We start from the raw sequence: 69,760 nt of genomic DNA on the forward strand, positions 1-69,760 counted from the left end.
GAAACTGCACGGCAGCCGACTACTTATCGTACCTTACCGGTGAGTATAAAAATGGAAAAAACTCCAATACTTTGTTGTTGTAACAAATCTACTCGTGAGGCCATGGAAGCCCGTGAGGTCCTAAAATAATCAGGACATCATCAGCTATAATGCAGGCCCAAAATCGGCATCGTCAAATCTCTGGTATGTATATAAATAATTTTAAAAGAAGAATTGTTCAACTCTTATGATATATGGTTGGCAGCTTTTTTGACTCGTGGCTCTCTTCCTTCTTACGTCTGTCGCACTATCTGACTGCTCGCTTAATTATAGACCTCGCCCCGTCTCCCAGTCAGAACCCGGGGTCCCTGTTATTGTATATTTATCGATTTCATGATTACTTGAGTAGGCAGTGCACCCCGCGCAGCCAAAGGTTCGCACGTGGCAATACGCTTCGCGCCTTTACTACTTGCCACGAGATACAGATGGCGTTGACTTGTTTTTAAACTTGCCAGTGACTGCACCGCCGAAATTCACTGTTTTTTGCTTTGCGTTTATCTTGACTGCGTGGTGTGGCTTTTGGGCGATATAAAGCAGTCTAGAGTTACCTGAGGCGCACCTTTCGTTTCAGTTTCATCCTCCCGACGCTGTTCGCTGTGCGTCGCCCCAAAAAGCTTCTTTCTAAAGAACCAAGAAGTAGCTTTCCAGCTGTAACATTTTTCACTCCTTGACATCTCACTTCACGTCCTTGCTCTCCCCAGGCAACCCTGAGGCAGCAGATGGCCGCATGGAGGGCGCCTTCACCAGCCAGCAGGCCTTCACAAGGGAAGCGCCCACAGCCGCTCAGCACCGCGTGCCGCGATTGGGGCCTAACCACCAGCCGCACGCGACCGTCGCCGCTGGCCATGCTTTGGCACGCACCCTCAAGCGAAGGCGCTCTGACCCAGAGGCCAACGACGGCTCCTGCAACCTGCGCGACGCAGCTGCTACGCCCGGCACTGCAACGACAGCGGCTGCAGCCGGGGGCCCGACGTTCAGCAATCTCCGTCCTGAAAACACAGGCCCTGGTAACCTGGTGCGCCTTGTAGCTACATGTCTACCTGTATTGCAAAGCCACGCCGTCGATGTCATCGATCTAGTCTCCTCGTCATCCTCGTCCTCGGCACGCGGGTGCCGTACAGGGCCGTCGGACGATGTCACTGACGATGCCGCATCAGCAAGAGGCGGCAACGGCGGCGTCATCACGGTGCGCACAGCTGCAGCGGCACAGAGTACACCGGTGATCCCAGGGGGGGGAGAGGAGCAACGGATGCCCTTACCCCGGCAGCACTTCGGAGGCCCCCCCTCGTCGTTAGGCGGTGTGCGCGGGCCGCCGAACGGCTCGGCATTACCTCAGCAGCAGCAGCAGCAGCCAGCTACTGCGGCACGGCCGCCTCTGCAAGGCGTCGTGTCGCCTCCGCCATCCCAACTAGCCCTAGGGGCCGCAACCCGGCTACCACACCACCCACCCACCGCCACCGCCCCGGAGTTAACAGCCGGGCAGGTGTGCTGCAAGGCTGCAGTCCAGCCGCCCAACCTCACCCCTCACCGTGGGGCAGCACAGCAGCAGAATCAGAATCAGAAGCAGCGAGGTCAACATCGGCACACCCCCATTCAGCGAAGCAACGCCAGCGCCGGCGGCGGCAGGGACCCTAAGCTGAGGCAGCGGCGCGAGGCGGCGGTGGCGGTGGCGGTATCGACGGCGGCTCCTGTCAGCGGCGGCGGCCCTGGTGCGCCGACAACGGGTGGCTCTGCAACCCTGATGTCAGGCTCTGCGGCCACACACCCCCACCCGCACGCTGACCCTCAGCGGCACTCGTCTTCTAAATCGAGCCCCCCGGTTCCCCCAGTCCCAGTCCCAGTCCCAGGCAGCCATCCACCGCTGGAGCCGCATCCGCAGCGACTTGAGCAGCAACACCAACAGCAGCAGCAGCGGCAGCAACTACAGCTACAATCACGACCAGTGCAGGAGTCTACAGGGCTGCAACAGGTCCAGCAGCAGCACCAACAGCAGCAGCATGTAGTCCAGGAACGGGCTCAGCTGCTGCCGTCCTTTCAGCCGCTGTCGCGGTCCTTCCAGCCGCGGACCTTCCAGCTGGCGCCGCCGGATGTGCTAGCGGCGCTGGGCAGCTTTGCCGGCGAGCTTGTGCGCACTCAGGCATTGCCTGGCCTTCGGGCGCTACGGCCGCCGCCTACGGCCACCACCACTAGCGGCTGCAGCGGAGGTATCGCGACCATGGAACAGCTGCAGGCGTGGCTGGACAAGCATTTAGCGGCGCTGTCGGCAGCGGCAGCGGGTCGCACGGCTAGGGCAGGAGCTGTGGAAGGTGCGGCAGTGCCTAAAGAGTGCGCTGTGCCGCCGCCTGCGGCGCCACGGGCAGCGGCGGCGCAACCGGCGGTAGTCCTGGACTTGCAGGGCGCCACCCTGCGGTCGGGCGGTCAGGGCGGTCAGGGCGGATTGCAGGTCCGTGTCGTGGGCGGCAGGTGTAGCAGCAACGGCGGCAGAGCTTGCGACTGCAGTGGTCGTGAGGGTGGGGGCGCAGTCATCATCATCCGCAATGGCCGGCTCGACGCGTCCTGCAAGGTGTTGGTGGAGGGCGGTGCCCAGGTCATTTTCCAGGATGTGGTAATTTCCAGGCCGTCGTGGGGCGGCACGGCATCCGTCGCAGACGCGGCGACAGGCGCGGGAGGGACCGCGGGGGTAGCCCTAGCGGCAGCTAGCCCTGCGTCTGAGGATGTGGATGGTGACATTGCCGCTGGCAGCCGTAGCAGCAGCAGTGGCGGCAACGGTGGCGGCAGTGATGCATCGCAGCAGGGGTGGGATGCTGTGGTGGTTGTTCGCGGTGTCGGCAGCTATGTACGGCTGAAGAACTGTACTGTGATGGTTAGGGAGCAGAAGAAAGGAACGCCAGCCCAAGCGACGGGTGCGGGTGGGTTAGCAGCCATGGCAGCAGGCAACGGCTCCAACGCAACCGCACCCGCCCTTGCTCAGCACTCAGTGCGCGCCGGTTGCGTCCTAGCCCTGGAGGGCGGCTGTGCGGAGCTGAGCGGCCGCTGCGAGATCTCCGGCGGCCCCTACTTCGGTTTGGCAGCAGTGGGCCCCGGCAGCTGTGTCCGAGCCGAGCTGGTGACGGTGCAGGGCACATCAAGTACGGCAGGCTTTCTGGCGGCGTACGGCGGCGAGTTGCAGGCCGTCAAGTGCTCCGCGCTGAGATGTGGTGGTGGTGTAGGCTCTGGCGGCGGCGGCGATACGCCCGGCAACCTGCTACTCACGGCACAGGGGTTCATCGCCGCTGGCGTCGGATACGCCGCCGTGGACGGCAGCCGTCTCGTCACCAGCCAATGCGTAGCCAGTCAGTGCGCCTACAGCGGCTTCCTGGCGGCGGGGTCCGGTACGGAACTGGTCTCCATCGGGGGATGCCGGGCGGAGGAGAACGGCTGGGGGGGCTTCCTGTCGATACACAGTGCCGTACTGCGTGTCGGACCGGGCTGCTGCGCCCTATCCAACGGCTCGTTTGGCTTTGTTGCCGACAGTGGGGCGGTGCTGACGGCCGGCGAGGGCTGTACGGCAGAGGATCATGGTAATGAGGGCTGGTTGGGCTCTCGGGAGGCGGTGGTGGTGGCGGGTCGGAACAGCCGGGCGGTGCGTAATGGTGGAGGGGGATTTGCGTCCCGGCTTGACTCGCTCTTGTTCGCGGGCGAGTGCTGCGTGGCGGAAGGCAACGGAGCCGACGGCTGGTCAGCGCAGGACAGCTCCCAACTGGTGCTGGCGGGCGGCTGCCGGGCGGTGGGGAACGGCGGCGCGGGCTTCACGGCCGTCGGGTTGGCGAGTGAGCGGCTACCCTGCGCGCGCTTGCAAGCCGGACCGAGGTGTACGGCTGAGCGGAACGCCTGGCAGGGATTCGCTGCCGTACAGTACGGCACTGTGATGGTGGGTGTCGGTGGAGCAGCACTCGGGAACGGCCTGGCGGGTTTCGCCGCGTCATGTGGGGGTCGTCTGGCTGTTGACGGCGGTGGCGGGTGTGCGTCTGAGGGCAACCGGCGTCACGGGTTCTCCTGCGATGGCTCGGACTCTCTGTTGTTGGTGGGTCCGGGTTGCAGGGCCGTTGGGAACCAGGGCTGGGGGGCGCTGGTGAGTGGCAGCGGTGCGGAGATGAGGGTGTGCCAGGAGGGCTGGGCGGGGGAGACGCACCAGGCGGAGGGTGGGAGCCTGGTATGGGTGCGACTGGTTCAAGAACAACCGCAGAAAGGGGGTGCCGGGGGAGCATAGGAGCAGCAGGCAGAGCTGGAGAACATGGACCTGGCTCCGACGCGGACATTATGGCCTTCTTCCCAGGGCGGGACGACGGTTCCTCTGCGGCGTTGTTTGCTACTGGATGTCGTGTGGTGATGGGGGGGAGGTGAGGTGAGCGGGCCGCTGCGAGGCCCCCCGTTTGTCTGTGTGTGTACGTTTGTTACATATCTTGCCGGGCCCGACGCTGCGCAGCCCCAACGAAACCCCCCGTGTGTGTGTATTGGGGAAATTCGTTTATGTGCTGGCCGAGGGGCTCTCCGGGGTGAAGACCGACTAACATCAGAGGGCTCTCGAACCCACCCGGAGTTTTCCCCTGAGACAGGAAAGGTCTCGGAGCCACCATCTGAACACGCAACGGGGGGTGTTTGGAGACCAGAGATGAAGTCCAGGGAGGGCGTATTTCTTTCTAGATGCAGGACACAGTGAAAAAGGGAGGTAATGATGTTGTAGGTTACATAGCGGTGTGAAATCTTAAGAGCAACCAAAGTGGTAATTTGTATTGTATGTGTGTAAGTATATGCCTTGTGTGTATATGTGTATATATATGTATATGTGTGTGTATATATGTGTGTGTGTCCACTAGGCGATTCCGGCGTGACCGCCGCGATGGCGGGGGGTGGGATGGAGCCAGGGGGTCGCTGTTTTCGTCCCCTGTGGCGAATCAACGGATGGGAAGACCTGGCGTTTGAGTTCGTGGCGCCCCCGCAACTATCTTAATGGGGGTCCGGGCGGCAAAATTCTGTGTGTAGTCGAACGTGGTGTTCATTCTGAGTTGGTTGGAGGTTGTTGGGTAGCATAGACTTGATGAGTCATTAAGGTGGGAGGGCGGGCGGGGAGGCGAGGGGGAAGCGAGAGGAGTGCGGCATTAGCATGCGCTTGACTTCACTGGCCGCACGGGCCGCCAGAACCGCTCCTTTTAGTTACGGCTGCTAGTCATGAGTAATAGTAGTCTCTGTAGTGTACCGACCCGTGGGTCATGTCATGCATAAACAATATATCGTGTAGCCGCGCGCTGGGGGCGCTGAAGCTTTGGGTTGCCTTCGGCATTGCGGCGCTATCACAAATTGCCTGAGAATGATTGGTATCGACATCACTGATGCCGCGCTTCTGTGCGCGGAACACGGCCCGAAAAGGGTGTGGGTTGGAAGATGACAGCTTCAGAAATGATGAACTGTCCAGGGGGGGATTCGCCTGTCCGTTACGTTACAATTTCAGGGACGCGAATGCACTGATGTGATCGGATGTACTGGTGGATAGTGAAGTCTGTACTGCCTGGCGAGGTAGAGTCGAATAAATCTCGTATTGTGCCCATGTGCTTGGTCCCCATATAAACCCACATCAGGAGGCACCATGACCCCGCTATACGGGTTGTGCTGTTGTCGCGTGCATGGTCGGCATGAAGTCCTGCATTGACTTTGGCCGCATTTCCTTTTTGACGATTGGATTACGTCCTCAGCACTCTTAGCCCTTCTGCCATCCCACGTGTTTACGCGACTTTTTAAGGTGTAATACGCACGTACTTGTTTTTCCTGCACACAAACATTTGCCGTACTTTTGGACACTCACACCTTGGACTTGGTCTTGGGGTTCAGGGAGAGCCCCCGACTGCCTCTGGCAACCGCCCCGCAGTCCAGGATTTTGATCTGTTACGTCATCGATGACAAGACCCAATGTGTACCTATCAATTGCGCACTTGTGTGTGTGTCTGTGTGTGTGTCTGTGTGGTGGTTACATGGAGGCTCAAGACTCACGAAGAGTAGAGCCAGCGGCCCAGCTGGCCGTACATTATTAGTGCACCTGATACCATTGCACTTGTGTTAGTTGCACTGTTGAGCAACCCAGAATCGAAACATTGCCGCGCGCCGTGAGGAGGTTATATTATACGGGAAATAGCTAATATTCGTTGTGCCCCGTTGTCCAGAGTTGCTTACACGCTTACATGCAGAGGACATAGGCGTGAGGGGGCCATCAGGTAGCCAGCTAGAGGTGTCAACTAGGGTTTAGTTGCAACTTTCCTTTGCCATGCCCCGCCCTCACGCCTACATCGCTTTGCGTCTACATCGGGCGCGTGATAACTCTGTCATATAACTCCGTCCCTTAGAGAATTAAAAACATCCACGTCTCTCCATGCATCAGTCGAGCACCTGCGCACAAACACACACACACACACAAACACACACACACACACAAACACATGGAGATGTTCCCATCCAGTTCAGATACCAGCATGCCTCCATAACCCCATCCAGTGACTTCGGTGGGAAACCCTCCCGGCCCCCCGGGTCGACTATGTCGGGGCGTTTGAGCACGTCAACCTCGCATAAGCCGCTTAGAGAACTCTTTTGAAATATCACCGATTGCAGTGGGCAACCAAATCCCTGTCAGCCCAGTAGGCCCTCAGGGGCTGATGCACCCGCCGTACTGGCCAGGAAGGCAAGGACCTTCATAGATCAACAATCAGTGGTACCTTCAACCACCATCCCAAGGTCTGAAACGAACGCGCGGTGGTACATTATTGTCCCGCCGGGCCTTTCACTATGCAGTTCCAAAACCCGAAGTATGTATGTCTGACACCACGCGCTATGCCCCGTCTAAAACCCAAATCACACCTCACACGATCGACCAAGTACGATACATGATGTACTTCGCCGTACTGCCTAACGAACTGTTAAGCGTGGGAACTACAATCAGTCGAAGCAAGTTAGCTGCGTACCGTTGGTCCTGCTAGGCAATGACCGGTTCAGAGTTAGCTTACAATCGCCCTAGATATGAACGGTGCAGTGCCTCCGCGGTGTGTGTGTGTGTATGTATGTGTATGTGTGTGTGCGTGTTACACCTCCTGGAGTTGCGCTACTCCCCAAGGGTGTAATCTGGGGACTCATACATCATTGAGCCCTTAGGGCCAGCTGCGGGCTGCCCGACGTAGTTCCCAATGACTCGCGGTGCATCGTGGGGACGCGCCACGGACGATGGACCGTCTGGAGACAGATCCGGAGGCGGTTGGAAACCCGGATAAGCTTTGTTCCCCTCCTGGCAAAGTCAGAGGAGTTCTACGGTACCTCAGGACTTCACCCCGTCACACGTGTACACGTACACACACAGCTACATACAGACCCACGTACATACTTGCTCAGCTGTCTCGCATTCCTATCGGGGTTGACTCCGCCATCGTCCGGACTGCTCTTGCAGCTAGTCTGCGCTCGGTAGTCGCTCCAGCAACCGTCCAAGCGTTTCGAGAGTCAGGGTGACACTGTCCTGCCCCCATGTTTGCGGGAGCTCCAAAACTCTCACATGCATATGTCACTCTTTGTGAGGACGACCCCCATCTTATCCGCGTTCAACTCGACACAAGCATAATATAACACCATCATCGGGCATCCATCCGCCGCTATCATAGTCATATAAATGATTATCATCCATAGCCAGTTCGCCACGCAAGGCTTGCTCTGAAAGCCCAATAGCAGCTAAGGAGACTCTGGACCTTAGGAAAAATCGCTGTACCAGACCCATCCACCCCCACGTGAACACTAACTCCGGCGCCGTTTGACCAGCGGTACATCGTCCTCAAAGTCCCCTGCCTCGTCTTCGTCAGAGCCCCCTTCCACGCCCTGCTCCTCCCCACAGCTGCAGCTGCTGCGAGCCCCATCAGATTCCTCCACCTCAGCACGCCGCTTGCCGCCCTGACCTCCCCGCTGTCCGGAGCCGCCCCCGGCAGCCGCCGGCGGCCTCCCCTTCTTCCTCTTCTTCTCGTCCTCCTTTCGCAACGCCGCGGTTTCGGAGGCGGCGGCGCCCGTGGGCCCTTCATCGGAATCATCATCCAGCACGACTACCTCCGGCTCCGCTGGCCGCCTCAGCTGCTGCTGCTGCTGCTGCTGCTGCTGCTGCTGATGATGATGATGATGATGATGATGATGATGACCCGCAGCCGGCGGCGCACGTGTTACCGCCTTATTACCGCCACCGCCCTCCTCACTTGGAGCTGCTTCCTTACTCGCAATCGGCACATCCACCACCGCAGCAGCCGTCGGCAACCTGTACCGCCCTTCGAGCACATCCGTCAGCTCTCTGCCGTACAACTCGAAACGTCGTACGCCTACCGCCGCGCGGAGCGCGTCCTGCGACACCGGCTTCTGCAGCGCGCTCAGCGCCGACAGCTGCTCCGCAGACAAGATGGAATGCGGGAACAAGTGCAGGTCAGTTGCCCGCTGTGCGCGCCACTGCTCCAGGGATGCTCGGGTGGTACCATCACTGCCACCGCCGCTGCTGGCGCCATCGTCAAAAGATGCAGTGGCTGCCGCCTTGGCTTTCTTGCCCTTTGCCGTTGCCGTTGGCGCGCTGCCACCAGTTCCATCAGCAGCCGGCAATGCCGGCAACAGCAGCTGCAGCGGCTTACCGGCTCCCGCCGCGGACGATGGCGACGCTTCCAGAAGCTGGATGCCCCGCGGAGACGCCCTGCGACGCGATATACGGAGGGCGGCCACATGTCTTTATTGGCCCAGCCCTAAGCTCTCATAACCATGACCCATCCCATCACCATGAGCCCTCTCATCACCATGAACCCGGGATAGTAGTGCTGAAAACGGTGGAGGAAATATGGAACTCCAAAACCTCCCTTTGCTTTGCACATTGCACATCACAACAATGCAAAGCAACCAGACATTACGCAGCACAGCCAGGCGAGGCTACGAGCTGCCGCAATAGCGACGTCACGTCCACTCCGCGCATACAACCATGCTGCCCGACGTACACCCCCTGCGAAAACCCAAGACCACAAGAGAAGAAGCAGCAAGTGACGTGCGCAATTAAAAAACCACTGTACCGTTTCAGCGACCCCCGTTGGCGAGCGGTAATTACTTATTGTGACCCACCCACCTCAGATATGCGTTGGTGGCGTAGGCCGTGTGGCCAAACTCGAACTCCAGCAGCCGCGCATAGGTCATGGCGGCGATAACCGCCTGCAAGGAAACGACCCGCAGAGAGGGCAACGCGACAAGTCACGTATTTACATGATGAGCGAACGAACACGTTCTGTAGAGTTTAGGTAGCTATTTCTCGCCGTTTTCTCGTCTCGCTAGCCATTTCTCGCCCGAGTGTGATATACCACCCATATCGCCACAAGAGCAATCAATCGTCGGCTTGGGAAACATTTTACCCAATTGCGCGTGAAACAGCTCACCACTTTCGCAATACACAGGGCCAGAGGCTTCCTCGATACGGGGGCACGAGGCGCCGTCATCAAGGAATGCAAATTTGACCAGGTATACAGATTTGTTCCTCAGTGCCCCTACCTACGTACTGGCCCCCACAGGGTAGACCTAGGTTGAACTACGGCGTATCCGCGGCAGGTGCTCCGAAACACAACTATGCGGAAAACAAACGCTAAACCAGCCGCGCCACGAAAGCTTGCCCCTAAAACGCAAAAGGAGCCCTGTCTGCTACACGACGGTGGGGCACATCCTGCCTTGCCCGACACAAAGGCCTGCAGCAGCAGCAGCAGCAGCAACAACAACAACAGCAGCAGCAGCAGCAACAACAACAGCAGTAGATGGCTTATCCCACTCCGTTGCCGCCGCATCCGAACCTCGTTCTCATCGCGGCTCATCGTCTTGGCCTCCTTGGCGACCCCTGGGTCCTTACTGCTGCGCCAGAGGTCCACCAGCTGGATGAGGGTGGCCTTCTTCTCCTTGGCCTGGATGTAGCGCAAATCATCAGGGAAATCAGAGAGGAGGGCAGATGCAGTAGAGGGGGGGGGTGAGGGTAGCAGGAAGTCGGGGCATTGGAGCTGCGATGGACACGTAAGTGTGGTTTCTAGTTTTTACTGTTTGAATCGGAAAGGACCCGACACAGACCGAGCGCACCGGGCGCCTGCCTCCCATAACAAATACGGATGATGATGAGCATCATCCATCCATCCATCCATGCCATCCATCCACCCATGCCATCGATCCATGCATGCATACATGCATCCATCCATGTATGTTGTTACAGGGTGGTTAACTTCGCCAGCGGCCCGCTTTCCCGGGGCAGTCCCTGCTCTCCCCTGCTAGAGGGGCACCCTAATCCGTCACCCCATCCGACTTCAGAATGTATTCGTTGGGTTCGGCAAGTCACCACCAGCATCCAACCAAATCTAGCGGATCAACGGCGCATTAACTTAGTTCCTGGTCAGTTCGCGAGTTGATTTTATCACGTCCTACATCGTCCATATGATGGGGGGCCACCGCCCATTTCAACACTCCTCAAACACCCGAGAAGCCGGCAGGCGGATTTGAACCCGAGTCGGCCGGGAGCAGAAGTCAGGCCTTAACCTCTGCCAGCCGCCTGCCTATCATCCATGCATGCATCCATCCATGCATCCATGCGAACGCAAGGGTCGTCCAGAACGGACGCAACTGCCATAGCAGCACCAGCGGAGCCTCTCCCCATCCACTGCCACACGGAAAGCCAACCGCACCTGCTGTTGGCGCAGGATCTCGAGCACCGCCCGCGCGTGACGGCCCACATCTCTCGGAGCAGCTGCCGCCGGCCCCGCAGCCGCAGCCGCGCAACAGTTGTCGCACATGCACCTATGGATTGTCACCACGGGGGCATAGGGCCATGGGGCCATGGGGCCATGGGGGCATGGGGGCATGGGGGCATGGGGGCATGGGGGCATGGGGGCATGGGGGCATGGGGGCATGGGGGCATGGGGGCATGGGCATGGGCATGGGCATGGGCATGGGCATGGGCATGGGCATGGGCATGGGCATGGGCATGGGCATGGGCATGGGCATGGGCATGGGCATGGGCATGGGCATGGGCATGGGCATGGGCATGGGCATGGGCATGGGCATGGGCATGGGCATGGGCATGGGCATGGGGCATGGGCATGGGGCATGGACGTGCTCAAGTAGCAGTCTCCAACCGGCTCAGGGGCATCCAGCAAGAGCAGCGCGCGCGACTTACCCGGCTTCACACCTGCCACTACTAAGCGGCGCAGCTCCTGCGCCCGCATGAACAGGTGGTCCACAGGTTCATCCACATTGGCGCCAAAACACAACGCAGCGGATGAACGTGCAGAGGCTTACCGCACTCCCCGCACTACCGTACCGTGCTAGTAGTAGTGCCAGCCACCTACACACCTGCACTCCGCAGGAGCCTCCGCGAAATGGCGCTGGATGATGGCACGGCGGCAGCTGCTTCCTCCGTCGCCGCTGTCACCACTGCCGGAGCCAGGTACCGCCGCAGCCGCGTACAACATCATGGCGTTCAAGTTGGCCTCCCACGTCGGTTCAAAACAGACGATGGCGGCCTGACGGAGCGCATCAGAGAACCTGCGCGGCGATTGCCGGCGGGTGCCAGACATACATACAGACATACGGTGGTAGGATTTTGCGTGGTGATGAGCCGACATCAGAACAGGAAGCAGCGCTCATATTATACGCACCTCCTAAGCACTACATGCACTTACTTAACAGGCACTCACATACGCATTTATATCCGAAACTCAGATGGAGGAGCGACTAAAAGGTCTGTTTATACATAGGGTTGTAGGGTTAGGGGTCATTCCTGGTTTCTTATCATGGGGTTGCGAGGGAGCAGCAGTACATGAACGGAAGACTAAGGGCTCCCACCTCTTGCGAGGGTTTGTGCAAGCGTCCAGCACGCAATAAACAACGCAGCAGTTGATTGACAAGGCATGTACGTAGGTAGGGGGCCAATTCGGACTGGCGTCCGTTTTAGGTGCGTAAGCGCCCGCGGCCGCATGTTATGGCTGCAGCCAGTAGCATGTACCACACAGTACGGCAGGCACACTGTCAATATGCCTACTACTTATTGCTAAAAGGCGCTCTGACAACACCTCAAAATGGAAGTTACCTTTTGCGGCGGCCAGAAGGTATAACGTACATATAGGAGGCGACAGCACACGATGCACGAGTTTTACGTATGTATCGGGGCCAGTTCGGAAAGTCCCGCCGCCATCCGCACCCTGCCCCCCCCCCTTCCCTCCCCCCCCCGCACACACATACAGCCTCCAATGTACCTGTAGAACATGAGACACCGCGCGGGCAAGCCGTCTCTGCCAGCACGTCCGGACTCCTGCGACATCGGGCAACGGGAGGGGCATGCACAGGCGATCGCCCTCTCGTCTAAAACACACGTGCATCACGTAATCACCACATGCACATGTGGGAAAAGCCTCCATGCTGTCCACCTAGCTATCGGCCTCAATCGGCTGATTTCCAGAACCGGGGCTTACTTGGCCACCTCGCCAGTAAGGCCAAGCGGTAGCGCCAACAGCAACTGGGGGCACAGTTGCGGACGTAGCGAGTCTCAAGACATTCACACGCAGCGCATGGGCAGTTGGTACACTACTCGCCGCCGCCGTGCTAGGAAGCTCGCTCCCGGCAAAGGCACGCAGGGACCAGCATAGCGGTCCACTCAGCAGCTAACTAGCGTGCGCATAATACCGCCGCGTTCATGCAATCATGCACAATTAGACGGGACCCTGCCTGGTAGTAGTTCTCGAGGGACTTGCTCAGCGAGTGATGCACCACGAAGCGGACGTCGGGCTTGTTGATGCCCATGCCAAACGCCACCGTCGCCACCATCACCTGTCGCCCAGGCCAGCCCAGGCCAGCCCAAGCCAGCAGGCAGTCAGTGTGGCGAGGGTGAAGCAAGGGCAGCGTAGCCACAATCCAAACTAGGATCATTGCCTAGGGGAAGCTCGAAACCCAAAACGGACACGTCTTATCTAGTACGACACAAGATTACGGCAGTCTCAATAGCTAGCATTCACTCGCGCGCTCATTACACCTGCGTACCTTCCATTCTCGACGCCCAGAAGCCTCCCATCATGGCGGGTCTCCACAACTAACCCAACCAACCACGTGCATGCGCAATACTTGCATGGCATTACAATCGATCTGCTTTTGAATAATATAACGGAATCTACTCACAGCATCGCGCGCAACGCAACAAGCCGTTCTGCAGGCGCCCCTGTACCTGCACCTTCCCCGCGCTCCAGGCGGCGTGCGCTGCCTCCCGCGGCCCAGGCTCCATATCGGCGTGGTAATGCCGGGCGGAAACGCCACCTGCCGCCAGCTCCGAAGCCACCGTCTCGCAGTCCTTCCTACACTAGCGTGTGCATGCATGCACCATGCGGAAGGACGGGCGAAAGGACGGTGCTGACAGTGCGGATCGATGGATGGATGGATGGGTGGGTGAGTGGATGAAAGCGAGGTCAAAATCCATTTCCAAATGCTGATGCAAAGGTGCCAATGGGGTTTACAAATGACGACCGTTGGCTACTTGGTTGCGTGCGTGGGCTGCGTACCACATTACAGGAATCCCCCACAGAACCCCCTGTAACATTACTGGTCCGCAAAACATTACAGGACCCTCAAATAGGCTCCGCAGAGCTCTGGTAAAAGGGCCGCGGGGCCGTCTGCCACCGGCTCCCAGCCCCACTAGTTCCCACATGAAGCTCCATCTGGCTCCTCCACCTGCCCCCTCCCCCCCTCCCTCCGGCACCCGACCTCACCCACCTCGTGAGGCAGTACACAATGCCCGACTCGCCACGTGGATAGTGCCGGTGAATCCACGCCACAATGGCGGCGATGGCGTCCGCTGCCGCTGCGGGCTTGGGCAGCACCTCGTAGAAGAGGTTGGGTCTATTAACGGAGGCGCGGAAAAACTCGCAGCCTTGGATGCGCAGAATGGATTTGAGGTCCTTGCACACCTGATGATGGTGGGGGCAACGCAGAGAGCATCGCAAGCGGAGGACAGCGGAGGACGGGGAGGTAGTACGCAGTGGGGAAGTAAGGCAGGCAGCAGCGGGACCGGCAAGGCAGCTTGCCGTACGTTGGCGCCGTACATATAGATATGCCACCGATGCACGGTTTGACAGCTGAGCATGCCTGCCTGCATGTGGAAAGTACGGCAGGGGTTGGTAGCCGAACATGCATCCGGACCTAGAGACAGGTCAGGACCAAGCATTACTGGCGGCCAATTACAGTGCCAAGTAGCGCAGCAGTAGCAGCAGCAGCAGGAGGGTGTATGCATGTATGGCCATCCTGGAACCTGGTGAGCAGCACACGCACCAGCGTCGCGAACCCCCGTGCAAGCAGAGTAACTAGATGGGCTGTAGCTATGCAGCTATTGTTATCGGCCAATAATGCTGGCAGCGTGGCAGCGTGGTCCCGCCCGGTCCAGATCCGTTCATTCGGGAGAGCTCGTTCGTGGGGCAGTGGGCAGTGGGCAGCAGTCGCAGCTAGCACAGCGAATCCATGCACCTGGTGGGTGGCGGTGGCCGTGAGGGCGATGATGGGCACCTGAGGAAACTGCTGTTTGAGGACCCCCAGCTTCTTGTAGTCCTAAGGAAAAGGAGAGGGCGAAGGAAGAAGGCGAAGAAGGAAGGGGGATAAAAAAAAGGCGGCTGTTTAAAGACACTGCGTATACATTTTTGGCCTCTGTTGCGTACATGGGCAGATAATAGTAACCCCCATCGGCACCAGTGCAGTAAAAATGGGCCGCCGGTCTGGCGGACAACAGACACATCCCGACGGAATGGACGGATCCGCCGGCACACACGTGCGTCGCGTGTCGAAAGTGAACAGCAGCAAGGTGGTCAGCAGTGCACGCACTCAAGAGATGTTTCCCTGTTCCCGCAAAATTTATTGTTTGTTGCAAGCCTCCTGCCATTGTTAATAACTCCCCCAAGAATTGGTTTAGTCGTTTCTCAGCAGTGTGGCGTTGCGTGGCGTTCTGAGGGTCCAGCGTGCGACGGGATCGGGGTATACATGTATGTATGTCCCTCCGGCGTCAGCACTTGTGTCTCTCCGCCGGGCTTGATCAGGATGCAAGCATCTATACGTCGACCGTGCCCGCACAGCAATGTCATTGGCCCAGCCTCACAGTGCCGGCCCCTGTCGAGAGCCATGCATGCCGCACACCGCCCTGCCGCATGGAGCCATGTCGTAACGCCTGCTCCCAACCCCCTGTGAGGACGGACGCACCGGCCGAAAATCATTGCCCCAGGCGCTGGCGCAGTGTGCCTCGTCGATGGCGATACGGTCCAGCCTCCCCCCCTGCTCGCGTCAGAAGGTGCAAGTGCCGAAGAGGCATCTCATGAAAAGATATGCCGGTCCAGCAGCAGATCAAATAGGCGGTAGGCGGCATGCGTATGTAATACCCGGTGATGTCGCATGTGGATGTTGCGGCAGGGTGGGAGTGCGGCGGCGAATGGGCCTAGCAAGTCCTGGCCGGCGGACATGCCATAGTACGCAGCAGTGGCGAGCTGCGCAGAGCGACAACAACATGCATGGAATTGTGAAAACAAATGGTTATTTTCCCAGGCGCAGGCGGCTCCGTGCCGTGATTACTGGCTGGTAAAATCCAGGGGACAGATCCACGGCGCCACGGCAGCACTTCGGTGGTCTCTGCAGAGCGTATATACGTGTTATGTCTTGGGAAAATCTTGTATACGTGATGTGTATTTGGTAGAGGGCACCTAGTTGTTACACTGGGAGGACGCCAGGTGGTGGATTTGCGAAAGCTTCCTTCGATGGCGCCCTGACGACCAGACGTGTGTTTGCTCGCGGTAGGACGGCCCCATGTCAATGTATGTTTGGCCCTGCAGGGCAGCTGCCCATACGGCCCAGCAGGCGATGTCATTCTTCTCGCGTGGCACGGTCATTGGATACCATATTTAGGGCCTCAGCAGCACAGGTGAAAGGAGGGTTGCAGCAGCAGGAGCAGAAAGCAGCAGGAGCAGCAGGGTCAAGTCAACCTATCATTGTTATCACCATCATCATCATCATCAGGAGGTCTCCTTCAGGAGACATTACGCATCTCTGATCACACCTGATGCACCTTCTCCAGCTTGCTCATAAATCGCTTGGACGACACAATCCTGCGCAAATGAAAATGTTGGTGAGTAGGATGCGCGGGCCCCACGGGTGAGAAGCTATAACACCCCCCAAACCTCGTTTAGATCTTGTTACATCTCATCATAACGAATAGGTGTGTTCAGATTCTCACCTAAAGAATTAATTGGCTACTTCGCAGATACGGATTGGATTGACCTATAGGTTGGTAAGTAGCTTTCATGCCGTAAAAATACTTTCGATTATTGGTGGTGGCGGAACGTTACACCCGTACAAAACGGCGTGCGAATGGTATGGGAGTCACTGACCCACGGGTCGGTGACATCCCTTAGGGTAGCTAGGGTAAAGGAAACGCAGCGCTAAAAGTCATCACCTCGTCAACAAAGTGTCTTGTGTCTTAACATGGCTGTACTTCTTCCTACCCTAGCTGTGCGTGTGTATGGTTGTTTTACAGTGGGCGAACTGCCGCCATGTACCAAGCAATCGCGCACCGCTAACTCGCGCACCGCTAACTCATGCCAAACCTCAGTCCTAACGATATTGCTTAGCTAACCACTTGCACATCATCATTCTGGCGGACGTATATTTTCTTCTCTTCACGCTCCTGGGCCCGTTGCGCGCCTTCCGGAACAAGTTGGACAAGTTGCCCCACTACAGCAATCAGCTGCAAATGGTCGCGCACATGCACAGTACACTGTTTGTAGCATACAAATTTTAGGCGCAGGGGCAGGCCAGCAATCTGCTCTGGCACGCCGCTGAGCGGGATATGACCCTACTGACCTAAAGGCACGGCACTTGGCTCAGCCATTTCCTAGGCGGGAGGAGCAGAAACTCCTACAAATATGCATTTCAGGAGGCTCCTATTCAGGAGACTCCTAACACCCTAAGGCCAATTCAGGAGGCTCCTAAGCGCCTTTTAAGATTTTTTTTTATAAAAATTTAGAATGCCGTTAATAACGCAAACTTTTCATTGGAAATCCCGCGAAATTCACCTTCTAAAAAAGATCATTTGTTTTCCAATTTTTTTGGTAAACTTTAGTTGAGGACCAGCACTAATGACCTTCGTGCTGGCTCCTCCGGTGTTATCAAAGTGTTAACAAAAAGAAGAACTTCCTCGCTACGCCGCCCGGCCCACCGGCAACGTTTCAATCCAAATTCGGGCACGCGCCCGCGCACCTCCGGAACCCGCTTTTCCCGCCACGGCCCCTTGGCAGCATCCCCCAACTGGACCCGCTAGCCGCTACGTTGCGCACTTTTCTGGTGTCACGTAGAGCAGCTTGAGCTCCCCGCGCTCCATCTTGCCGTACACCTCCGCCACCTCCTCTTTGCTGCTGAGGCTGGTCAGGCAGCTGCCGTTAATGCTCAGGGCACGCAGGGACAACACCTGCAAGAGAGCAGTGCCCCCGCCCGCCGAGGAGAAGGTAACGCGTTATGGGACACATCCCGCGTCGTGTGGCGATGGCAAGAACCTCAAGGTAAAGCGCATGCAAGCGCATGCCGCGCATCTCATACGTGCATCTCAGACAAGGAAAATGCGGACCCAACTCACATCCAACACAAGGACAGAAACAAACAAGGGCAAGGACGCATTCAGTAAGAAGAAAACAAAGCCCCGGCTGCAACGGCCCGGTGACGGAGCGCCACAAGCCCGCAATCAACCGCCAAGTCAAGGCTCTTGCTTGGAGCAGGAAAACAGTCTTCAGGAGTATGGGTCAGACGACAATTCGGGACACCGCGGCAGCGGGACGAGAAAAGGAAGCTTCTCGATGCGCATGCGCCATGCATGCATGCCTACCCAGCAGGGCAGTGCTGTGAAAGCCCTGTAGAGATCTGGGTCCTGGGGTTGCACCTGAGATCCGCCCTACCTTAGGCGTTTTAGCTTAAATTTCCTTTTGTAGCTCACCTCATCCGGCGGGTAAAAGTCGAACCCACGAATGCAAGATGGATGGCACGGTTATATGCACGAATCTATTTGCTACGGAGGCCGTAACAGACCTGGAACACGATTTTTTTCCTTTAATAGCACTAAATAATGACACGGCTCAGCCTAAATTAAGGCGTGTGTTAAAGGAGCGAGGTGGGGAGGTTACGGTGGATTTCCCCAGGCCTTTGCACCTCCCCCTTCCCGCCACCGTATCCTTGTTCTAAATGCGTTCAATTCAGGTATTCGTCTTTCCTACTGCAGATGTGAAAGCCAATCCGGTCGACCTGCACCGACCTATAGCACAGTCGACAGATCCCTTTGACCCACATCAAGACCCAAACCAACGGCAGAGAAACGAACAACTTTCTGGACTCCTGACCCACATCGATTGAAAAAAAACGGAAAGATTCGCGGTTCCAATCGCTGCTCCTCTGGCTTAAAAGTACAGCGCCTCATCGGCTGTCGCAGCGACGCTTTCCCCCGCAACCAAACAGTTGTGCTCCAGCTGTGCTCCTGCGTTATAATGCGGCATAGATACATAATACGCGGCATCCTAGCGCCCGACTGCGGACCCCCACCTGGTCCTGGATGAGAGACAGCAGCGGCGACACCACCAGCGTCAGTCCCGGGCTGACCAACGCCGGCAGCTGGTAGCAGAGGCTCTTGCCGCCTCCACTGGGGAGCAGGCACAGCACGTCACGGCCCTGCAGCGCCGCGTTCATGACCTCGCGTTGCAGCGCCCTGGCACCATGGACATACATGCCGATCGATAATTTAGTCTGTGCGATGCGACGGAGCGTGGTTATATTAAGTGGGTCAGCAGGAGTATGCGGCAGGAAGATTCCAGACGCCGACACGCCGCTCTCTCGAGGCCCAGTAGAGCGAGGCTTGCGCCTTGCAGGCAAACGGTTATGCAATGGACGTCCGAAGGAAGGTTGCGCCCCATGAACCATTTCCAATCCAAGGACGTTACGTGTGTTTGGCCGACTCCGCCGCTCTGATAGCAGTTCCCTGGACTACCTGAGCCCACGCTCGTACGCTCGTACAGCCTCTTTCTACAGCGCTAGGTTCTTGCACCCTTCAAATTTGGACAGCAAAGTCAAAGTTGGCACATCGGCGAAGGTTCCCAGAGCTGTTGCTGGATTTGAAACCAATAACGGAGTAGGCACACCTAGCGGGTCTGGCACCCGTCCTAGGGCAGCGGCAAAAGATGTGGAGAGAGTATGACTGCGCACCTGAATTCGCGAAGTCCAAACACGTCATGCAGAGTCTGGTTGAGCTTAGCGCTCCAGGGAAAGCCTTCCTGTTGCCAATCTGCCTTGGGTGCACGGCGTTCCTGATCGATCTGACGGAGGAGTTGATCCCGTCTAATGCGCAGCTGGTCCTGGTGCTGCATCAAAATCTCCATTTGGGATTTAATCTGCATGTGCATTATACGCCGGGCAAGGTTGGATCATGAAGAGAATCAACATTCTGGAAGCACCGCGGATTACACGACGTGCACGGGTACGTTGCCCTTGCCGTGCATTTGGGCGGAAGCATGAATTAAGTTGGTTAACCTCGCCAGCATAGCGGCGGGGATTTTCTGAGAGCTTTGCCCCCGAAGCTTCTGTGCGGGGAAATACCGGATGGCCGACAGGCTGCACAGCACGGACCCTAGGGACCGAGGGACAGGTTGCTTCTGCGCGAAGCCAAGCCTCGATTGGGCCGCACACACAAAGGGCCACATGACATGCTTGCGCAACTTGCGAGCTCGCACCTTGTTAAGCTCCGCCTCGACATCCTCAAGCTGCGCCGTAAGGGGTAGTTCTCCTCCATCGGCCTCCTCGCCTTCATATGTTAAGTCCTCAACATGCGCCATGGTGTTGTAATCGCGAAAATTCCAGCAAGGCCTGAAAAGTTTCACCTCAACCGGGTAAATACTGCAAGTCGTTTTCCGGTAGCGTTGGGGCGGTACAATGACTTAGCAGAAGCTGCTTGGTACAATGAAATGCGCTTATTGCAGTTGTATCTGACATTGTAGTCTTTGCCTCCATGCTTGTCATAAGCTAGGCATTCCGTCCTGACATCGTGCATTTGGCAGTCACTGATGCAAGCCTGATACAAATTTTGCTAGGTCTATTACTTCATTATTACATACGTTGCAAATATCTATACATTGTCTTTAAGTTATGGCGACTCGGACAGAAATATTTCCAATCATTCACTTGCGAGAGTCCCTTGCGGCCTAAGGGCCGCCCAGTGCACAATGCAAAGTACAGTATCCAAACGTTGGCTTTGGGGCAAATAGAGACCTTTTATTTGCAGTCAGAGGATACGGTCAAGCAGGGCCTCGCTGCGTAAACAAGGCGTAGGAAGCCATGCTGCGCGACCCAATTACGCTTGGCTTGGCGACGGCATCAACATGGCTGGCGGTGGCGTCGGCAATTATACAGGTTTGGAAAAGGGTTGGATTGTGATGGTATACCACCTAGCATCTCATAACCTGCGTGTGTTATGGATCTGATTGCAGATTCTATGCCATCTGCGCAATTATACCGAGCCTTTGTATCAAGTAAGCTTTATACTGTTTTCCTTAAAGCTGCGACTTGACCGACCGCTGACCGGCCGTCGCCCTCTCACCCGAGCAGCGCTATATCATTCGGATTATCTTCATGGTTCCATTTTATGGGGTTACGTCATGGCTTTCGCTCATGTATCGAGAGTCGTCCATCTACTTTGACGTGCCACGCGACTGGTGGGTTTGCGCTAGTGCGCCTGGAACTAAGCCTCAATCCCCGTTTGCTCTCCTCACGGATATCCCCTTCCCGGGTCCACCTGCTTACAGCTATGAGGCGTGGGTGATCTACAATTTCCTATCCCTGTGCATGGCATACGTGGGCGGGCCTGGTGCGGTGGTGGTGAAGTCCGAGGGCAAATGCATTCAGCCCTCCTGGATGCTCATGACGTGCTGCTGGCCCCCCATTAAAGTCGATGGCTTCCTGCTGCGAAAGTGCAAGCAGGGGACGTTGCAGTTTGTCATTGCCAAGCCAATCCTGGCTTCAATGACGCTCATTCTCTTCGCGGGTGGCATGTACGAAGATGGCGACTGGAGTCTGACGGGCGGGTGCGACAGGGCAAACCGCAGCCTGGCTCTTTGTATTCTCACTCACTTTGCGAACCAGGGAGTTGCTGGGCAGTGCCATCGGCCGGCCATGGCGGGGTGAAAGGATGGCTCGCGAAGGGGGCCTGCCTGAAGTGTGCTTGCGTGTTTTGTTGCTGCAGGTACTTGTACATCTCCATCATCTACAACACTTGCTACACCATTGCATTGTACTACCTCCTCATTTTCTACGTCGGCTGTGAGGAACTGCTCGAGGTAAGGCAGCCAGAGCGCCTGCCAGGTGGCCTACAGGGGACCACACCGGTTCGGAGAAGGGTTCTAGTCCCTGATAACGGGCCTCCTGGCCCGACCGCAGCGATGGCGTCTGCTATTTGATCCCCACTTGCTGATGTTGCCATGCCTGCCCCACACAGCCGTACCGACCGCTGATGAAGCTGATCCTCATCAAGGCGGTTATCTTCCTGACGTTCTGGCAGGTGAGCAAGGCAGCTGCCAGGGCGGGACACGACGGCAGCAGGTCCTGCCATGCTGTATACCGCTATGTAACGTATTACACCTTAGCGAAGCCGCTCGGCTCGGCTTTCTGCTGACTCCACGCGTCCTTTCGTCGTTGCGTTCCAAGGGCGGCTCTCAGCCCACGCGCCCCTGCGCTGCGCCAACTGTCTCCTCCTCGGCTCCTACTTTCCCCCCACTATGTTTCATCAAGACTTCCAGTGCGCCTGTCGCTGTTGTTTCTTTTATTTAAAATTCGTGCAGCTGGTTTCACTGCCATTAGCTCATCTCTTCCCTCCTTATCCGCAAACTCTGAACCCTGTCCGTTGCGGCTTCCTTTCCCCTGCCTGCTCCTCTGAAGAGTATCGCCATCTCGATGTTCGCCTCCAAGTTCACGGACCCGACGGATGCAGCGGCGCTGCAGGACTGGATGGTGTGCTTGGAGATGCTCATGTCGGCCTGCATGATGTGGGCCGCCTTCCCGCACACCGAGTACAAGATGGGTGGGCAGACCACGGGCTGGCGCTTGACGGCGTTCCTGCACGCAATCAGCCTGCAGGATGTGTACAGCGACATCATGCACCAGGTGCGCCTACGACAGGGGGGTTTATACGGTGCCCGGGGTCGTTTCCTTTGGCGATGGGATTGTTTCCTGGAATACTGAAATTTGATTTATGCTGTTTGCAACCTGCGGATCGTCTGTCCTTGTTTTGGGAACAAGTGGATAAGAGGGAGGGCTTTGTAGGGTCGTCAGTCCCACGATAATGGTTTGCGTCATCATGAGGGGTCCCGTACGCTGTTGCTGTATGGCTTGCTCACCAATGTTGACCTGTGCAACGAGAAACGGGGCACAGCAGCGCTGGGATGAGGCTTGTGTGGGGAATCCGAGACGGAGTAACTACACTGGTCCCAAAAGTGTGGGAGGAGCAGCAGCCCTTACGGAGGTTAAGGCAGCTGTCGCGTGACTTCCAATCCACGAATACCAAATTAAAGTCATTTTTTATTTTCCCAAGTCTCGCTCATTCGCATCATCATCATTGCAACGTCATTTAAGTTTGGGCTACGGTGGTCATGCGGGTTCCATTATGAACATTCGCCCTCTTCCTCCGACGGCCTCTCTTGTCGCCCAAATTTTACCACCCGCGCTCAGTTTAACCCGAACTACAAGACCTACGTATTGTACAGCGACGGCGGGCCTTCGGAGAATGTCAAGCGGAAAAAGTTCCGCGCGGGAGGCAAGAAGCAGACCCGTAAACGGCTCAGCTCATCAGGGGAGCTGGCGGCCATGGAGGAGGGCGGGAGACCTAGAGGGGCCCACCGGGCACAACGGACCAACAGCAGCGGCGGGCGAGCACCTGGTAGGCCAGGGTGAAGTAGGGCTGGTTAGGAGTGACCGAGTGAGGGATTACGGAGCTAAGAGAGGTCGAGCAGTCGTGGGGTTCCGTCACATAGTCTGCGCACCGGTGCACATTCGCCACTGACATTCGCCTCCTGACCAGAGGTGCGAATGGTCAAGAGGGGCTCTGAGGGAACTTTGACATGTTAGCATTTCGGCGTGTACTATATAACGTTGGATTCATGTGGGTTTACCTTGCTAAGGGCCGTCGCCACCGTGGCATGTGTCGATGCAGCCATCGCCGCCGCGGACGGTGAGGGCGAGGAGTGGATCCCGCCGGCCCAGCCTACCAGTAAGGCAGCAGCGTTCTTTGGCAAGCCTGGTACAGGAAAGGGCATGTTCGGTTGGCTGCCCGCCATCAGCGAAAAGGAGCGCAAGCAGGCGGTGCTCGTGGACTCGGACTCGGATGCCGAATACGATGATGACAACGCGCAGGTAGAGACATAACAGCGACTGGTTTCGAAGGGTTTCAGCGCTGGGAGGGGAGCATAGTAGCTGTGTGGTATGGACAGTGGACTGGGATGAGGTGGGGTGGATCGTGCAGCGGAGCCTCCCGTCCGGTTGCGTTCGGCATCCTTCACTGTCACATCGCCCGCTTAGGTCATGTCCTCGTATTGGCAAGCCCGATCACCTTGCTGTTCCCGGTGGGCCGTGCCCCTCGTTGTCCTAATTGTTTCCTTACGGCATGCATGCAGAGCGTTGCATAGGACCGAAACCTCGTGCCAGTTCACTTCTTTACTGTTAAGGCCGGGTCGTTAAATAGAGCTCAACCGCGCCAGCAGGAAAGCCGATTGTTGCCCTTTGTAGCCCACTGAATACCCAGGGCGCACGGGAACATCGTACCAGGCCGGGGTGCATGGAACCGCAAATTCCTCCTGGCTGTCTCTGTCTTTTGGTGTCTAATGTGTCATACCATCAAAACGTCCTTCGCCACCTTCCTGCAGGAAACCGCCTTGGACCACGAGATGATGTCCGCCTTACCGGTCAGCGACGAGGACAGCGACAGCCCACGCCGATCCCGCAGCAGCGGCGGCGGGGCGCTGGGCCGGCGCTCCATCGCCAGCAGTACCAGTCGCAGCCCCAGTCGGCGACGAGTAACGGGGTCGGGCGAGCCCGACCTGGAACGCGGGGGCCAGTCGGCCGCCAGCGGCCAGCTGCAGCCAGCAGCCAACAGCGGGCAGGGCTTGCGCGCTGCAGCCGCCGTCATCTCTCGCATCGGCGAGATCACCAGGGAGACCCTGGGCGTACCCGCGTTGGAGGACTCGGACGATGACGACCGCATGCTGTAGGAAGCCCCATACGGCTTGTGACGCCCAGAGTAGTTGTGATCACTTTTGGGCCAGCTTTACCTACGATACAGGTTCCGTGCGGTCGCGTCCATGTAGGGCCCAGACGGGGGCCGCGCTTAGGGATGGGGCAATGCATGTGGTTAACCGAGGAGGAAGATGGGCCCTGGAGCGTGTGCATACTGATTGCCATGTGTGTGTTTGGGACACTTCGTTAAGAGGTTCGCGCGCTGTGAGGAGCGTGCAATGTTAGGGATAATTGCAGTGGGTATGCCTGTGGTTGCGGTGGATGAGGGGAGGGCCTCAACGATGGGTTATGGGGAGTGAGCGAGAAAGATGATGATGGAAAAGGAGAGGGAGTGCGTTGTCGTGATCGCTTCTTGGACGTGCGGCGTGCCGTACTCTGCGAGTTAACGGACGGAGGGTGTGCTGAGGTCTTGTGTTCATAACCGTTGGTGCCGCAGCCGGGACACAGGCTCACGGGGGCTATCTTACTACCTGCGATGTGTTTGGGAGCTGTGCAGGTAAAGAGTGCAAAATACTTCTGGGGCTGGCAACAGAGTCTTTTGCCTCTTTACAGATGGATGCGGCCACAGCCCGTGAGTTTTGGGTCCTCTGCCCTTGTGCCTTCCTCTGTATAGGACAATGCTGAATTAGCTAAACCTTGTCTGTATTCGCTATGCCGTGGTGAGGAGAGCCTCGCCGGTATGCCGGACCAAAGCCGGAGAAGCCTAAGCGCAGCTGAGCGCAAGACGGTACTTGACGTTTTCGATTTATGTTTATATCCCGTACACCAGCGTTCGCAGCACGCCAGCATTTGGGTGGCGGCTGCGCCGGAAGTGAAGTCATCGCCGTGACCGATGCTCATTCGCTTACCCCGCCAATTCGCGCGCACATGGTGCGTGCCCGTGCATGGTGCAATAATTGTCATCGTGTGCATGTATTGGCTCTTGGTGCCATCTTGACTTGTGTATGGGCTTCACGAGCCCTATCCGAAAAATAGCTCTTGCGAATGAGGACCGTTCTCCGAGAGGAGCAGCGGGAATTGCACGCGCGTTGTGCCTACTGGCGGGGCGGCGAGCGGTGTGCACTGACGTAGTCAGCGTGCGGAATGTGAGTGCGCACTTGTCCGTGCGTTTGGCGCTGTAACACAGCTGCTGGAGGAAGGAGCGTCGCCGCGGCTATTGCGGCTCCAAGGGTCTCTCTCTACTTGGAAATGCGCGTCAAAGGAGAATGTTGCTCGTGGACAACGTTTACGGGCGGCGCCATTGGCAAGCAGGCCCATGCTGCGGCTTGAGTCTCTTTTCCCTTCCCTTCCTCTCGTTGCGCTCCCCCGCTGTCTAGGCACGAGCTTCCACCCGCGATGGCGACCGGCCAGGTCAATTCTTACACGATGCTAGAATGGTGGACATGGGTGTGTGGTCCCAGGGAAGCGCGGCCCACCCCGCACCTATATAAGCAGTCGTGGGAAAGGATTTTGAGGTCTACTTCGTTTTGAGGTTGGCGTGACATGCAACCGAACAGTGGAGATAAAAAAAAGACGCTGCATGTAAGTGGCCCATCGCCGCGGTCTGAAAAAAGTTTAGTGCTGATAGTAGTTTTGCTGAGGCAGTCGTGCTTGGCGTTTGGACCTTCATACTTCATGAAAGGCTTTCGTAAAGGCTGGTTTTCAGTAAGCAGCATTTGCAGCGGAGCCCTAGGCCCCTCAAATCCACTGCTACTAACCAAGCTAATCACCTCCTACGCAGCAAGTGTTCCTGGCTGAAGGACCTGTCGTTTGTTTGCGCATTACGGGGTTTTCTGCTGGGTGCGTGTTCCCATTGCCCATACCTGCGCAACTGCCCATAAGAGATATAACCGCCCTCCAGGGCTCCAAATCTTTGGCCACCTGCAGGGCCTGCCTATCCGCGCAAGCTCGCATCAAGCAGCTCGTGCCGTGGCTCCTCACACCGATCGCCTGGTAACAATCAAAACAAAACCAGAAAGGCACCAAAAACCAGGAGTTTGGATAACTCAGGGCATCATCCAGCGCCCTCCAACCCACGACCCAAGCAAAACCTCCACAGTCCGCGGCTGCCATCAATGCCAACGAACGAACGACCAAGGCCTCTGCCGCGACCCTCATAAACCGCCAAACGCCACTCGGCAGCAGCGGGGATGCCGTATAAGTCCCCGGCTCTCTCCCTCCTCTCATCATCCTGTCCAGCCAACTCCATTCCGTCAATGCTGCCAACGAGTCCCGTCCGCACGGCACAATGTGCGTCCCACAGGGGCGCCTTGTCCTGACTCACGTGTGCAGGCAAGGGGTCGCCCAAACCGTCGTTTGTCCGTCTGTCTGTCTGTTTGTCCTTTCATCCAGTTGGCCGACCGCCGCAATGTACGAGATATATGAATGATAAATTTTAACGCTGCACGACAACAATACATAAGCAAAGCGGGTGGGTCATGGAGGGGTTTATGGGAGGGTGGCGCAATTCCAAACCCAGTGATACCAGTTCGCGCTCCAAACTCTACCCCACATATGCTCCCAGTGCGAGTGTACACTATCCAGGTCAATGAACCTTACATAATCAACCCGACACCTCCGTTTGTCGTCTTGCCTTTGGGCTTTTACTAGTTGCCGCCATGTCAATGTACGCCAAAAGACATATGCGCGAGGGTAAGGGGAACGGGAACGGGGATGACAGCTCCCCAGGAAGGAAACACAAACACAAATGCACACACACACACACACCCCGCAACGCGCATGTCCGTTAAAGGTACGATTGACTGAGTCGCGACCCGTGAGGGTTGGAGTTGTCACATGCACAATTCTACCGAAGCGAGTAGTCCTGTGTTTATGTGCATGTATGTAAATGCGGGCACCGGACACCACCGGACAGCCCTCAACTCCGTATATAGCCGGCCACTGCCCACCGTACGAGCAACGCAGGAGCCCTCCGACTTCACAGCCACTATCTCCAACATCCGAGCGTTCACAGCCAAGTTCACAGCCACTGTTTCCAAAAAGAGAGAGAGCAAGAGCGAGCGAGAGAGAAAAGACAAAATGAGAGAAAGAGAGCGTGAGTTGGGTAAGCGGATGGGAATGTCAACGGATCGCTAAGACAGCCCCAGTGCCTCCCTCCTTCCCCCTAGCAACACGAATTATCACGAATCATGATACATCCCAATCACCCCCTTCTTCTTCCCCGTCAGTTTCCCTCCCCCGCCTTTCCCTCGAGGTACACGGCTTCCGAGCCTCTCAGGCCCACAACCTCGGGCACTCGGCGAGGCGGTCCCCGTGCCGCTCGCACGCGGCACCCCCGGGCCAAAAGTCCCCCGCCGGCAACCTGGTCAGGCTGCGACACCTCGCCCCACGCCAGTCCCACATACTGCTGCTGCACAACACCAACGGCTCGGCCTGCGTCACGCGGTCCACCTTCATGGCGTATTGCGCCAGCAAGCCATCGAAACGCGACATCGTCATCTTAAATCCAGCCTGGCTGCCAACCTCCTCCTGAGACCCCGCCGCCGCGGACGCGCCGTCCGCAGCAAGGGCGATGCCGCCGAAACCAACCACCTGCGGTAGTGAGGCAGTCGGGTACCGTTCCAGATGGGCCTCCTGTAGCTTCCTGCCGTACGCCTCCATGCCGTCGGGGTCGCCGCAATGCAGGAAGTGGCGGTACTGTGGGTCGGTGTCCGCGTATCGCCGAGGGTCCAGACCGGGGTAGGTTTGCTGCATGCGGAGGATCTCAAAAATGAACTCAAACGCGTCCCACCTGCCGTGATGATGGCGGGGGAGGCAGGGAGGGAGGTAGAGGGAAAATCATATGATGGGTGTGCAAGTCGAAGCAAAGAAGCGGGAAAAGAAGTGGAAGGGGAGTTGGAGGGGATGTGAAACCCAACCCGTTACGTGACACGACACAACCCTAAAGTAAGCAACACAACCCTAACTATCTTGTCCAAGCCTTAAGAAAAAACCCAGAGTCCAAACCCCCCGTCCCCCACACACCTCCCGTCCTCCTGCATCAGCGCCCCACCCAAGCTGCTGAACAGCAAGTGCTGTACGGCGCAACGCAGCGCCGCCCTCCTGCGGTCCAGCTCTTCGTCACTAATCGCTGCCAGGCGCTCGTGCAGCGTGGGGATGTCCTCATGGGCCAGTCGCAGCCCGATGCGGTCCCAGTCCATTTCTGGCTCGAAGGGCTGCATCACCGAGTCGCTGATGATGAGCGGGAGACAGCCCATCACCGATACAAGCACCTGAGGGGGGGGTGCGTATGTATGTATGTATGCATGTATGTACGTACGTACGTGCGTGTGTCTTAGCCCTCTCCGCCCCTCCCCTCCGCTCACCTGGCGATGGCCATGACCCCCCCCCGAGGGCGCCAAACACCAACTGCGCACCAGCAGTGGCAGCAGTAGCAACAGCAGTTGCAGCGGTAGCAGTAAGTAGCAACAAGAACAGCAGTAGCAGTAGCAACAGCAGAGTAGCAGCAGTAGCAGCGACAACAGTAGCAACAGTAGCAGAAGAGGAAGAAAAAATAACAAGAGTGACCTAACAAAAAAAGGTGACTTACGCGCCGGCTTGCAACTATCGCTTCCAACTGCCTCAACTACCAGAACTGTCCTAACCGTTCCCTCTCCAGGAAAGGGGTTAGGGGTTGCCCATAGTCCTCCCTGCAACTCCGCTCCGTATGACGTCCCTCCCCCCCACCGAGTCCATTCCCAAAACATACATACATACACACGCAATCGCACACGTACTTGTATGTCAGGAGGTCCAGTGGGTAGCGGCTGTCCCCCGTCACAATCTTATACCCCGTGCGGTTGTGGTGGTGGTAGTGGACCTGGGGGTGGGGTGGGGTGCGGTGCGGGGTGGGGTGGGAATTACGTGCTATCAATGTCCTGGAAAGGGGCTTGGGCGGGGACCGGGTACCGGGTAGAGTAGAAGAAGGGAGAAGCCCCTCCAGGGGTTGAAGGGAGCGGTGACCAGCAGCATGTGCGGCACAGCACGGCGAGGGCGGAGCTGGGTGTGCAAAAAGGAGGTCTCCCTTGGATCTGCTGCTGCTGCTGCTGCGTCATATGGGAATGTGTCGCCGGCCCCTCCTGCCGAGAGTTGCCCTTAGTTGGTCCGTTGGAAGGCAGCTAGGTGTTCCATCCCCAACCAACAACCACCCGTCAATTGACGATTAATAACCCGTGGGTTGCCGGGCGACATCCCAAGACATACACAAGTGCCTCCACAGCCCACGGCTTCCCGAGTTTCAACGTCGTACCAGTTGTCGTACGCCCTGTGAGTAGCCGGGGCTCCGGTTGGTGACGCAGTGGGGCCAGGGCTTGCGCGGGTCGGGCTTGCTGTAGTCGCCGCAGATGCGCCCCTGGCTTGGTAAGGCCCATTTGCGACATCCATTTTTAATTGTCAAGTGTATTTTGTTATTTTAATGCCTTTATATATTGCCGTTAGTGTAGGCAGGCTGTGAATTGTAACGGCAGCGGGCCGGCGGGAACAGGGGACATAGGGCCCGGGAGCGGTCAACAAAGACAGCCTCTCCGATTGGGCGCATATTGACCCATGGGTCACCATGTCAGACAAAGCATTTATTTCCCAGCCCCTCCAAAAACCCAAAAAACACAAACACCTACAGACATGACATACATACACACTACGCTTCCCGCGAAGCGGTCGGGTCCGAAGCAACTTCTTTCCTCCACCGCTGCACACCTCCGGCCCCTATCTCCGCCCCTACCTCCGCCCCTACCTCCGCCCCTACCTCCAGCCCCTACCTCCCCACCACAACACCGCACCGCACCGCGAACAGCAGTGTGCCCGTCCTCGGCAATCTCGGCGCCCGGGGGTGCAGCCCAGCCATCGACACCACCGACATCCCGGGTCGGGCTCCCAAGTAAACCGGAATCACCACATCCTGGTTGGAGAGGGGACGGGGGCAGCGTTTTTCTAAAGTAATATATTCCGAAAAAGGAATAACTCGGCATTTTGGCCTTTGGAAAAAAGGAATAAATTGAGGCCGACCCGTACATTTTCATTCCTCCAGCCAAAAACGTCCATTGGTCCGTAGTGTGCAGAACTTAGTATTTGCAGTCATAGAATAGATATGAGGGGCCGTAAGAAGGTCACGCCCTTGAGTCAACGCTGCATTGCAGCATGTATGACCGGTCCTCACATAGCCAGACACGCACAGGGCCATGACTCTAACGTGCTTTGGGCATTTGCTTGGTCGATTTTCCTTACTGCTCACAAACAGCGCCAGACCTATCTACGCATGTGCACGAAGAGTGGACACACGTCCAAACGCGCCAACTCAGTGCGTGCCTCTCTTGGGGTCTACGAGAGGAGCTGTAACTTATCGGGGGGGGGGGGTCTGGGGGGGCCGAAGCCCCTCCCAGCGCCTTACCATTAAGGAATAAATTACGACGACCCCTAGCAACTTTGTTACTTAGATTGGAATAAATTGAGACCCGTCCTAAACGAAAACAAATCACCGGAGGGGGCAGCGGAGGAGGAGGAGGAAGGCGAGGCAGTGGAGGTGCGAGGTGCTCATGTGCTGCCATGTTGATTGACCACCACCACCACTATCACCACCACCACCGCCCACACGCACCACCATTCACTACCCTGCAAGGCACTACAATACATACATGGGCTGTCGTTTACTTGCTGCTGCTGCTGTTGCTGCTTTTCAGGGGGGCTATTGTTCAGGGGCTATTGTGGCGGAGTGCATCATGGGCTTATGGCCGAATGGAAAGGCACAAATAGCGCATTTCCAAACTTCATGGCGCAACCGCAGAGACACATGCAGCACACATCGCACCGCATATCCTCTTCAGGCCCCTGAAGCCGTCTGGCCCTTCACCCCACCCCACCCCACCCCACCTCACCTTGCCCGGTCGGTGCGCCGCCTTCCATCCCGAGGCGTTCCAGTCCTCCCAGAGCCCCCAGTGGTGCAACCAAGTCATGTTGGCGGTGGCGTCACGAATTTCCCTCTGCGGCAGGGGGGGAGAGGGGCGGGGGGGGGGAGAGGGGCGGAGGGGGGGAGAGGGGTGGAGAGTTACTCTCCCGCCCCGGACCCGCAGGAGGACCAGCAAAACCTACACTCCACAACGACCAGTGAGCTCGCTCTCCGACACGGTCACCGGGTGGTGGGTGCAGCAATGCCGCAGCCTTCTGCGGTGTGCCTGTCTGTCTGTCTGTCTGTCTACATGTATCTATGTATTGTGAGAGGGAGGAGGGGAAACGCCGTCTCAATACCGCTGCAGCCCAGCCACCCACCGCGACCTCGCCTCGACCCGTGTCGCCCGTGTGTATGACAAAGTGCCGGTGCCCCTGGAGCCTTCACACAGATGAAGGGGGAGGGGGTGGTACCGCAGCGAGTGTAGGGGGTGAGACAGCGGAAAGGAAAGGGAGGAGAGGGAGAGCGTGTGCAAGTAAGTAGTCGTAGGCCGGACAACTGAAAAAAACGGGGGTTGGAAATGAGGGCGAGGGTTGGGCGGTGGCGGCCGTGTGCTAAGATAAAAATTACTGAAGCTGAGATTTTGCAGATGATTTTGGATAACCCAATTTCAGGTATAGAACCTATGGTGACTACTTTAGTAGATCCTGCAAACATTACTTCATGCTCCCCCCAAGTCCTCCTGATCTAAGAGCAGAGGAACCTATATCTCCATCCTTCATAATCCCTTAATTAACCTATCAAAAACGGTAACTCCTTCAAACTTCTGATCTCTATACTTAGCTACGTTTTAACCAACAGCAAGAGCAGTTCCGGAAGGAAAATATCGTTCTGGCAATTTCCATCGGAGTAGAGTGTACTCTGTCGTACACCGCCAGCTCCACACCCACACCCACAGCCACACCCACCAGCCCACTCCTCACGGGGGCTACAGCCACAGCATAGGGCCCGGGGGGAATTGCGTTTGCATCCCCAGCTCGCCACAGCCGACTCACATCCACACAGCCAACAAAACACAGCGAGCGACCCATCTGCAGGTTTAACGATCCGGGGGTGGAAGATTGCCGCCGCCGCTGCCGCCTACCTGTCGTACCACGGCCACTCAGTCCGTACGTACTGTATTGCCTCCAATAGGCGGTACCCGTCTGTCGTAGAGCGCAGCTTTACGGGGAGCCAGAACCAGTCCTGGCCGTGCAGTAGTAGTACGGTAACATACGGCAAGGCACACGAGCCCGTTAATGCAAAAGTTGGCCCAGGTGGGATGGTGGGTCGGGTTTCAGAGCTGGATCATGCTTCAACGTTCGCAAGGCTCTTCAGGTAAATGAATCCGAATCCAGATCGTCAGTGCCTCCAGTCACATACTCATCACACAGGCGCTTAATTTTGATAGTACAGCTACAGCTGCACAGCTACTAATCCCATTCCATTCTCCCACCACCACCACCACCACCAACCACACTCCGTGCACCGGTTCGTAGTCGGCCTTTCATCCCCATCCGCATGAACAGGCACTGCGACACACACACACACACACATACACACACACGACTATGGTCGTCTCATCCGTTCTTACCCCCGACTGCGGATCTCTCGGCTCTTTCCCCGCCTCTAACCCCTTTCCCAGGCTCCCCCCGCCTCTAACCCCTTTCCCAGGCCCCCCCCGCCTCACCGCCTCCTCTCCATCCGCCACCACCGCCCCACTGCCCAACAGCCTCTCCCAGAAAACCCAAAACAGTTCCCGGTCCACACGCGTGGGGTTGTACCTGGGGGTGCCCGAGGCCACGGGGATGGCGGGGAGAGAGAGAGAGTGTGGCAGCAAAACACACCACGCCACACGCGCGTGCATGTGAATAAGTCGTTCGGGTTGGGGCCCGGGGAAAGGGAGCTCCGAAAGAAGGAAACAGCCAAACGGAGAAGGCCACTTGACGCCGTGGAGGTGTGCCTGCCACGCACGTGTGTGTGTGTATGTGTGTGTATGTGGGATTTGTAAGGGAGGAAGCGGCCGCCGACTGGTATCTGCGGGTGTGGGCCCCGAACCCCGCTCCTTTTGTAAGTGCCGCAAGGGGGAGAGAGGGAGAGAAGCGGAGCAGAGGGAGGGAGAGGGAGAGGGAGGGAGGGGGGTTCGGGAACCCCAAGTTCTTCGCCATTCACGGCCCAAACGTATCCGACTATCCATCTGGACGTGCTGCCCTCCCCCGTCCTGCTATCGTACATACCACGACGAGAATTTGTGCGGTATGTCGTACACATATATCCGCGGTCGCCTCTCCCGGGGCTGATATCCGGATCCCGCCAACAGCACGGGTTTACCCGCCGCGTCCAATGACATGGAGCAGTCGGAAGAGAAGTTTCCTGAGCAGGAGACGAAGTTACGGCGGGGTGTACGGATTATTGGCCCGGGCAGAGCGCGAGTGTGAAGTTCAGAGCGTGGGACGACGACAAACTTAACATAGGCGAATGGTGCGTCGGTACGTGGCGGTACGACATAAATGAGCGGGGGCTGCGGGCAGTTCCCTGGGAGAGGCCCCAGCCAGCCAAGCGACGAGCCAGTCAACCACAGGCCTCTTCCTAAGCTTTCCCAAAGCTATCACCTTCCGTATTTTCCTCGGCGCCATGACTACTGTGAACTTGCCCGCCGTGGGGCGGCCCGCATTGGGCCGGCCCGCATTGTTGCTTATTTTGGCAACAATAGATATGCGACGTTCCTCCCGGACAACCTCCCCCCCGCCAGACCGCTCAGGGGGCGCCCTAGCCCACCTCGATCACACACACAGGCCCCCAGAATGCAATGGCCTCGCTGGGTGCAGTTATTGAGGCAGGGCATCGGTGCTTTAGCTTCCAGGTGCGCCGCCTGTCCGTACAACGTCATTCGGCTTGCGGAGGCGTTGCGGGAGCAGTCCACCCCCGCCAGGTGCTTGGGGCAATCGCATCTTGCGTTGCCGCGGCCGGGAAAGGGCAAGGGTTTGGCGTGGGGATGGGGGAGGGGAAGGGATGGAGGGGATGTTACCGAAGGAAGGACCACTAAATTACCTGCAAGCCTGCCTAAGGGTTGTTGAATTTCATACGCCAGACTCAGCGTGTCTTTGTTCAGCACAGTTTGCTGTGGGATATAAACGCACCTCCCGCCAATTTCCTCATTGCAAGTTGCAATTTTGTAACATGCTTCGCTGCACACGCCGGGCTCCTTTCTTTCATTTCTGACTACGTGTTCTACTTTTGGCGCAATCATATCCTGAGGCAATGAGGACACAAGGAAATTCGGTTATTGCGCCGTTAGGTCTCAAATCCAATTGCTAGGCATACACCTACCACTACATCGTCCCCCGCGGTAAGGACCAGCAATGTTACCAGGATGGCAAGAGTTTGCCACGTCATAATTTGTGCTCAACTCCGGATGGACGTCCTGACATGAGATGAATGCTCCTCTACGCCCTCGCTTGGCGCGCTCAATCCATTAAAATTGTCATCGATAAGCATTTTTGGCCGAAGCCTGAACCCATGCCGTCACTTCTTCAGTAACGTATAAACCAACCTCTTAATAGGAGATGTGCTCAGTAACCTTGAGGTTGCGCAATGGACTTTCAGTTTCTCGTTTCATTTCATGAAATCCAATCCAAGTGAGGACACATTTCCAGCATAAAGCCATGTGATGGCCGTTCCGAGTGACGCCGAACGCAACAGTCGTCCTGGAAGCCCGACCCGTACAGCCGTGCATATGAAGTACAATGGAGCACCCGAAAACCCCGTGTATCCCGGTCATGCATCACTCTCCTCCGAGTAACACTTTCCCTCTTCTCCAAGTGTATTAACCTACACCATCCCACCTTAAAAATGGACTCTCACTGGTAACACATGCATGCGGGCGACCTCGCGGTGGCAGAAGCAACCGAAAACACCGTCTATACCACCCCTCTATCTCTCTCTCCCGCACGCTCTCAACGCTCACCAACCACCCAACCAACAAACCAACTATCAAACAGCTCCCCAGCCTGCTACTGCTACTGCTACTACTACTACCACACTATCATTACTTCCACACCACTCATCCCTGATCAACTCCACTCCCACTGGCGCCCCCGTTGGGGCCCCCGTTCTCCGAGTGGCTGCTGCTGCTGGGGGTCCCCTCCCTGGACGGTCCAGCCCATCTCGCTCAGCAGCTGCTCTACATGCGCTACACGCTCACACACCCTTATCAGCCTGGTAGGTCCAGCTCCGGAGCCAGAAGCTGCTCCCGAACTTCCCCCCGATGGCATTCCCGGCTGTTCTGCCTCCGCAGCAGCAGCAGCAGCAGCCGTGGTGGCGCTGCTCGTGTTGGTGGTGTTGGAGTTGTTGTTGATGGTGGTGGTGGTGGTGGTGGTGGGCACCTCCCCAGCGGGTGGCGATACCACACGGACCGCCCCTTCTTCACCACCGTCGCCACTCACGCCGCCCGTTGTGTTCTTCTCTCCCCCTCCCCCTCCCTCTCCTAGGTGAACAATCCTCCCTCCGCTCGAGTTTGCATGCTCCTCGCCATGCCTACTGCACCCCTCAGCAGCCCTAGTAGCACCTGCTGCTGCTGCTGCACCTGCTGCTGCTGCTGCACCTGCTGCTGCCACGGCTAGGCCATGCCCTGCGACGGCTTCCCTTGTCGCGCCCTGTAGCTGTTGCCGCTGATGCTGATCGGGTGATGCCATTGACGACTGCAGCTTCGAGTGCGGGGGCGGTTCCATTGTGGCCGCCTCCGCCCGCGCCCGCTGCAGCGCCGTCCCCAGCCGGGGCATGTGGGGTGCCGGGCCGGGAGGGTAGCCATCCCGAATCAGTTGGGCCACCAAACGGCCCATCAACAGAAACATCAACCGACTCAGAGGGTCCTCATCCAGGAGGACGTGGTAGTACCGGTCACGACCGCCGCCGCCGCCGCCGCTCTTGCCAACATCACCACCGGCGGCGGCGGCGGCGGTGGCGGCGGCGTTATCATCATCACGACTGGTGCCATCGCCGCAGTGGCCGTGACCCAAGCCAACAGTCGCACCCGCCGTCAGAGCTTCCTGGCTCGCTGTCGAAGGGCCGCTGCCGCTACTGCTGCCGTCACCCACATCGCCGCACGTGGCACTAGTGCCGCCGCCGCCGTCATCACACTCGCCGTCAAATCCCCGATTCGCCGCGACTTCCCCTCTAGGCGTCCCAGCCGCATTGCAGCCGGGCTCCGCAGTCCTTTCAAAGCTGCCGGTCGCTGCTGTTTGCGGCTGCAGCTGCGGCTGCGACTCTGGCTGTGGCTGTAGCTGCGGCTGCTGTGCAGGCTTAAGTTTCCTCGGCAGGTAGAGCGCAAGGAGGCCGTCCAGCAGCGTTGAGAGCACCACTTTGGGCACCTGGGGGTGGGCATTGGCGAGGGTGGGGGAAGGGGGGAAAGACGAACCACACGCGATTGAAGCTGCTGCCAGGGCAAGATAGTAGCAACCGAAAGAACTGACCGAAAGGCGTCCGTGGCGACTGTGACGACTGTAACCTCGGGATGACGACTGTAACCTCGGGATGAAGAATTGACGTAGATGTTGGAAGTCCTACCTACCTAAGCCGCCAGAAATATTATAGCCAAACCGTAAACTAGTAGGTGTAGAAAAAGTAGTGAAGGCGGCGAGAAAAAAATGCTGACGTAAAAGTGGCGTAAAGTTGCTGGCCAGGAGAGAAAGCTGCATTGCTGATACTGAAAGGCTGCCGGTATGCAAGTGTTCCTCCCAACCCCCCAAAAAAAACTAGAACGCGCGACTGACCCGACCGACCCAAACTAAACTATTCCGGCTAGCCTACCGACGCCAACGCGAAATACCAAAGAAGCTCGAACCACCTATTGGACTCACCTGGCCAGGCAGCAGGAGCAGCGGGCAAAGGCGCATGCAAGGCAGCGAGGTGGGAAGAGTTGTGGGGGAAAGACGAACCACACACCAGTGAAGGGCGGAAAGGGAGGGAGGTGAGGGGAGCGGAGGTGAGGTGAGGGGAGACAGCAAGCCAGAGGCACCGGAAGAAGCGCCCAGCCGGGGAAGCAGGAGGGGTGCTTGCCTGCTTAGGCAGTTCGTCACCAGTAGGTTGGTTCATCGCAAGTAGGCCGTCCGCACACCACCCACCCCAACCGCCCCCTCTAGGCCACCTACACCGTCCACCTACAGTGTTCGGTCAGTTACTCGGTTGCCGGTTCCCCTCCAAATCCTCTATGGGGAACGGGCAACAGATTAACTGACTGAAACCTGGCTAACTGCATGGCTGGCTCCAAGGGGGTCCAGTGAGCGGTTGCGTGTGCAGTGCCATGTTCTCCACCACGCCCACCACATGACACCCGCAGCCCCATGCCCGCCCACCTGCAGCACCTTGACCAGCCCCAGCAAGGGGGCCTTCTGGCGCTGACTGGGGAAGCCCGCGTTCCACATCTCCAGGGGTGAAGTCCTCCAGGGAAGGGCCCGCCAGGGGGCCCCAGCCGGACCCGACTGCGGCTGCACGGGGCCCTCTCCCGCCGCTGCAATCCCCCCACCTAACGCCTGCTGGGGCGGCTGCAGCTGCGGCTGTAGCAAGCCCTGCTGGGGTTGGGGCTGTTGCACGTACGACCTGTTTGATATTGTTGTTGTTCGTCTGTAGGCGTCCGAATACCCCGTGTGCGCCGGTACGTCCATGGCCGCCAGGATGACGGTGGTGAGCAGCATCACTGCGCGGGTGAGCGGGTCGTTGTCCGCGAAACACGCCTCCAGCCCCGCATTCAGCTGCAGGCTCAGCGGCAGTAGCGGCTGGCGGTCCGAGGGGGAAAGGCCGGAGGACCGGACAGCAGCCAGACCAGCTCGGAAGCGACCCGAGCCCACGGATGCAGCGGCGGCGGCGGCGGCGGCGAATGTGGTCCTCGCCGCAGCCCCCGTCCTCCCCGAGGATATACCATCCTGCGGGCTCGTTGGTACGACTCCGGTTGTTGCTGACGGTGGCCCGGATGGCGCCGGCGAAGGAGTTGGGGGTACTGGAGGCGGCGGTGGAGCCGCCGCCAAGGGGATCGGCGTTGACGGATAGAGCTTATCGCCCCACACCGCCGCCGCCAAGTCGTACAGCTGCCGTTGCCAGGGATGCGCCACGGCGTACAGCATGTGCAATAGACTGTCCCGCTCGCCCACCGACGGCATGAGCCGCGCAGGAGCAGGAGGAGCAGGAGGAGGAGGAGGAGGAGGAGGTGGAGGTGGCGCCACGGCTGTGACGCCGGGCGCAGCGGAAGTCCAGGACACCGACGCTTTCGCCGGCGCTGTTGTCGTACACGGAGCCGAGGCTGTCCATGCGGGCTGGTCTCCGTTGGCTGGCTGCAACGCGGCTGCAGCCAGGCTACTGCTGCTGCTGCTGCTGCCTGCCGCCTCCGCGATATCCATAGCTGTAGCACTACAGTCCGGCTGCCCATCGCGCGGCTGTCCTGCGGGCTGTTGGGGAGGCTGTGGCCGCGGCGGCGGCGGCGGCGCCTGTAGTCTGGAATGAAGCCGCTGCGCCAAAGGGGACAGCCTCTCCCGTGCCGTGGGTGCCGCCGCCACCGCCGGTGGCGGTGCCGCGCCAACCGCCGCCAGAAGGAAAAGCTGAGCCATAGGGCCCACTCGGTCCGCCGACGGCAGGCCCACCACCATCGCCGACATGCCCATGACCGCCGCAGAGAGCCGCTGCCGCCAGTACGGCGCGAAGCAATGCACAAGCAACTCCGCGGCCATGCACCAGGACGTGTACGGCAGCGGCAACCGCGGTGGGCCGCCGCCGCCAGCGGCACAGGAGGCCAAGGCGGTGTGGGCCCTAGGCCGCATCATTCCTTCACAAGGCCGCCGCCTGCCCCGCCTCATGCCCGCCATGGCGGGATCGGTGGCGGGTGCCGTCGCCGCCGGCGGCGGTGCCGCCGTTGCCGCCGCCGCACCCGCGCGTCGCAGCACCCTACGTGCAAACCGATAACAGCTGCACATCTGGCACAAGCGCTCCAAGGCACCCAACCCCACGTCCGCGCCGCTCTCGCCCAGTGCCTCAGGACCCAGATCCCGCGCCGCGTATACGGCAAGTACGACAGCGTACGGCAGATCCCAGGACACGAGCGCGCCGGTCGTGCGCGCTAGCAGCGGGCCGAGCACTCGCGCGTCCTGGGGCTCCAGCGAGTCAGCTAGGAGGCGCGGCAGGCGGCGGCAGGCGATCAAGCCCGGGGGCCAGCGGCGCCACGGAGCGGACGGCTCGGACTCTGTTAATCCCAGGTCGCTACGGGCCATTCGCGGCGGCCCGCCAGGTGCCGCTGAACCTGTGCTGGTGGAAGCGCTCTGGGGGACATGCATGTTGGCGCTGGCGCAGCGGCCGCTACCGCCAGGTACGACACCATCACCGCCACCGCAGCCGCCGCCGTGCAAGGTGCGACACGGCAAGATCCCCGACTCCTGCGCCTCCGAAACCAAGTCCCGCAGCACGCCGGGCGTCAGACGCAGCCGCCGTACGTTCTGGTCGTCAAGATGCTGCATTTCACTCGATAAGGTACGGCACAACGCTGCTGGCGGCAGCGGCAGCGGCAGCTGCGCCGCAGCCGCCGGTGCTGTTGCTGCCGCTGCGACGCCTTCTTCCCCGAGCGGAGCCCCATTGGCAGGTCGCTCCCCCATGACCGCATCGTCGCCGTCTCGCCCGTTGCCTTCAACTGAACAAGAACAGCTTGTCCCGCTACCGCTACCGCTACCGCTGCTGCTGCTGGCACCACTCCCCTCCTCCTCCACCTCCTCCTCCCCTTCATCCGACTCCCCAATCTCCTCCCAGTCCTCCCCGTCCTCTGCCGCCGCTGCCGCAGCCACTCCCCCCTCCTGCTGGTTCCCCCCACCAGCTCCTCCTCCCCCAGCTCCTCCAGCTCCATCCTCCCCCACCTCCGCATCCCCCCCCCCTCCTGCCCCGCCCTCCACCTGGCCCTCACCAGCCTCCTGCTGCTGCCCTTGCTGCGGCACCTGCGGGTGCTGCTGCGGGTGTTGCTGTCCCAGCCAGCCTGCGATAAAGTCCAGTGCTGCCCCGGCCGCTCCGGAACCATGGCCCCCAGTGGCGGCCAGTGGGCGCAGCACAGCCGGTGAGTCCATGAGTCGGATGAGGGAGGTGAGCAGCAGGGACGCGCGAGTGAGCTCCCGCTCCAGGGGGGAGGAGACCTCCAAGCTGGGGTGGACCTGCGGGGGGCGGGGCCCGGGGGGCGGGGAGAGCGTGTGGGTGTGTTTGTGTGTGGCTGTGAGATTGATGTACACGCGGGTATGCGTCATGTGCTTGAAGGGATTTCTGGGCCTTACGTGAGGCAAGCAAGCCGAAATGATGGCGGTGATAGCATGCACCTATGCATGTGCGTGTAGGCATGTCTGTAGGTCTGTGTATGGGTTAAAGGTTGGGACCGGAAGCGGTGCGCAAGTCACCCAGACTCGGGGAGCGGCTGCTGCGGCTGCACCGGCGGAACCAGCTCAGAGACTCAGATGTTCAGACGTTACCAACACCAACACCATCACCAACACCAACACCATCCCAGCTCCCCAACTGCTCCACCAGCGCACCCACCCCGACTCTCGTCCCCGCGGGCAGCTTGCTGAAGTACATCAGCTGGCGTAACGCCAGCGCCGTATCCTCCCTGCTCATCACCGGCTCGGGTCGCCCCAGCGAGAACAGCAGCAGCTGGCGGGCCACCTCCGTGGGGCTCAGCAGGGAGGGGGCGGCAGCCAGACAGCGCTCCAGGAAGGACACCGGCAGGGACCGCATCAGCGGCACCAGCGCGCGCGACACCTCCGCAGGAAAGGCGGCGCATGCGTGGAGGTATGTACGGGATGAGCGAGTGCGCGCGACTGCGGCGGCGGCGGAGTTCTCCTGGCGGTCGTGGCGTCCCTCCTCGGGATGGGCGTAGTGGGCGTGGCGTGGCGGGAAGGATGAGGAGGTGGAGGAGGAAGATGGGGGAGGTGAAGGGGCAAGCGGGGTGTGGAGGACGCTGATGACGGCAGACAGGCCGGCACGGTCCGTGGCAAGGCGTACGGCACGATCTAAGTGGGCGCAAGCCCAAAGTAGGGCTGAGTGGCCGCTGATGGTCATGCTGAAGTCCAGGGAGGAGCTACCGGGGGGACCTGGTGCCGCCGCCGCCGGCTCCGCTGGCGCGACAGGGATGCCGATGGCGGCGGCGGCCCCGTCAACATCAACCTCCATGGGTGCAGGCTCCGTTTCTGCTGCAGTGGCGGCGCCACCGCTGCCGGCGAGCTCGGACTGCGGCTCCGGCGGCGTGCCGTACGCCGTCAAGAGAAGTTCTCCCGCGAGGTCGATTAGGCCCTGCTGCACCAGCTCTGCCGCCACCGCCACCGCCACCGCTAATCGCGCCCGAACCTCCTTCATGGCCATCACCACTTTCAGCGCCTGCCGCTGCACGTCCGGGGCCGACGCACACGCCGCCATGAGCGTAGCCAGGGAAGCTTGCCATACCTCCCGGCTTCCGGGCGGAGACGAAGCGATTGCCGCAGCCGCCGACCCTGTCGTGGCGTCGGCGGCTCTGCCGCCGGTGTCGGGCCCCAGCACCGCCGCCAGGATTGCTTCCGCGTGAGCAACCAAAGCCCGCTGGGACCGGAAGCCGCGACACGGGTGAGGGCCCCTGACGCACAAGTCGCCACTGGCAAACTGGGACGGACTGACGTCAGTGTTGCAGTACGGCGCGGAAACCGTCCAAAGGAACTGAACCGCTCGAGTGAGCTGTCGTACGACCCGCTCATCGGCATTCTGCCCCAGCTCGTCGTCCGCTTGGTTGACGGGATCCGCCGCCGCCGCCGCGGGCTCCTGCTGGGGAGGCGGCGGCTGGGCTGGGGCTGGGGCTGCCTCTGGCGGCTGAGCGGCCGGTGGCGCCACAACAGCGCCGTCGACGCCCTGCTCCGGGGCCCCCGGGGCCCCGTGGTCTGCACCATGGCCCATGGGCTGCACCAGCTCCTCCTCAACAACTAGCGCCCCATCACCCTGCTGTTGTTGGTGGTGCTGTGGTTGTGCGTGGGCAGCTGCAGCTGCACCCGCCGGTGCGAGGCCGGCCGCTAGCACTGCAGCGCCCAAATCCATAGCTTGCAGGTTTCCGCCATCGCCGTCGTCGTTCCCGCCGCCATTGCCATGCGGGAAGGGAGCGGCAGCAGCCGCCTCCACGTGCGCTGCGGCCGCCAGGTCATCACCTCCCGCTTCAACCTCAGCGCCGCCGCCACCCGGCGGGAAGTCCTCAGGCTCCGGGTCAGCCGCGTCCTGATCGCCCTCTTCCTCCCCCTCATCGCCTTCCTCCCCCTCATCGCCTTCCTCCCCCTCCTCGCCTTCCTCCCCCTCCTCCTCTTCCTCCCCCTCCTCGCCTTCCTCCCCCTCCTCCATGTCCACTAACTCGTCTACGTCGTCGTCCTCCTCATCCATCACCCAGACTCGCTACGAGCAGCAAGAACGTCAGGTAGTTGAACAGTTAGGCGGGGCAGGCAGGTAGGTACTTAGGCAACCATGCAGGCAGGCAGGTAGGTACTTAGGCAACCATGCAGGCAGGTAAGGCAGGCAGACAAATAATAAGCGCTAAGAACCTCGTGGGGCTAAGGGTTTGGAACGAGCACCCGTCGTATCTTTCTAGGTATGAGTGGACCTGCCATCTAATTGGGTCTGACATGGTGTCGTACGGCGACGTTATCCGTTAACAACCCTGTTTCGTCTCCCTGCTTGCCTGCGACTCCAGGAAGTAGACTCGACTACCGAGCGCCGCTTCCACCTCGTCCATCGTGGCGCCCAGCGGCACCTGCCGTCCAGCGGCGTCCTGTACGACGCCGTGGTACGGCAGTGACCGTATCCACGTGTTGCCCGCGCCCATGAGCGCCCACACGCGGTCCAGCAACGCCGCACGTTGTAGGTGTGACGTCAGCGGCGCCGCTGCCAGCAGCTGCGTCGCGGTATCAACGTAACCGCTGCCAACCAGCAGTAACGACGTTACGCTGGTCAGCGCCTCCCGCGCGGCACATTCAAACGGAGTCGGCGGCTTCCGCGTCAGATGCGGAGTACCGCTAGCGGCTCCAGCCACGGAAGAAGATGACGACGGAGCCGCCGCGGACGGCCCAGCAGATGGTCCAGCTCCTCGCGCATGAAGCAACCCGTCCCCATCACCACATGTAGTGATCTGCGACGGCGGCGGCTGCTTGTAAATCATGCGGATGAGGCGGGAGAGGAACTTGGCTTGGCACGGCGAGTTGGGCGGCTGCGGCTGCGGCTGCTGCGCTGCCGCGGCCGCCGCCGCCAGCTCCGCCGCTGCGTCCACGCCTGGCGGCCAGCAGGCGCTGTACCGATGTACTCTGCCAGACGGCAGCATGTGCTTGGTGATATATTCGTTGATGGCGGAGGTGAAGTCCTCCTGTTCAGCGGCCAGACGGCGCTCCAGGAGGAATAGGTCCCGTCGCACGTTGCGCAGGTGCTGCAGAGTCGCGAGAGGCTGCCAGCCCTTGCGCGCGGCCTTACCGCCCCCGCCGTCCCCTCCCCTCGGCTCCCCTTGGTCGTCACTCCCCTCCCCATCCGCTGATACCCCTTCCGCCGCAGCCTCGCTTCCTCCTTTGTCGCCATCATCCTCATCACCTTCTTCTTCGGCGCCGGCGCTGCCGCCGTGGCCCTCCTCACCGTCCCTGCGTGCGGCGACGGAGGCGGAGGCGGCAGAGCTCTCCCACGGCATTCGCCCACGCAGCCGTGCTACGCGGCGCTGCAGCCGCACCAGCCGCTGCAGCAGCTCATTCCGCTGCTCCTCCGCTTGCAGCTGCCAGCGCAGCCAGTGCAGGTGGAGGATGCCCAGCCCGCTCTCCGGCCGACCATAGGCACACGCCGCCACCGCCTCCGTAAAGGCCAGCAGCAAAGGCGTGGGCTGGCCCAGCATCACCATGTGCCACCCGAAGCTGAATCCAGCCGCCAGCTGGGGTCCCAGAGCCGCGATGAGGCCGCCGGCGCCAGCGGCGGCGCCGTCCACTGCCAAAGCACCCAGGCGCTCGTGCAGCTCCCGCACCTCAGGCGGTGCAGCGGCCATCGCGGCGGCGGCTGTAGCAGCTGCGTCGGGGGCCGCTCTTCCGCTGTCACCAGCGCCACCACTGCAGGCAGTGCCGGCTTCTGCCGGCGATGTGGGGAAAGTGGCATCAGCGGTGCCAGCGGCCGCTGCCGTTGCGGCCTCCGCCATCGCTGGCACCTGCGGATCGGCTTTCCGCTTGGACCCTTTTCCTGGCTTATCCTGATCCTTCGCCTCTTCCTCCTTCGCCGCTTCCTCTTGCTGTCGCTGATGCCTCTGTAGCTCGCGAAGCTGCAGCCGCTGGATCGTTTCCTGCACAATGGCTGCCAGCGCACGGGCATGTCGCGGTTGCATCCCCAAAATCGTGCGCGCTGCATCCAAGGGCCGCTCCCGCGCCAGCTGCACCGCTGCCAAAGTGGCGCGTACAGCATCCGCCAGCGCCGGCAGCCATAGCAGCCGCGCCACGCGCGCCGCCTCGTCGTACGCTCCTGAGTACGCCAGTGCTACGGCAAAATGGGCCAGCCAGTGTATCAGCGACTGCGATGACGGATCGCGGGCCCGAGGATCCTGAAAATAGATTTGAAGTGGCGGCGGCGGCGGCGGCGGTGGAGGAGGAAGCGCCTCTCCTTCGCCCTCCTGCAATCCAGCTGCTGCAGCCATGGCAGCGTCTGCGGGGACGGCCTCGGGTCCGGGGACAGCGCCGAGGGCCGCCGCCCCTGGATCTATTTGCTGCGGCAGCTGCGGCGGCCTGGGTAGGTCTAGAGCTTCTAGTTGCGCAACTGCCTCGGCATCGGGGACCGCGCCAAGCAGTGCCGACTCGCAAGCAATCAGCGCCGCTACGGCGGTGGCGTTGAGGCTGTTTCGCCACTTTGTCTGCTGCAGAAGGATGCGGCGCAAGTCGGCCAGGCGGCCCGCAGCGACGGCGTCCTGCACAAGGCGCGTGATGCAGCTCTCAGGCATGTCCCCCAGCACGTGGACCGTTCGCAGGCGCGGCCATTTGTCGAATGCGGATAGGATGCTGCTCCGGTAAGGCTTGGCTTGCTGGTTGTGTATTAGTTGCGGGGCAGGAATTCCAGGCAGACCCGAGGCCGTTGCTGGGTGTGGATGGGGGTTGCCGGGTTTGACGGATTCGGAGGATGAGCCAGTGGAGATGCAAGAAGCAGCAGCGAGCTTGCAACGGTCCAGAAAGATTGCTTGTTGGACGTGGGCAAGGTGTAGGATAATGTGCGTGCGAGACCCGTCGATGGCGTTGCACAGCACTTTGCAAGTCTCCCGCAACAACAAAATGTCGGGTGGTTGCAAGAACCACGTGATGCTTAGGAGCAGGTCGGTGTTCAGGTCCAGGAGGCCTAAGCGTTGCAGGACAGCCGCGCCATGCGGAAGTTCTGGGCAAGGCGAACGGTCGGCAAACTGCCGTGCGCGTTTCTGAGGCCTCTCCATGGCCGTGTTTCACTATAACTTTGTCACCAGTACTTTCTTGGATACCTGGATGCACACATCGTTTGCGACTGTCCGCTGTAGGCTCTAGCGCTTTAACATTGTAAAGGGAAATTATGCACAATGCTTTGGTATTTAAACACGAGCACTTGCTTGTTCCAAATGGCCTTGGTACTGCCGTATCCGATGTCGTACTCACATCCATAGGAATTTCCGACTCTGTTTATGAGCCTCAGGGGCATCGACGAGGGACCTACATCTCAGGATGATATACTTTAGCCAAACAACTACCATTACTGCTACCAGCTTTATAAATATAAACTCTGTGCTTTTGATTGGCTCGCGACAGCTGTGCGACCTTTCGATCAAATCGGCAATGAAGCCAAGTCCCCTCGCCGCAATGAGGCTTGCCTATAGAAGCCTGCCAAAAAAGCATAGATTCTTTACCTACAAGAACCTTTAATGCTGAGACCCCTTGAGTAGGATTTGCTTCCGTAACGACTCAATGTAGCACAGGATCTTCCTGCATGCCTTCCTGTGACACGATGTTCTTTTATCGTTTAACTTATACTCCCATAAAAATTCCTGTACACAAGGCGACGCATTGATCAGTTCGAGATACCGTATTTTCTCGGACCTGCTCGGACCATGCTCCTCGGATCACATAAGCCGGTTGCATGAGACTGCGAAAAATTATGCATGCGCGCACCTGTATGCAAGGAATCATTAGGTTGTGCGTCTGACGCTTGTTTAGGGCATTGCAAACGAGCCTTCTGAAACAACTGCAACATCATTAGGGCGCGCCGCACGGGACGAGGGTTTGCTGTGCCTATAGACCATAAGACTGTTTGCGCAATAAAAAGGACCCTCGCAAACGTTCCTTTTTGTAAAGTGATACATACCCGCTCTTGCTCGGGCCTGTTCAGGCCTCCGGAAAAGGCATCATGCATCCGTGTTGCACACAATATGCACATTCGCGATAGGCACAAAAGCGATTACAACAACCCGTCCTGTACCGGCTGTACAACCATGCTTCACCCAATCCATATCCCTGCACCCACATCCGCAACTCCATCAAGCCACCAAGAGCACCTCATCCCCGCCGTCAATAGCAGGCGGCACCAAAACGCCCTCAACACCCTACGCTGCCTCTCCTAGACCTGCTCTTCCTCGCGCACGCGCCTGCCTATGTGCTGCGTCTGAAAACCTAATGGCATAGCCTGAAAACCTGCACATTTCACTATCGCATCTACTCGCTTTGGAGAACAGATATCCCCCACGAAGAAGTCCCCAATAACTTGCAACCTCCTCCAACTCTTTCCACCCTCCCGACTTACCTAAATAGCACATTACCTCCCACCAACACCCCAAGACACACACACACACACACCACACACATCCCACGGGTCCAAACCCACTGGGCACACGCACACAAAGTCTCGCACCAGGATGCGGGGTTGTCCTCGCACATGGCTTGGTCATAACACAACAACTGCCCCCTCATGCCCCCTCCTCACGCACTCACCGCAACTGCATTACCGTTCCAACGCAGCCCTAACTGGCAAACACCAGTCCCAGCACATCAACGGCACTCATCCCACGCCCCCTTCCTGCCCCCTAGCTTTCCGATCTGGCCCCCCCAATCTCCTCACCTTACTTGCCGCTCCCGTTCCCGCCACCTCCCCCACGCCCACCCGCTCACCTTCACCTCCACCGNCAACCCACCCNNANNNACNCACNNANNNANNNANNCACCCACATATATACACACCACANNNNCCCCGCANNCACTCCTCACNCACNCACCTACATACNCACANACGCACACANNAAAAATACATGCNTGCGCTCAAGTGCCCCCTCTCGTTTCCCCCCCCCCCAAACACATCATCATCGCCATCGATCAGCACAGAGCATCACTCCTCCCCGTCCTCGTCCTCCGAGTCCTCGTCCTCCGAGTCGTCGTCGTCGTCCGACTGCCTGAGCCAGTCCAGGAAGCGAACCACGTCGGGGGCCGCCACGTAGCGGCGCTCCTCGGGGTCCGCAGCCGCCTTCTCATCAGCCCAAGCAAGCAGAGCCTCCTCACTCACCTGAAACGGGTGGGTGGGTAGGGTGGGGGTTAACAGCGGCGGGAAGGAGGGAATGACTTGCAAAAGTGGGTGGTGGCGGCGGGGGGAGGGAAGAGGCGGAAACTAGTACGGGTTTTTACTGGTTCCGACAAGGTATGATGTTTCGCGTGCAGCCCAAAGAGACCCAACAAAGGATCCGCAGCGGCTGAAACCAAGTGAGTGCGCACGCGCGCGTGTATGTGTGTTTTGGGGGACGAGGGAGAAAGGGGGGTGGAGGTGGGAAAAGGGACGGGATGGGGCTTGGAAGCAGGATTCGTATGCGGTATGATACATGAGGCGCGGGTTGGGAGACTGGGGGACTGATCAGATGCGGAAATCCCCGGAAGGAGGTACGGCGCTAAACACATGGGGGGGGTTGGGGATCCCCGGGGAGATTCCCAAGAGCACACACCACGTCCGTGTCGTACAGCTGGCGCAGGATGTGTGCAAAGAGCGGCGCGTAGTGCGCTCCCCCTCCTCCGTCCGCCTCAAACACCCCCTCGCAGTTGCAGTACTCCTCCAGTGTCAGCAATAACTCCACCTGCATGTGGAGGGGGGAAGGGGGAAGGGGGAAGACGGCGAGAGGTAAGGGGGAGAGGAAGGGGGAGGGGTCGGGAGGACGGGAAAAGGACGGGGGAACGGAAACACAATCAGGGGAGGGCGAGGCAATCTGGGAACACCTTCACATTACAGCGCCTCAAAAGAGCACCTCCCCAAGGTAATAATATACCCCTGGGCCGCGAAATGATGCGAAGGGGGGGGGGCTTGCCTTGCTTACACGGAGTCATGGAAACCACTACTCGCAAGACCTCCCGGGCCCCAGTGTTACGTCTCATCCACTTCCCTCCCCACCCGACACACCTTCCCGCTCCTCTCCCAGCCTCGCACCGCCGGGCCCCACCCTCCCCCACCTCCTCCACGCCCCACCCATGATACGTCCTCCCTCCTCCACCTCTCCGTCCTGGCCCTTTCCATTACCCTGGGCCCTCCCCTCCCTCCTTACTCCCCCCCTACCGCACATCACATCACTCGTCTGTGGTTCGCCCTTCCCCACCCAGTGCATTACCGGGAGCGCGCTGTCGCACCTCACCTGGTCATCTTCTGATCTGAGGAAGCGCTGCAGCAGGTCCCTCCAGTCACCGAGGGCCTGCTTGAAGGACCGCAACAGAGCCAACTTGCCCTCAGCGGTGGTCGTGTCGGGGGCAACTGAGCGGGGACCGGGGACAGGGACAGGGACAGGAGGAGGACAGGGAGGGACAGGGAGGGACAGGGAAGGAGAAGGGAGATTACAGCTAAGAAACAAACCGGTAGGCTTTTGTGATGGGCGGCGGCTATCCAGGCTAAGTCCAGTAGTAATGCTGGGGCAGGGAGAGGAGGGCTAGTGCCGCGCTGTGGGGCACTCGCGAGGTGTGTCTCCTCTCGTCTCACCGGCTCCCTTCTCCTACTCCTCCCTCCCTCCCTCCCTCCCTCCCTCCCTCAACATGTGCACACAGAAACTCAGCATGCAGATGCCTTTTGCAGCTTTTCCTGGCTGTCATCTTCTCTCTCTGTCACCACCCACCTAATAACCACATACGCCATATTTTCACAACTGCGCTGCGCTACTTCAAAAACGCTCTTCCAGGGCCATCATCCCATCGCCATTTCCTTCCCGCAACGTACTCAGCTCATCGAAACACATGCGCACATACAGAGATACACACACATACTGAGATACACACACGCGAGCGCATGCATGCACACAGTTGCAAACAACCTTTCTTAACCCCCTTCAGCAGCTCCGACCCTCCCGCACGCCGATCCCCTCCCTACCCGTCTTGAACAGCGGCAGGTAGTCGTGGGGCGTCCGGGGGGGCGGTGGTAGCCCCAGACTGAGCAGCGCCGTCAGCATGTAGCGGGCGCAGTCGGCGAAGGTGCGGTCCTCCGCGATTTTGAGCCCGTTCAGCTCAATGACCACATTGGACTGCGGCGGGGAGGGATTGGCGGAAAGAGGTGAGAGGGGGGCGAGAGAGGCGAGAAGAGAGGAGAGAGGAGGGCTGCTGCGGAAGAGGGAGGGGGAGGGGGAGGGCGGGATTAGAGAGGGAGACAGGAGAGGGGAAGTATTGAAAACAAGACTAAAGGAGTGTGGTGGGAGGGTATGACAAAGAGCAGGGGTGAGCAGGGGTGTTGCAGAGCGCTGAGCCAGGAGTCGCCACTGGTGCGGGAGCCAGGCACGTACGAATGAAACCCAGGTTGAGCTACGGCACCAAGACGAGGGAGAGGAGGGATGCGAGGTGTCCGAAGGCGGCTGTCAGCGCCGGGCCAGGACAACCTGCCATATACCCATCCAGCCGCCCATCCAGCTTCTCGGGTAGGTGGCTTTGGACGTGGGTAGACGACCCTTTGCTTGGTTGCATGTGATTTTGCCGTACCAGCCAGCCAGCCAGCCAGCCAGCCAGCCAGTCACTCACCACGTCAAAGCGCATCTTGATGCAGCGCAGGAAGGTCTCCTCCACCTCCCGCCGCCACACACGTTCAGGATCGCGACCGCCCTCGTCGGAGTCGTCGTCGCTGTCCCCGGTGCCGTCAGCGCCGCCGCCCATACCGCCGCCGCCGCCCACCTGCGCGTCCGCGCCGCCGGCCCCCCCGGCCGCCATGGCTGCCGCCTCGTCCGCAGCCGCCGCGTCTTCCGCCGTCAGCAACATCCTGACGGCGGTAGCGGCCGCAGTAGCGGCGGTGCGAAGGTGGAGAAGAGGAGCAAGGGAAAGGACGCAAGAAACGTCATTGAGGGGGGAAGTCTTCTCCCCCCCCCCGAAATGGGAGGGGACAGAGGAGATGAGTGTATTGGAAAACAAGGCAGGATGCCACGTGACAGAAGGGGATACAGTTATGGGCTTAGCGACCAATCAAGGGCTCTCATACATACATCTGCTCCGAGACCCGTGGTGAACCGCTGGACCGGATTAAGAAGTTCCTCCATCCAGGCCTTTGACGCACTACACCTACACCCGGCATGCAACCTCCCTCCCCTCCCCTCCCCTCCCTCCCGCTCTCCGCAACCCCTACATACCAACCTACCCTCCTCCCTTAGCGTTTGCACTCCCCTTTCTCCTCCGCACACACTTTGTCCGCATTCCCCCTCCAATCCCAACCCAACCCAACCCAACCTCTCCTCAAGCATGGGGTAACTTGGATCTTGGTCGGCTGCCGTTCCTTTGCTTTCAATCATCATCATCATCATCATCATCATCATCATCATCATCATCATCATCATCATCATCATCATCATAATCGCCGTAATCATCATCATCATACAGTCCATCTCCCCCTCCTGCCCTCCCCCTCTCCCTCCCGGCCCCTGCCTCCCCCCTCCCCCGGGCTCACGTGCTGGGCGGTGCAATGGAGAACCTGTCCAGGTCTGTGGCGCCCTCCCGGGGGTCCCACTGGTAGCCAGCACCCCCCGGACCCACAGCGGACGCCTGGAACGACACCGCGGTCTCCTCGCCCTGAAGAGGACAGCCCAACGCTAGCGCCGCAGCCGCACGCAGCGCGTGGGAGCTGGGCCGCTCCAAGCTCTTGCCTACTCGCGGGTCGGGGGTTCGCGGGATGGAGGGGAGGGGAGGGGAGGGCGGAAGCCACATGCATCAAGAAGCAGAGGTTCAACGACTGCCGACACTTCCAAAGCACCCATGGATGGGTAGAAATGAGGAGACGGAGGAAGAGGCGTGGGCGGACGGAGGAGGGGGTCAAGGGAGGAGGGAAAACTGCCGGGACGATGTGAGGTGCCGCCCTAGCGGGGCAGGGGGGAAAGACGAACCACGAACGAGTGAAGCTGCTGCCAAGGAAAGAGTGTACAAGCACCAGAACTGACCAGTAGGCGTTCTTGAAGGCGGCGGCCTCGGGCTAATGTAATGATGACGACCGCGGAAACCTACCTACCTTAGCCGGCAAGACTAAATAAAGAGCGGAAGAAAAGTAGTAGCACGAAGCCGTAAAAAAGTAAAGATTGGTGTAGAGGCGGCGAAGAAGTAGGAAAAAAACTGATGACGTGCGCTGGAATAAAGTTTGCCGCCGGCCCAGCGGCGGCACTTACGAGATTGTAACAAATCCGGCTGATTAGCTGGTGATGAAAAGCTGGTGACAAGCAAAGTGCTCCTCCCAACCCCTAGCACGCGCCGACCCGACCGACCCAACTATCCAGGGCAGAGGGGCGGGAGTCGGGGATAAGTGGATGGTAGTGGATGGTAGTGGATGGTAGTGGGTGGGAGGTTTGGGTGCGTGGTAGTGGGCGGGTGTGACGCAGGGTAACAAAGTGTGGAAATGCTCTACCCAGCAGCGTTGCTGGGAGGACCCAGCGCTGCATCAATCGCTGACGTCCACAGTAAATGTGAAATCAATCAATCACATATCTTTACACGTGGAAAGTAGAGCACAAGGAGGGCAAGGGGGCTGGCAGGGACAGGTAGAGACCGATCTGAGGAGCATGCGGTCCCCGTCCCCGTCCCCGTCCCCGTCCCCTTCCCCTTCCCCTTCCCCGTCCCCGTCCCCGTCCCACCCCCCACCCATCCTTCCACAAGGCCGCGACCCCTACCTAGGTGGTCGTCTGCAAAGTCGCCAAGCCGCGCAGGCCCCTCGCCCCCATCTTCTTCCTCCTCGTCGTCGTCCTCGTCTGTGTGGTCGCCGCTGCGGCGGGCGCCCTGGCGGCCCCGCGGGGAGCCCTGAGCCGCCGCCGCACCAGGACCTGCCGCCGCAGTCGAGTACTCCAGCTCGTCATCGCTATCGTGCTGCGGCGGGAAGAGAAGATGGGCAGGTAAGCAGACAGGTAAGCAAGTAGGCGGGGGGCCCCCGGCCCCAAAGACAAGTGTGCCTCAGACACAGAAGGCATCATCATGACAGGAATGTCCAACGAGGCATGTTTTACAACTTCCAAACAGCAGAGAGGCGTAAGGGCTGGCGGAAGGGGAGGCCGCTGCTGGAGCGGCGGAGAGGCCCTGGGCCGGAACCGACGTGATGTGGGGCAGAGAAGGAGACAAGGGAATGAGGGCTGCTAACAGATGACAGAACGCGGGAACAAGGGGGCGGACCGGCTTCCCAGCAGGAGAGCATTCGGAACGTGAGCGCGCGCCCAGAGATCACAAGAGCTGGCAAAGACTGGCAAAGACTGGCAAGCTAAGCTAAGCTGGTTCCGCATCTCACCAGGCCCAGGACTTGCTGACACAAGCTGATGCGAGTGTACGGCGGCACCACGTGTCGGCTGTCCACCACGCAGCCGTACGAGATGATGGACCCGGGACCCACGGAGCAGCCCGAACGGAGTACGGCGCCCTCGCAGATTAACGCGGACCGAATCAGCACACCGTCCTGAGGCAGTGTGTGTGGGGGGGGGGTTCGGGGGAGAGAGAGAGATTGGGGTCCCGTGACGTGATAGAGCAGACACGGAAGGGCGTTGCGTGTGTGATGTGTGTATACATGTATATACATATATGTACATATATATATACATGTGCAAATATGTATATGTGTATATACATATAATATACACATATACGTGTATACATACACATCTGTATGTGTATTTTGGGGGGAAGTAAGAGTAAGATTCAAAGAAAGGACAGGCCACGTCCAAAGCACCTGCACTGTAGGAGCCCCTAAGGGAAGGGAAGGTCGCAGAATAACACATGTTCACGGCGCGACGCGATGCGTGCGGGTCTGCCGGGAATCTACGTCACAAATGCGGGTGAGAACCTAAAACTAAAATCACAAGGACCGTCGGTAAAGCTATTCGTGATTGTTTACCATCGTCGACATTTCCCCCATCGCCGCTGCGGCCACTTCCACACACCCTCCCCCCTCCCCCCTCACCTGTATGGCCACCCCGTCCTGCACGTAGCTGCCCACCACGTCTACATTACGACCGATGCGCACATTGCGACCAACCACCGACTGAACAACACGGCTGCCCTCACCTGCGTGCGAAAGTCGGGAGCCCGGGGGAGGCGGGGAATCGAGGGGTTGGGAGAAGGCTGCTGCACGGGGGCGTGCGACCCGGAGGAGAAGGAGGAGAAGGAGAAGGAGGAGGAGGAGGAATAACAAACCAAGAACGCTCAGTGAGGTCTAATAGACAGGATGCCAAGGAACTGCAACTCGGATGGAACCCGACCCCACCCCACCCCACCCGACACGGCCAGACTCGACTCGACTCGACTCAGCCCCAAAGCACTCACTCGCCCCACTCGCCCGCAATCCCTCCCTCTACGTCCCTCTACGTCCCTCTCCGTGTGGGGCCCCGTAACCCCACCCCACCCCACCCCGGCCCCAGGTGCCGCACCTATCGACGTCCCCGCCCCGATACACACGTCCTCCCCCAGCACTGTGGACCGGGCTAGGGACACGGTTTGCTCCAAGTAGCGCTGACCCCGGGAATAGCTGCAAAGGGGGGAGGGGGGGAGGAAGCGGCGCGCGCGGATGGCGGTGTGTGCGTGTGTGGTTTTGGGGAAGGGCAGCGGAAAAAGGGGGAATTATAATGATGATGATGATGTAATGATGATGATGATGACGGCGATGATGACGTAAAGATGCAAAGATCAATCGCTGACGTCCAAATGGACCCCAAACAGGGCGACCGCAGGGAAGGGGCCGTAGGGACGGGGTATAAGCGATGGAGGGAAGGCACAGGAAAGGCAAGGGAAGTCCAAACAGTAGCGTTGCACTCCTCCATGCAGAATCAGCATGGGGCGAGCGCAAGGGACCGCATACCCCCCTTTCCACACACACACCCACACACACACAAACAGACATACACATAGACACACCCACACACACATTCAGGATATATTTCCATTCAACACTCAATTGCGACATATGCCCCCAGCCAGCCGCAGCGCAGACCGCCCCCCACCCAACCCCCACCGGTAGCCCCACCCACCCCCTACCGGTAGCTAGTCTGGCCCCAAGTAGGGTTCCCCCCCAGCGTAAACACGTTGGTGTCCGGCACGAAGGGGAAGGCCCAGCACTGCAGTAGGTCCCGGCTAACGGCGTCATAGGAGCGCAGGTTGTGCACGCGGGCGCCGTACTCGTGGTGCCGCAGCTCATACACATGCAGCTTGTTACCCAGCTCCTCTTCCGATAACACACCCGACACGAAGTCGCGCTTGATGTTCTGAAAAAGGGAGTAGGACGAAAGAGGACGCGGCAAGCGGCAGAACTTCCCTTGTGGCGGTGGTGATACAGAATGAAGTAAACGCACGGGTGTAACTAATACCATCAGATGTGGATTTCATCGTGTTTTCCCCTTCCCTCGTGTGTTCCAGATTCGCTCCCTCCCTGCCTCCCTCCCTCCCTCCCTCCCCCCTCCCGCCCCCGCCGTTTCCGTCCCTGCCTGCCTCACCTGGTAGTCGAAGTTGTCCGAGAAGAGCAGCAGGACCTCGGGCGCGCAAATAGCGATGTTGGTGTCCAGCAGGTCGCAACGAATCTGGCGACGAGGGGAGTGGGGTTGGCAAGGGGGCCGAGGAGTGGTCAAACAAGGGAAAGAAAACACAGCGAGGGCTGGGGAGGGCTGGGGAGGGGTGGGTGGGCTGGAGAGGGTGGGCCCCCACCTGCAGGGTCGGCGATGTGGCGGGTGCGAAACACGCACGGACACCTGAAGGGAGGGGCGCGGGGTTACGAGGGGGGAGCCCCCGGGGGCCCCAACTACACGGAACCAGGAAACCTGCCCGCTGGGTCCGCAATCCTCCAGGGAGGGGTGGGCGGGAAGTGCTGCGAAGAGGGCGAGGTGGTCGACGAGAAGGACATTTTTTTCACGACGTGGCGCTTGCCACGACCGGATGCAAGGGAAGAGTGAATGCAGGAAAGGGTTTTTTCAGAAACACGCGAGTAATGCTCCCCTTTGAGACATGACTCGCACCCCGAGGCATCCCCACCCAAGCCCCACCTGCAGCTCGTCCCGCTCGCTAAACAGGGCGCAGTCCAGCTTGGCCACCGTCTCGGGCCGCCCCGGCTCTATCTCCGTGTACTTGAGCAGCCGCTGGTGGATCGAGGAAGGAGGGGGGTGGAAAGGGGATCCGAAGGGGGGGAAGGAGTGGGGAAGGAACCAAAGAGAAAGGAGAGGGCAGGAGGCAGGTTTGCATGTGAACACGAGAAGCATTAGCAAAGGCGCAAGCGACGTATCACGTTGAGCGCGACGGAGCACAACCGCGGAAACACGAAGTCCCTCCCTCCCTCCTCCCTCCCTCCCTCCCTCCCTCGTCTCCCACCTGCGTCGTCGCATCCAGCACCACCACCAAGTCCGAGTCCCCCAGTCGCAGCCGCTGACTGGGGTGGTGCACGGGCTTCATGGCCTGGGGTGGCGGGGGAGGGAAGCACGGGAGAACGGCCGGGGAGAAAGGTTTCTATAAATTTTGGAGTGCTTCATCACACCTTTTCAGATTTGTTTAAAAATTCATGCCTTGTAGATATGACTTTTAGGCTGGTTAATACGATGCATGAATTGAATGAAGAAATCATTTTCGATAGATTATCTGGCCCTTGGTGGGAAGCAGGACGAAGCGGGTCAAATGCAAATTGTGCCAAACTGTTGTTGTCGTTGTCGGGTCGCAGGTGGGGAATCAGGTGGGGGGGGGGGCAGCCAGTGGGAAAAAGCTGTTCGGCCCCAAGAAAGGCCCCACCGTAATGAAGAGTTCCAGGAAGTGCAGCTTCCTCGCATACTGCAAACGAAGCCCGCGCTTGCTGGTGTTTTTGTGTTTCTGTGTGTGTCTGTGTGTCTGTTTGTGTGTCTGTGTGTGTGTCTGTGTGTGTGTCTGTGTGTGTGTCTGTGTGTGTGTCTGTGTGTGTGTCTGTGTGTGTGTCTGTGTATGTGTGTCTGTGTGTGTGTGGGCGGGGCCCTGAGCTCGGGTGACAAGCACTCAAGAGTCTCACCCCCCACACCAGCACCCACCAGGCTTCCCAGCGCGTGCCTCCCGTTCCCATCCCAGGCAGGACCCAACCGCCCCGCCATTTCCACGCACCTTTAATCCACACATACATACATACACACTCCCCTCCCTCCCACACTGCCGGATCATGCTTGCGCCAGCTTTCCATGCAGCCCTCCTCCTATTCCCCCTATCCAATCCCCCCAACCAAGCCCACTCTACCCTCGTCTGGGGAGCTACTATTTTCCCCCCTCCCTCCCCGGCCCCTACGCCAGGGGGTCAGGGGGTCAGGGCGATGTATGGTCATAGGTCACGGGGTCAAGGTAAAATGCCCCCCTCTTTATCCAATCCCTCTCCCTCCCCTGCACAAAACACGTTCCGAGGCTCGGCCTCCTCCAGCCCCCACGGGCAGCGGCTTCGCTCTTCCCTTCCCCCGGCCCTCTGCTGCTTGCATAGCATACAATGCCCCTCAACCATCAGCCCTTACCAGAGTCATGATTGCGTTCTTATCCGCCGCCCTCCTAGCCCGGTGCGCCTCCAGCATGGGCGCCAGCTTCATGTTGGACACGATGTCCGCGGAGCACAGCACGAAATCACCCTTGATCAGGTCGCGCTGGTCGATGAGGCGCAGAGCCTCACCCGCGGACAGGCAATTTGTGGATACTATGGGGGTCACCTGGAGACGGAACAGGAGGAGGAGGAGGAGGAGGAGGAGGGGAGAGAGATGTGGTGCGTACGCTCCTCACACAGCGGTTCCCCAGCCGGGCGATTGCCACCGAAGCTCCCAGCCTTCACCGAACTAGACCTGCTACTGCCCTCTCATTCGCCACCACCACCATCATCATCATCATCATCATCGTCGTCATCATCACCACCACCACCGCAATCGGCTCTTCCGCCAACCACTCGAACGGGCCCGTACAAACGCTTGGGCGCTCCATTCCCTGGAACCCCAACCATGCCCGCCCACCCCCATCCGGCCCTTGAAATATCTCATTTCATTCCGTCATCTCAAAGCTATCTTCAACCCCGCGCTCCGCACACCCAGACGCGAGCAACGGGCCGCACCTTCATGTCCTTGCTGTACGCCCACTTAGACTCGGACAGGTAGCGCTTTATGAGGTCGGCATGCGCACAGCAAAACACAAATGTCTGGCGAACGATCAGGGAAAAGGGGGGGGGGCGGGGGAGGGGAGGCACGCAGGAGGGATCGCGGTCAGTGACTTCCGGGACAGCTCCCGGGAGGAACCCTAAGGAAAGGATCCATTCCAGCTCCAAAGCTCCGGCACACGTCATTTTCATATCTCTGCACAGCCACGCTCCGACTGCACCAGGGTCCCGCCGTTTCGAATGCTCCCCAGGGTCCCCCCGGGCAGCCTCCATGAATTCCTGCCCAGTCCATTCTGAACTCGCTCCAGCCGCCTAACCCGCCAGGTGGCCCCTAGATCTGCGGAATGAACTCAGCCATGTCTGGATCGCGCAGGGCTGTGGCGCCTCCCATCCTCATCCTCACCCTCGTATGGTTCCCCTCCATCCCCTCCATCCAACACCACAGGCAACCAAGCGCGCTAGCTGTAACCCCTAAATCCCAAATGGGTTGGTCTCCGCCTTAAGTGGCATAGCTCTGAGCCCATTACCGACTGGCAGCAGCCGGCAGAGAACAGGGTGGGATGACGTCCAGCGCTGGCAGTCCCACCTGGGCTGCAACCCCACGCCTGTAACCCCAGCATCCCTAAAGGACCTGTTTTTGACTTGGGAAGCACCCACTCGGGATAGGCACGCACACCCACACAAGGCACAGTGACTAACAGCGCATAGATGCTGCGGTACCCAGAGGGATTGCCATGCGAGGTGTGCGGCCAGGGGGAGCAGCACCAACCCCTGAGGCGATTACTCGCTTGGCCGTCACGGGATCTGTGCAGACATTCAACCCTTTCCTGTCCTCTTGCAAGCGGGGCCCAGGCAAATTGCTGGATGGCACCCATCCCGCCTGAAAAAGAAAACGGAGGTCTGCGGATAGCACCTGCCCGTGCTAACTCCCCGGCCTCCTGTGAGCTGGCCACTGGGCTTAGGGGCTAGAATTCAGTGCCCGTGGTTTTCGTCCGGTGGGTGCCGGAAAGGGGTCCTGGAGAAAACGTATGGCCGTCGGGCTGCGCTTGGCCTGTGGCAGGAACTGAAGGCGCTTTTAGTTCCGGCAAACACAACCGGCGACCGCTGGGGGCCCCCGAAGGAAGGGCGACCTGACCTGGCCGTGGCTGCATGAAATTTGTGGCCCTGTGGCGCTTCCCGTACCTCCTCGATGTTGTTCATTGCCAGCCATTCCAGCGCGTACTCGATCATCGGCACATTGACGAGCGGCAGAAGCGCCTTGGGTCGCTCGATAGTTATAGGGCGAAACCGCTGCGCGATGTATCCACCGGGAAATGCTTAATGCATGCATGCCTGAACCCTTACACTGGGAGAAATCCACAAGTGTAATTTCAACCACTGAGGCTGATGCACCGGCATTTGCTTCCGGTTTCACCTGTGTAAAGCTATCCGCAAGCAGGACTGCGGTTAAGACTGTTCTAGCTTCTACTCGCTCGCCGCCACCACCACCGCGCTTCGGCGCCATGTTATCACCTTGGCGCTACCGCGATGAATAATTAAAAATATATCTTACGTTTAAGTCGAATATTCATACAGGTTTCCAAAAAAGGACTGCCAGTTGATGACGTGAATCAGGTGCAGATTTGATTGTTTCTGACAGCTACTCTTGCAACACTTAAATTGGTCTTAGGAATGAGTACATGAAAACCATGCCTTTGCTCGATGCTTGATCTGCATTATACCGTACAGGCCACTGTTGAGTTTTCCCGTACATGTGAAGGAGCCCCATTGTAACGGTCAATTTCTTAGGCCGGTAGCATACGTCAGATCGAAGATGATAGCACTGAGACCTAGGGCCCCACCAGCCAGCCTGCAACCAAGAACCACCTGCCACGAAGTACAGTAATCACACTTGCGACCCAGGTGGAGTAATGCATGGTTTGGTATCGTATCGTGGGAGGCACACTTCTGGCTGCGGTCCTTTAATCCTGATTTGGACTCCAAACCATCGTTACAACATCCAAAGCCCGGCCGTTCCCAAACCATGGGCTCAGATGCAGAAGGCTGGGAATGACACAGGTACCCGGCGGTTAGGAGTCACGGATCACACCTGAACATCAAACTATAGGAAGAAAGGATTAGCCATGCTTGTCCTTCTTTTCCCTCTCTCAGCATAGCAGCGTTCCTGGGGTTTGTGAACAAAATTCAGCATGGAACAACTTATAAAAGCGATCAGTGCCGGCCGTCAGTCCTTGCACACCCTCATCCGCCAGCCCACAATTACATTTACTACCATCACCACCAAAACGATTAGTCGCTGTCGGCCATCATCCGTAGTCGGTACCCAACCCATTCACCCCTGCGGAACGTCCCCTCTTAAAGCAATCGAAAACACCAAACAAAAAATTGAATTCCAAATAAGTAGTCTCTGAGATTGTCAGAGCGAATAAATCCTCGCGTCACAGCCAGGATTGCTACCTTGCAGGAAAACAACGAAGCTATGACATCCGTCGCACTGCAGAAAGCATGAAAAACACCGCTTCGAAAGCAGACCTGCTGGGCTCTGGAAGCATGAAAGACATTGAAAAGCCTTGTCATCCATGACAAGACCGTGGTTGGCTGGGATGCTCCTTGCGGAGTACAGGGGCCCCACCCAACAGACATGAAGATCGCCGCCCCACGCAAGCACTGTTCTGTGTGTATGGACATGATCGTAACCGTACAGCGAATTTGCCCAACAACGGAAACAGCATTCTAATAGTTTAAAAATATTGCAAGCGAAGAACAGATGAGCATGAGTATCAAAACCACAAACAGACAATCCCGACAGTCACACCTCACCACACAATATTAGCTGACTGTGCCATGGCCCATGCATGGGACACCTGTGCACGCACCATAAACAGGGCGCAGAGCATCAATCCATTATTGTACTCCTGCTGCACGACTCGTCCTGGCAGGATCTGGCTGCTTCGTTCGTTCATGCCCTGGCCGGCAGCGGCGCACAGCGGGGCGGATGAAGCCCTGCCTTTCCGGCCGCTTTACTCTGTTGTCCAACGGACACCTTGATCGGTGTCCAGGATTCCACTTGGGCGGCTCCTTGCATCTACATGGGCCCTCGCATGATGTTCCTCACCCTCCCTGCCCCGTTCAGCCGGCCCTCGATCAGGGCATAAAACGTGCTGTTCACTACAGCATCCGGCGGGAGCTTTCCGTCCCAGTACTTGTCGTACAGGGACGTTAGGCGTTCACGGACAGTTGTCTTGATAGCCTCGACATTTTGCGGGTCCTTGGTGACATCAAATGCAGCATATGGATCAATGCGACCGCCGTACATGCCACGCCCAAACATGTCGTAAAATCGCGACTCGTTCATACGGAAGTGCAAGCCGTAGCTACCGATGGGCTCGAAGAAGCGGAAGAGCGTCTGGTATCGCTTCGTGAAACCAAATTTCGCAAGAGAGTTGATAAACCAGCGGTCCTGCGGGGTACGGTGCGGAGGTGGCAACCGAAGGTCAAAGAGCGGCGGCAAACAAGAATTTTATCTCTTCCTGTCGATTAGACCACTGGTGTCGTTTGTCCATTTGCACGGCTGTCCAATGCTGCATGTCTAGCATTTCAAGGCCGCACACTAGGCTAAAAATATGGGATCTTGCTCCCAGGATCACAATCGTCAAACGTCTGTCGCAAGCAAGAGGGATTTGATGTGTAAATTTGGCAACCCTGATCAAGTGTTCATCTGGGTTACCAGCTATCGGCTGATCGCTACGGGAGCGCGATGTTCTTCAGACATACATATCGACACATAACGCCCTAACGCACCTGCGACAGCGCTGTTGTCGGTGGGAAGCCCTTTGCCTGCATCAGTGCCTGAATCGTCTCGCGCAAGGGAGGCAAGTGCTTCGCGCGGTACTCATGACCCTTAATCACGTCGTAATAGTCCCGAAGGCAGCCACGCGCGAGCTCATACTTGACGCGGTGCAGGCCAAACACCCACAAATGACCCATATGGCCGACCACGGGGATAAGGCCCGCGGCAAAGCGCTCGGCATCTAGGAACGGCGACAGGTCCATGTCAAGAAGGCTTACAATACCGATTTCTGGCTCAAAGACGGATAGTTGTGCCATCCGTCGCAGCAGCTGTGGGAAATATGGGTAGGGGACAGTAGGTAGGACAGCATTAATGGGGTGGCGGAATTTTAACTGCTCGGCCGGCTTGCAGGCAGGCAGGCTTGCACACGTTGACCTGCCTGGCTAAAATATATCAAGGCACTGATTGGTCTAGCAAGGATACAAAGCGACGAGTCGCCATCTATACACAAATACAAAATACGGTGCCCAATGTGCTTGTGGGCTGCATATGATGGAAAGCAAACATGTGCATGCGAAGTGCGCCTGTGGTTCGAACACCGCTTCACTCTTGGTTGGGTATCAGGTCGTCAGCGTACCTGCAGCGCCTGAGGGTGTATGATGTTGTCCTCCTCCACGATCAACAGAATGTCGTAACCCATAATGTCGAAAGCGAAAGCCTTGACAAAGTAATGGTGCAGACCCGCACAAAGGTTTGCTGGATGGCGAATGTAGGCGAATTGTGTATCGCTGGGGATGGACACGGTTCCATTCTCGAAGATAGAAGCGGCGCCGCCATCCTGTGATATAAAAAAGTCAAACTCGGCCAAGCCCTCGCTGCTGAGGATGGCAGGAATGGCTCGGTGTATCATCTCCATCCGCTCGAAGCACATGTAGATTACGGCTGCTTTGTTGCGTTTGGTGAAGTTTCCAAGAAGCCTCGTCTGTGCAGCCACAGGGTCCGCGAGCAGGGAATCCATGTAGGCTGCAGCGAGCGCCGGCTGCGACATCTCCTCAAGACTGCGATCGGACACCCGTGCTGTCCCTCCTAAAGTGTTTTGATTTGCTGCCAGCGCTGCGATTGTAGCTACTCCTGCATCTTCTGCTTGGTGTCCGCCTTGGCGATAGGTATGAACTTCCCGGCCAACACTCTGGCTCCGCGCTGCGGTTACGAGTTGATTCTGCGTGGCATAATATGCCAGAAGCGCTGCTAGGAGTAGTTGGCGATGGGGACATGAGCCGCGTAAGCAACGCGGGTGCAATGTCGCAGTCATGTTCTTGGATAGATGTCCGCCCGAGGAGGCTTCGACACAGACGCAAAACGTAGGGAGATCCTTTTGATAGAATTAAGCTAAGGTTAAAAGTCTTTCAGCGACCGTGAGAGAAGAGTACCTGCCTCCGTGTGACTTACAGCGGGCATACATGAACGTTTTCGGTCTATCGAGAAAATGGCCAGAGTGTTGTGATGATCTTCTAGGGACCTATTTATATATTCAAGGCCGAAGGTGTTCCACAGGATGAACGGCGTTCGGTTTTTCCACCTACCTGTAGCCTGCTGTCGGACAGTAGTTTTGGTGGATGGTAAGCTAAACATTTCGCACACATGGAAGTTTTAGGAGAAAACCATCCAGTAATACTTGTTATTGCTACGCTACTTTCGTGCATTTTACCATACGCACTCCAAACATCTGCACTTAAGTCGCTACCCCTGGGCCCATGAACTGTGGGTATTGGCAGTCAGAGCTTGTTTTCTTGTTCCCGGAGATAATTTGGGCAACTGGTCTTCCTTTTCGTCTGCACGAGGGCGAGGGAAAGCTCTGGGATGCCGTCGTCCAGCGTTCCGCAACCTTTCTTTCCGGGGTTGATTACGGCAGGAGTTGAGGATTTCATACATAGGTTATAAAATAGTCACATTCACAGCTTCAGACCTATGTTCCTAAGTGATGTCACCCAAGCAAGTTCAAAATCGGCACTGCGATTGCGAGTTTTTTGGCGACATTTTTCGCGCAAAAGATGAATGCTCTATCTGATGTGGAAAAAATATACTTCATCGTCGCTGGAGAGCCTTTTCAAGAGAGGAGAGCTTTACAGTCGATCAAAAATCCGCTGTTGTTCCCGAATGCATAACTTGGCATGCATGCACAGTCTTCTCTTGCAGGATGTGGTTTAACTGACTCTGCACATGGTCTAGCTCATCTCGTCGGTGGATGGCTTGTTGGCCTGCTGAGGCTGTACAAGCTCGCGAAGGTTGCAACAGCGAAGCACAAATAAGATGTCTTATCTATAAGCGAGGTTATTTGTGAACGAGTTTCAGAGCGATTTCTTGGTAATCTCCCCTGCTTGACTATTTGGGTTATGGCGCCGGTTTGGAAATGCATGGTGCCTTCCTCGTTCCCCAGTGTAAAACGACATGGAGCATCGTGCCATTCATGGAATCCATCTCAGCCGTCCTTGTGTGGCTGTGCATTCCTAGGATGAACTGCAATATTTGTGGGGTCTCGAGACCCCAAACTACAGCGACGCCCCAAATCACCATGTAGGAAACGCCTGCTAAAGCATCGTACAGTTTCATTAGCACTTCAATACATCATGCACAAACTACTGCGTTACATTTGAATGGCTACTAGAAGGGTCAATTTTGAGCTGAACTCATTCCAAAGACGAAAGCTGGCGACGACAATTGGACCAAATCGTTGAGAAGTTGAAGCTCCCTGCCCCCTTGCTTTAGGCCGGCACAGGTCCTCTCGTGTTACAGAGGTATACGGGCCTTGAACACACTTTGTTCAAAAGCACATTAAGCCGCCATACACGTCATTTTAGCTACCTGTCTTGTACGCAATACTGGCATGCATAGGCCGCCGCACTTGTGTGAGATTGTTACAGTGGGCTCCAGACTCACAAAGACTAGAGCCAGTGAGCCAGCTGGCTGTGCATTACTACACCTGATACGATGAGGGCAAACAAGACCCCAACCCAGGCCAGGCAACGCAAGTTACCTAGACAGCCAAAAACAAACGTAAACGTAAGGCTCAGAACCCGCAACCATCGGGGAATTTGCCATTAGACTCCCCAGCTGGCGAAAGTCCGCGGACCCCGCCACAAGGCCCATAAGCGAATACTGATAAGGACTTGCACCTGAGCCCCAAAAGTCCCCCAATTAAAAGAAACCCCCAAAAGGAAGCAAAAATAGATGATAGCTAATCGTCCATCGGTGGCCTTTCCCCTGAACATACAACTTACCTAGGCAGGCGGCTGGCAGAGGTTAAGGCCTGACTTCTGCTCCCGGAGTGTCCGGATTCAAATCCGCCTGCCGACCTCTCGGGTGTTTGAGAGGTGGTGAAATGGGAGGTGGCCCCCCATCTTGTGGACGGTGTAGGACATGATAAAATTAACTGTGCGAGCTGACCAGGAACTAAGTTGACGCACCGTTGATCAGCTAGATTTGGTTGGATGCTGGTGGTGAGTTGCCAAACCCAAAGAGTACACTCTGAAGTCGGATGGGGTGAATGGATTAGGGTGCCCCTCTAGCAGGGGAGAACAGGGAATTGCCTCGGGAAGGAGGCCATTGGTGAAGCTTAACCACCCTGTAACAACATCAACATCAACTTACCTGACACAATTCGCAAGAAGGGGTGATGTGCCCCAACAGAATCCCATCCTTTCCGTGGCACCCTCAGAGCTGCGAACCCCGAAGGCGGCCCCAATAGTTAGCAACAACTCGATGAACGGCTCCTGCTGTAAGGCATGGGCCAGGTAACAGTGGCAGTTTGTTGTTAATCACTGTAGCCATAGGTTGCTGCAGCCATATAATTACTACTGGTCAGGCACTACAGGTAAGGCACGGACCCTTGCCCCCGGGAGATCCCGAAATCAACATCTGATAATCCTCCCGATGGCGGAAGGAAAAGCGCACCGAGTTTTTGGACGGTGGTGACAAATATTAACCTGCGAGCCGACCAGGAATGGAGTTGGGCCGCTGTCGACCCGGCAGATTCCGTTGGATGCTGGTGGTGGGTGCGGAACCTGAGCGATCCACTGAGAAGTTGACTAAGGTGACTAGATGAGGGTGCCCGGAAATACCGGGGAAGCGCCAGGTAGCGGCCACGGGTGAAGATATGGCCCCTTTTCCACAGATCATATATCGCCCCCTATGCTCCCTGGCCGACACCGCAACAAGAGCCACAACATTTCAAACACATTGTCGCACTGTTTGTGGAGCTTGGACGAGCCACAGTTGTTCGCGTGACACTGGCAATCCTATTTACAAAGTGAGTTGGTCCGCTACTGCCTGTGCTACCGGAAAGGCCCAGAAGTGATGACAGCGCGAGCGGATACACCTCGCAGGGAATCTACTGGTTAACCCCCACAACTAACACTGCTGGCCGCGACATCCTGAAATGGGAACTTCCTAACATAGGCACCCCATCAACCGTGAGACGCCACCAAACCTCTTCTTGTTCATTTTCCCTTCGTAAATGAGACCATAAACGATGGAAGGTCCGTTGCAAGGTAGGATTAGCCTCACCCACTACCTAAGAAGAGCCCGTCGCCTCTATAATGAACAGGGCATGGACTACTCGACGAGCCACAGAAAGCGCGAAAGTTGGATATCAGTCGCTAATTTAACAGATAGATCTTGAAGTCTGATCGCCAACCTAACCTCGACACCAGGGTTTGTATAACAGACTCAATAGACGGCGCCATTGCTGCACTGGACTCTGCACTCAGAGGCAACAAAAGACTAGCCGCCTGCCGCTAATGCACCAGGATATCAGCTAAGAGAGCGACAACAGCATTAAAAACACTCATTCCCCTTACGAAAGGTACAAAGGGATTGGGCTAGTGGGGTCCGCGGCTGGAGGTATTGGTCCACTGTTTGATGCCACGCCCTGCGCATTGATAGGCCTGCCTGGTCCGGTGTGTGCGTAACCACATCTAGAGCATTCCGCGCAAGAAGAGCATCCCCCAACATCTTCAGTGCCTTACAGAACAGGAGTGCTTGATGTCGAAACTCCAGCCCTGGGCGGATCCGGATGTTAACTGACGGGACAGTCAATCTCTTTTCCGGAAGAACAGGGTTTCCCCCACAGAGGCAAATTTAAATACCAAGTCCTCCGTTTTCTGAGTTTTCTGGGACACGACGTATGGGAAGAGGCTTCGCAAGGGCTACGCGAGGCAGATGAACGACTGGAATGGCTAATGAACAGGCCATTGCCAGAAGGTGTGGTATCGGAATTCAACGATCGGTTGATGAGAGGTTGGAAGCATACGCGTCTAGATGCCCAGCCAGACGTGTACCCGTCAGACGGCAAGCAGGCGGGATAATGGCAACCTTGCGGAGGGCATGTTCGAAGCTTGTTTGAAGGATAGCGCAGTCCAGCTGCAGATTATGCTCATGAGGCAGATAGTGGGGGGGGCACGGCCATCCCACCGGTTGTTGTATGCGGAGCTGGCTGAATTCCCCTTACAGTATTACATGGTGAAAAAGATCCTCCGTTTCTGGAACCGCCTTCAAAAGCAAGTGAGGTCCATTGCTCATGCAGTTTTACGGCAGGAGATAACCGATGCTCTGGCCAATCCGGAATGGGAGGGTTGGGGAACCCCAGTGTTACGACTGTTTTCCTTCTTGTAGCGCAATACTTGGAGAGGAATACCGCAAGAAGTCGTGGGGGTAAATGAGCGTGTTGACTGGTTGTTGAGTAGGCCTCTCCCCGAAGGAGCTGTGGTAACGGCACTAAGGAAGCGTTTGGTGAGCGGCTGGGACCATGCGCGTCTGACTGTCTTGCCAGAGGAGTACCCATCAAATGGGAAGCAACCGAGAGTGCAGATGGCGAAGTATAAGCACTGGATGGGGCTGCCCTTTTCGGGAGCCGCAGCCGTTATGTGGCCACATATGCTAAAGTTTTCATTCCTCGCGTAGCACATCGTAAGCTAATGCAGTTTCGTTTACGTTGCTGGGCTATGGAAGCAAACAGAGCATGAAGGGGCAAGTACCATGTCCCCAGGGAGCAGCGGTTTTGCCGCTGTTGTGGCACCAATAGCCAAGTCGAGGATGAAAAACACGTGTCATTGGAATGCCCAGCTTATAATGATATTCGTGCTGAAGAGGTATTCGATCATCAACAGAGCATGTTGGAGGCCATGAAATGGGAGCCAGCACGTCTGGCGAGGATGTTGGAACGTATGTGGGCTCACCGCAACTCAGTTATCCCCTTTGGGCGCTGGTCTGGGCTGATAGTGCGGTGTTTCCTTTTTTCCCCGTGGCGTTTAGGCGTTGAAATATTGCCCTTGGCCTCGGCTCGTAAGGGTAGTTTTACAGGTAAGGGGTCACGCACCCCCAACCATGTAACACACACACAGACACACCCCTAGGGCTGCGCGGTAAGACATGTGCAGCAAGACATGCACGGCTAAGGTGGATTCCATGAACGGCACGATAGCCCATGTCGATTTGCACTGGGGAACGAGGAAGGCACCATGCATTTCCGAAGCCTGCGCAGCCTGCGCCACAAGCCAAATAGTCAAGCAGGGGACATAGGGGGAGATTACCCAGTAAGCAAGCATCCTCGTGACGTAACGCGTGCTCAATTTATCTCGCATATGGCATAGAACATCGTACGTATAATGATTCATTCTATGCTTCGCTGTTGCAAAACTTCGCGAGCTTGTGCACATCCAGCAGGCCAACAGTCCATTAACCGTCGAAATGAACTAGAACATGTTCAGGGTCAGTAAGAACAATATCCTGCAAGGGAAGACCGTGCGTAGAGTCAAAGTTATGCATTGGGGAACAACAGCGTATTTTTGCTTGACAGTAAACCTCCCCTTCCTAGGTAACCTCCAGAGACCAGAAATTATGTTTTCCATACTCGAGAGAGCTTTATACTTTCGCGTGCAAAATGTCGCCGAACAGCTCGCAATCGCAGTGCCGATTTGAACTTGTTTAGGTGACATCACTTAGGAACAAAGCTCTGAAGCTGTCAATATAAATATCTCATAACCTACGTATACAATCCTCAACTTTCGTCGTAGCCACGATCCGGAAAGTAAGGTTCCGGACCGCTGGACGACGGCATCCCAGAGCCTTCCCTCGCTCTCGTGCAAATCAAATATACAAGATTAAATGCACCGATTACATCCGAGAGCACAAAACCAGGCTCTGACTGTCAAGAGCCAGTGGGCATGGCATATATTTGAAGTGCGAGTCGCACTGTGCGAGTGGTAAAGAGCACGAAAGAAGTGTAATAAGATAAGAAAAAATAAGACTGAATGGTTTTCAGCCTAAAACCTCCATGTGTGCGGGCGACATGAAATGTTTAGTTTACCATCCAGCAAAACAACTGTCCGACAGCAGGCTACAGGTAGGTGGAAAAACCAAACGCCGTTCATCCTGTGGACACCTCCGGCCTTAAATATATTTAGAGAGGTTCCTTGAAGATCATCACAATGGCCATTTTTGCATTAGGCAAAAACGTTCATGTATGCCCGCTGTAAGTCACACGGAGGCAGGTACTCTTCTCTCACGGTCGCAGAAAGGTTTTTCCCTTAGCTTGATATTATCATAAGGAGCTCCTTTGCGTGTGCGTCCGTGTCGAAGCCTCCTCGGGCGGACATCTATCCAAGAACATGACTGCGACATTGCACCCGCGTTGCTTACGCGGCTCCTGTCCCCATCGCCAACTACTCCTAGCGGCGCTTCTGACATATTATGCCACACATAATCAACTCGTAACCGCAGCGCGGAGCCAGGGTGTTGGCCGGGAAGTTCCTACCTATCGCCAAGCCGGACACCAAGCAGAAGATGTAGGAGTAGCTACAATCGCAGAGCTGGAAGCAAATCAAAACACTTTAGGAGGGACAGCGCAGGCTTCCGATCGCAGTCTTGAGGAGATGTCGCAGCCAGCGCTCGCTGCAGCCTACATGGATTCCCTGCTGGCGGACCCTGTGGCTGCACAGACGAGGCTTCTTGGAGACTTCACCAAACGCAACAAAGCAGCCGTAATCTACATGTGCTTCGAGCGGATGGAGATGATACACCGAGCCATTCCTGCCATCCTCAGCAGCGAGGGCT

The 69,760-nt window shown here is 58.1% G+C and overlaps 6 protein-coding genes across 6 annotated transcripts in view; 3 read left to right on the top strand and 3 right to left on the bottom strand.

Moving 5' to 3' along the window:
- Positions 1–51: 51 nt before the first annotated feature.
- VOLCADRAFT_88160 (uncharacterized protein) lies at positions 52–5,384 on the top strand (the record flags this gene model as incomplete). Its single annotated transcript, XM_002947800.1, has 7 exons — positions 52–112; positions 741–1,046; positions 1,161–1,225; positions 1,508–1,729; positions 2,099–4,220; positions 4,355–4,418; positions 5,318–5,384. 7 exons carry the CDS (start codon positions 52–54, stop codon positions 5,382–5,384), a joined length of 2,907 nt encoding a protein of 968 aa, XP_002947846.1.
- Positions 5,385–8,358: 2,974 nt separating this feature from the next.
- Positions 8,359–19,499, bottom strand: VOLCADRAFT_57553 (uncharacterized protein; the record flags this gene model as incomplete). Its single annotated transcript, XM_002947951.1, has 15 exons — positions 8,359–8,647; positions 9,185–9,267; positions 9,894–10,001; positions 10,767–10,878; positions 11,434–11,625; positions 12,336–12,391; positions 12,787–12,906; positions 13,298–13,424; positions 13,840–14,033; positions 14,587–14,667; positions 15,310–15,381; positions 16,157–16,205; positions 17,433–17,563; positions 18,682–18,844; positions 19,339–19,499. Coding segments are annotated over 15 exons (1,938 nt in total), but the record flags the coding sequence as incomplete, so codon positions are not given.
- Positions 19,500–20,118: 619 nt separating this feature from the next.
- On the top strand, positions 20,119–23,070 carry VOLCADRAFT_79852 (uncharacterized protein; the record flags this gene model as incomplete). Its single annotated transcript, XM_002947801.1, has 8 exons — positions 20,119–20,538; positions 20,616–20,657; positions 20,734–20,840; positions 20,931–21,209; positions 21,368–21,461; positions 21,620–21,682; positions 22,060–22,284; positions 22,849–23,070. Exons 1-8 carry the CDS (start codon positions 20,464–20,466, stop codon positions 23,068–23,070), a joined length of 1,107 nt encoding a protein of 368 aa, XP_002947847.1. The 5' UTR covers positions 20,119–20,463.
- Positions 23,071–24,792: 1,722 nt separating this feature from the next.
- elg3 (acetylglucosaminyltransferase) lies at positions 24,793–34,702 on the bottom strand (the record flags this gene model as incomplete). The annotated part of the gene is made up of 15 exons (XM_002947952.1): positions 24,793–25,442; positions 26,672–26,788; positions 27,753–28,138; positions 28,372–28,619; positions 29,108–29,206; positions 30,165–30,283; positions 30,610–30,634; positions 31,257–31,361; positions 31,648–31,708; positions 32,412–32,512; positions 32,997–33,090; positions 33,544–33,679; positions 34,085–34,257; positions 34,447–34,559; positions 34,637–34,702. The coding sequence occupies 15 exons, from the start codon at positions 34,700–34,702 to the stop codon at positions 25,369–25,371; spliced, it is 1,917 nt and encodes a 638-aa protein (XP_002947998.1). The 3' UTR covers positions 24,793–25,368.
- A 20,068-nt stretch (positions 34,703–54,770) lies between these two features.
- On the bottom strand, positions 54,771–59,142 carry VOLCADRAFT_57555 (uncharacterized protein; the record flags this gene model as incomplete). Its single annotated transcript, XM_002947953.1, has 5 exons — positions 54,771–55,001; positions 55,230–55,481; positions 57,239–57,427; positions 57,820–57,903; positions 59,044–59,142. Coding segments are annotated over 5 exons (855 nt in total), but the record flags the coding sequence as incomplete, so codon positions are not given.
- Positions 59,143–69,001: 9,859 nt separating this feature from the next.
- Positions 69,002–69,760, top strand: part of VOLCADRAFT_88167 (uncharacterized protein) — a gene marked incomplete at both ends in the record, with an annotated part of 2,589 nt that continues 1,830 nt past the window's right edge. Inside the window, 2 exons of the mRNA XM_002947802.1 lie at positions 69,002–69,050; positions 69,428–69,760. The exon at positions 69,428–69,760 is cut by the window's right edge and continues 230 nt beyond it. Of these exons, the coding sequence (XP_002947848.1) occupies positions 69,002–69,050; positions 69,428–69,760 (382 nt within the window). The remainder of the gene's footprint in view (positions 69,051–69,427) is intronic.

This window comes from Volvox carteri, assembly GCF_000143455.1.
Source record: "Volvox carteri f. nagariensis unplaced genomic scaffold VOLCAscaffold_8, whole genome shotgun sequence".
Taxonomy (NCBI): domain Eukaryota; kingdom Viridiplantae; phylum Chlorophyta; class Chlorophyceae; order Chlamydomonadales; family Volvocaceae; genus Volvox; species Volvox carteri.